Source organism: Gobio gobio (assembly GCF_949357685.1).
Source record: "Gobio gobio genome assembly, chromosome: 8".
Taxonomy (NCBI): Eukaryota; Metazoa; Chordata; class Actinopteri; order Cypriniformes; family Gobionidae; genus Gobio; species Gobio gobio.
The window spans coordinates 51,726,160-51,798,248 of record NC_137114.1 but is presented as its reverse complement, the minus strand read 5'-3'; the positions used below and the strand labels follow the sequence as shown (position 1 = coordinate 51,798,248).

The 72,089-nt window shown below is 39.2% G+C and overlaps 3 protein-coding genes across 7 annotated transcripts in view; 2 read left to right on the top strand and 1 right to left on the bottom strand.

Moving 5' to 3' along the window:
• Window positions 1–6,388, top strand: part of gria4a (glutamate receptor, ionotropic, AMPA 4a) — a 205,340-nt gene extending 198,952 nt beyond the window's left edge. For both annotated transcript variants that reach the window (XM_079822838.1, XM_079822837.1), the window contains exon 16: window positions 5,195–6,388. In XM_079822838.1, coding sequence (XP_079678964.1) covers window positions 5,195–5,359 — 165 coding nt within the window. In that variant the 3' untranslated portion in view covers window positions 5,360–6,388. The remainder of the gene's footprint in view (window positions 1–5,194) is intronic.
• A 17,664-nt stretch (window positions 6,389–24,052) lies between these two features.
• Window positions 24,053–32,192, bottom strand: msantd4 (Myb/SANT-like DNA-binding domain containing 4 with coiled-coils). The gene is made up of 3 exons (XM_079824046.1): window positions 32,145–32,192; window positions 30,195–30,789; window positions 24,053–25,337 (listed from the first exon to the last, which is right to left on the bottom strand). The coding sequence occupies exons 2-3, from the start codon at window positions 30,672–30,674 to the stop codon at window positions 24,585–24,587; spliced, it is 1,233 nt and encodes a 410-aa protein (XP_079680172.1). The 5' UTR covers window positions 30,675–30,789; window positions 32,145–32,192; the 3' UTR covers window positions 24,053–24,584.
• Window positions 32,193–32,318: 126 nt separating this feature from the next.
• Window positions 32,319–46,381, top strand: aasdhppt (aminoadipate-semialdehyde dehydrogenase-phosphopantetheinyl transferase). Of its 4 annotated transcripts, none has more exons than XM_079822965.1 (7): window positions 32,319–32,411; window positions 32,478–32,658; window positions 34,982–35,210; window positions 35,721–35,842; window positions 36,541–36,702; window positions 41,632–41,700; window positions 41,774–43,159. In XM_079822965.1, the coding sequence occupies exons 2-7, from the start codon at window positions 32,515–32,517 to the stop codon at window positions 41,936–41,938; spliced, it is 891 nt and encodes a 296-aa protein (XP_079679091.1). In that variant the 5' UTR covers window positions 32,319–32,411; window positions 32,478–32,514; the 3' UTR covers window positions 41,939–43,159. The 4 variants fall into 4 exon arrangements, with proteins under 4 accessions (XP_079679091.1, XP_079679090.1, XP_079679092.1 ...); XM_079822966.1 differs by adding an exon at window positions 44,103–46,381 and having other exon boundaries at window positions 32,338–32,658; window positions 41,774–41,950; XM_079822964.1 differs by having other exon boundaries at window positions 32,333–32,658.
• Window positions 46,382–72,089: the final 25,708 nt, after the last annotated feature.

The window sequence follows — 72,089 nt, the reverse complement described above, 5'->3', positions numbered from 1 at the left end:
TCGCTCAGTTGCGGACACTAAATATTCAACTATATTCAATTATCATAAAGTCATAATTAAGAGATCAAATGTGGAAAATATGATTTTAAACGTCATGATAGTGAGATAAAAAGTCGAAAATATGATTTTAAACGTCATGATCGTGAGATAAAAAGTCAAAAATATGATTTTAAAAGTTCTCATTAGATAAAAAGTCAAAATATGATTTTAAAAGTCCTCATTATTAGATAAAAAGTCAAAAATATGATTTTAAAAGTCCACATTACTAGATAAAAAATCTAAAATATGATTTTAAAAGTTCTCATTATTAGATAAAAAGTCAAAATATGATTTTAAAAGTCCTCATTATTAGATAAAAAGTCAAAATATGATTTTAAAAGTTCTCATTATTAGATACAAAGTCAAAAATATGATTTTAAAAGTTCTCATTATTAGATAAAAAGTCAAAATATGATTTTAAAAGTTCTCATTATTAGATAAAAAGTCAAAAATATGATTTTAAAAGTTCTCATTATTAGATAAAAAGTCAAAAATATTATTTTAAAAGTCCTCATTATTAGATAAAAAGTCAAAAATATGATTTTAAAAGTCCTCATTAATAGATACAAAGTCAAAAATATTATTTTAAAAGTCCTCATTATTAGATAAAAAGTCAAAAATATGATTTTAAAAGTCCTCATTAATAGATAAAAAGTCAAAAATATTATTTTAAAAGTTCTCATTAGATTAAAAAGTCAAAAATATGATTTTAAAAGTCCTCATTAATAGATAAAAAGTCAAAAATACGACATGCTAAGTCATTTGAAATCAGGACTTTTAAAGTCAAAATTATGACTTAAAAATCTAAATTATGATTAAAAATCCAAATTATGAGATAAAAAGCTGAAATTAGATTTAAAAAAGTCTAAATTATGACCAAAACACACACTAAGACGTTTAAGAGATGAAATCATGCTTGGAATTTATTTTTAATGCGCTTTTACTTTTTTTATTCACACTTATAATAATAATATATATTATTTTTATATATATACATTTTGAAATCAGTTTTTACAACAGAAATGAATCAATCAAAAACATACTTTAGCTTTTCATCTAAAACTGAATTCATGTCCTATCATCTGTGTGTGAAAGAGCTGGAGAAATAAAGGGGACTGGACTTGAACATTGTTGCCTGAGAGGGCAAAGTGATTCATGTCAATATCAGTTCATTTCCAAATGCGCTCAACAAATGTGATCCTGGACCACAAAACCAGTCATAAGGGTACATTTTTTTGACATTGAGATTTATTAATCATCTGAAAGTTGAATGAATAAGCTTTCATTGATGTGTGGTTTGTTAGGATAGGACAATATTTGAAAATCTGGAATCTGAGGGTGCAAAAAAATCTAAATATTGAGAAAATTGTCTTTAAAGTTGTACAAATGACGTCCCTAGCAAGGCATATTACTACTACTAATACATTTTTTATATATTTACAGTTGGACATTTACTCAATATCTTCATGGAACATTCGACAGAAACTGTGGAAATCATTCGAAATGCAAGCTGCCTTAAATTTCCTAAATCTTCACTAAAGTTTATAATTGGACGTGACGAAATCTTGGGTGCGCCTCAATTAGTTCCCTACTCTATGACTCTATTTCCAACATCATTACTGGTATTTATGATCTTTCTGACAATGTTATTTAAAGTACATTATGATAAATACTTTGTCTGTTACACATACATGCAACATTTCAGCCGTAAATAAATCCTAAATGTTGGCTAGATTGTGTTCATTACCTGTCTAACGATGTATGTTTATGCTGAAATATAATAAAACAATAGTATCTATTTTTAAAAACACATATCGCGTGCCGTTATCGGTCTTTATGCTATAGTTTCGCACTTCAGAACCTCTGTTAAGAGAACATAGTGAGCATCGATGCATCCTGGGTTTTGCAGTGCATTGTGGGACTTTTTAGGGAGTGGACGTTTCAGTGCACTGGAAGGATTGAACGATTGAGACAGTCCTCAAAATGGCCGACCCCCTGATCAGTGCCAGAACTAGGGAGCTGATTGAGACGCACCCCTTGTAAATTTAGACATTCAAACACAAGAAGACACGCAAGAGAATGAACCCTTAAGCGACCATATGGACATTTTGGTCTTTTTCAGTCACATTTTTTTGTTAATTTTGCCTGCCAAATTTTGGCACAGGTGTGTATTTTTAATGGAATTTTACTATTTCACCCCCATTTTCTTTTTTAAAAAATTCTATTTTGCTCTAGGTACACAAAATAGTTCCTCTCAGGACCTTTTGGACAAAAATTGAAACCCATTTTAATCCCAAGGTAATTTAACTATAAAATCATGCAATCTCTGTCAATAGGCTTTCATTCAATTTTAAATTTGTACTATTTTTTTACCAGATGGTGCCATTTTCTCGGGTTTGGCTTATAAAGCAAATACTCAATTTATTCCTGTTTTCTGCTTCTGCATATTATAAAGCCATCGGGATACATTATAATTGTGTGGGTGTGTTGGTATGAATGTCAGAGTGTGGTTTGTATCTATGTGTGTAATAAAAAACATGGTGAGTGTGTTTTTAATATTTGAGTGAGAAAAACTACTGCAAATCACAAACCCTGTGCACCAGAGGAGCTTTGCTGGCATCTAATGGGGAACATTTGCTACTGCGCCCAAACTAAATCTTATTAAAAGCTCATTTTTAGAGATATCAACCTCAAATTTGGAACACAACTTGTTTAGATGTATGGCTTTGATTTTCTAGCAGTTTTAGAGTTCAACATGTTTCATAAAATACATATTTTATATAGATAATGTTCATAAATCATTTTCATAAACTTAAACCTCTATAACTTGTTTTTGGTTTCACTTTTTTTTTTACTTCAACACTAATCTGGCAAGGGTCTTCTTTAAAATAAGACCAAACTTAAGTCTTAAAATTTTTGTCCTATGTAAAAAAATGTAATTGACGCACAAGGGTTAAATTCGGTCACGCGCTGTTTTCATCTCAGCACCGAATTGAATTCTTTCGCAACTTCTTGCGCTTGAACGCCACCATTTTCCCAAAATTGTAGTCTTGGCGAACATTCATGTAAACACAGACGGTTTTAAGCAAACGTAAGTAGAAAGAAATAGGGTAATTTTGACTATTTGCAAAGACCCGCCCCCTATAGTTACTGTTGCTATGTCCCACAAGCCATTGCCTCAAATCATGTTCTCACACAGTGAAAAACACAATGCGGAGTAAAGGGGACACTGATAACGTGCCGATACTGGACAGAGCAGGTTACTTTTATTATAAAACAAAGTCCCAACTTTGTAGTTTTGTCATTTTTAAAAGAAATACAAACAATAAATACCGTTTTGTGGCTCTCTGTCGTGATAGATCGCTGTAGTGTGCCTCAGCCTAAAGCTGCTCGAGAACCGAACATCTCTTCCTTCTGGTTAATTTATAGCTTCAAATAAACATGAATAAACATCAGAAGGAATGTTGTTTCAACCGCGAAAAGACGTCCGTACGCACTGTTTTTAAAGTTCAAGTCCACCGACGTTACGAACTCTCCAGACTGCTTTGTTCGACAAAATGGCGGACTCGGCGGATTATGATTGGACAGATCACCTGTCAATCAAACGATCCGTGTATTAGTTCTTAACGTGACAGCAAAATGTTAATCAAACGACTAAAAGGACAGAGGGAAAACCCCTCACTGCTCTTCAACAAGGATTTAATTTATAGGGTGAAGACTATGCAATGTTATTTTACATCTGATTATTCAATTGCTGTACCTGAATACTGTTAGACCTGTAAAATCTTTGTTCTATTGACATGATGTGTGCTATTGCTTGTAATTCTTATATTATTCGTTTAATTTTCTTTAATAATGTTTGAACTTTACAGTTAGGCTAGTAGTTTTGCTCAAGTATCAAAAATCAAAAAAAAATTGGTGGCATATTCATTTGAATAAAATATAAAATGGGCATTTTTTTGGGGGGTGGGGGTGATGATGATCATCAACACTGATCTTCCATACCCCTCAGCAAATGTGCAGTTGCGCCCCTGCCTTCAACATGCGAACATGACTTTTTAAAACTGTAAACAACACATTTTTTTTCTCACAAAACTACATTTTATAAACAGTATTATAGCATTTTTTAACTTTTGAAAAACATGAAAAGCACTTGTTGTGTGCTTTCCAGAAGCTCATACAGCAAAAGCATTGGACCTAAAAAAAAAAGCAAGTTCATGGGTTCACATCGGAATAAACATGAATGAAACGATACAAATGTATGCCATCAACTCAGTGTACATTTCTTTGGATAAAAGTATCTAATAAATGCATGTAAAATTTGACAAATTAATGAAAATATAATTATTTCAAAATGATTATTTCCCCAAGAATTTCGTTCACTGCGTTCGGTTTCTTTATGCTTTATAAAAATAACAAAATTGGTCCAACGCAATGTTCAAGACATGGTTGACACAACAAAATACATCAAAAACCATGAAACACGCGGGTCAAATTGACCCACAAACAATCTTAACCATAATATACACCATTTACAACACATCAGAGTTTGGAAACTTGGCATGCATGGTCGTAATCCTAAAAGAGAAGTCACAAAATATAAATTTCAAACATAATATAAGGGTTAAACTATTCTGGTACTGTTAAGTCAGTTGAGATCTGCTGCTGTAGACACAATGGGTTATTTGGTACGAGTAGGGCATTATAGATCAAACGGCTGTCGGTTTAATGATGTTCGGTCGCGTTTCACTTTCTTTTGTTGTTAGCGACATCAGCAAACCAATCTATAATGCTGTACTGATACCGAATAACGTCCCACGGGCTTCACATCAGACTGACCTCTTACGAAACACTAGCAGTATGAACATATAAAGTGTTATGGGACACTGTACAATTCAACCCCTGTAGAATTAGCGGGAACACGAGCGAAGGGCTGCATGCTTGCGTTAGAAATGCAGATGTCTAGCCATGTTGTACATTTTGAGATGTTTTCTGTATTTGTGTGTGGCGGCCTTGAGCTTTTCTCCGTTCTGTCGCTGTGAATGTGTCGAGTGGTTCCGTCTGTGATGTCACTGTGTCATTTGCATATTGTTTCCCCTCCCCCAGAGAGTTCCACGTGTTCTGACTCCGCCTCTCGTCCCGCCCCCTTCTCTAGCTCACCTTCTCGGAAGCCATGAGAAACAAGGCCCGCTTGTCAATCACGGGCAGCCTGGGGGAAAATGGGCGTGTCCTGACGCCAGACTGCCCTAAGGCCGTGCGCTCTGGCCCCTCCTTCCGACATGGCCCCGCCCTCGCTGTGGTGTCCTCCGACCTCCCATAGAAACCAAAAACTCACCTTGTGCCTTAAACCATCTTACCCCTCTACCGAAGTTCAGACTCACGGGAGAAGCACGTCGTCGTCGTCGATGGCTCGTGCGAACGAGGACCTGGGAAAGAAACACACGACAACAATTCGCACTCTTTCAGCCCTCGGAAAAGACGTCAAAAATTGTAACCGAGTTGGGACGGCATGACATACGGACGTTTTTTTGACATTGTCGCGCATCAAGGAATCCATGATGCCTTATCCTGAAGCCTAACTTTGGGGACAAACATCATCGCATAAGAGCCGAAGAATCACGTAGAAGACCAGTAAACTGTAAATGTAAAGACATTAGCTGCGCTTCTGTGTTTAGCCGTCCGACATCAGCAAATCTGCATTAGACGTATTAACTCACCCGAGCGCCAAACGACATATTTACGACATGGTCCACAATCACTAGCTGTATTTACTAAACCCTATGTAGATATTCTCTCAGGAGCCACAAAGGGGGACGACGTTCAACATCTTTTATCATCATCTCCACGGGATTTCCACTGGGAGCCGCTTGCTTTTTGGACTGAAATGTAAATAGACCAGTAGTAAAAGCTGAACACGATTCTTTTATAAAGCATCTTAGGTGATAATTCATTGCAATAATGACTATAGGGAGACCTGACTTGTAATTAAGAAATCTTTTATAAACACACAGTATTATATATACAGAAACGAATCTATATCACAGAGGGACATCTGAACTAAAGCAGCTCGGTTTGTGCGTGAGACCATGGCATCTGTTCTGTTAACAGTTGTTTTGATAACCGATGTAACGCAGTGTGTACGTGTCTTTGTCCTTAATGAATGTCCACGCATCTCACATGTCGCACAAACACACACACACACACACACACACGAGTGTATGTGAACGCCGCACCGCATCGCACACCGGGATCGTACCTGATTCTCACCTTTGGTGTTTGGATTTGTTTTTGCGTTCTTTTGATTTTCTCTTTGTACCCACCAATTCAAATAAAACTGGAACATTTATACAATAAACAAACATCTTTTTCCGTTCATTAAATAAGTAAATGTGCATGCAAAATGACCAAGAGGTGTATACATTTCATATACAGAGTCCAGCACTCTGTAAAGTCTCCTCCAGCACATCCCAAAGACTTTCAATGAGACGAGATTCTTCATGCTCCCTCGCAACCGTTCTCTCACAATCTGAGCCTGATGAATCTTGACATGATGAATATGGCCATGATGTGTCTTCCTACATGGTTGTTTAAGAAAAGCTACACTGTAAAAAATTATAGGATCAGTAAGTTATGACAACATGTTTTTAACTTTAAAGGGTTAGTTCACCCAAAAATGAAAATTCTGTCATTAATGACTTCCCCTCATGTCGTTCGACACCCGTCAGACCTCCGTTCATCTTCAGACACAAATTAAGATATTTTAGTGTAAATCTGATGCTCTGAAAGGCCTCCATTGGCTCAATGGCACGGTTCACTCTCAAGACCCTTAAAAGGCACTAAAGACGTCGTTACAAAGTCCATCTCACTACAGCGGCTCTACAATAACTTTATGAATCGGCGACAATAGTTTTTGTGCGCAAAAAAAACCCCAAAATAACGACTTATATGGTGATGACGATTTCAAAACACGGCATCATGAAGCTTCGAAGCGTTATGAATCAGTGAGTCGATTCATGATTCGGATCGTGTGTCAAACTGCTGAAATTTGGCGATTCAAACCACTGAATCGACTCACTGATTCATAACGCTTCGAAGCTTCATGAGGCCGTGTTTTGAAATCGTCATCACTATATAAGTCGTTATTTATGTTTTTTTTGCGCACAAAAACTATTCTCGCCGATTCATAAAGTTATTGTAGAACCACTGTAGTGAGATGGACTTTGTAACGACGTCTTTAGTAGCTTTTAAGGGTCTTGAGAGTGTAAAGTGTGCCATTGAGCCAATGGAGGACTTTCAGAGGCATCAGATTTACACTAAAATATCTTCATTTGTGTCTGAAGATGAACGGAGGTCTGACGGGTGTCCAACGACATGAGGGTAAGTAATTAATGACAGAATTTTCATTTTTGGGTGAACTAACCCTTTAAGTTAATTTAACTCAAAATCAAAATAAGTTAAGCAATTTCAACTTTTTAATTTAAGTTATACAAGATTCAACTCAAAATTGTAATATAGAGAGTTGAAATGAACATGAAATATTGTTGGTTTAACTTAAAAAAATAAGTAACCTGGTTGCCTTTAAATTTTTAGTTCATTGAAATTAAAAATATTTGAGTTAATACAATGAAGGAAATTGGTTTAATAAATAGAAACTCTAAATATTATTGTATCTGAACCACATAAATAAATACAAAATGTTGTGATAAATCATGAAAATAGCACAATTTGGCATGTTTCACTGCATTATTACAAATAAAACTCACAATTACGCAATATGCCTACAAAATATTTGAATAATATTTGAATAAAGGGTGATGTCGATTCTCAAATGTTTATTGTATTGACTCAAATGTATGATTTCAATTAAAGGCTTAGTTCACCCAAAAATGAAAATTCTGTCATTAGTTACTGACCCTCATGTCGTTGGACACCCGTCAGACCTCCGTTCATCTTCAGACACAAATGAAGATATTTTAGTGTAAATCTGATGCCTCTGAAAGGCCTCCATTGGCACAATGGCACGGTTCACTCTCAAGACCCTTAAAAGGCACTAAAGACGTCGTTACAAAGTCCATCTCACTACAGTGGTTCTACAATAACTTTATGGAGTGACAAGAATAGTTTTTGTGCGCAAAAAAAACCTAAATAACGACTTATATAGTGATGACGATTTCAAAAGATGGCCTCATGAAGCTTCGAAGCGTTATGAATCAGTGATTCAGCGGTTTGAATCGCCAAATTTCAGCAGTTTGACACGCGATCCGAATCATGAATCGACTCACTGATTCATAACGCTTCGAAGCTTCATGAGGCCGTGTTTTGAAATCGTCATCACTATATAAGTCGTTATTCAGGGTTTTTTTGCGCACAAAAACTATTCTCGCCGATTCATGAAGTTATTTTAGAACCACTGTAGTGAGATGGACTTTGTAAAGACGTCTTTAGTGCCTTTTAAGGGTCTTGAGAGTGAACCGTGCCATTGAGCCAATGGAGGCCTTTCAGAGCCATCAGATTTACACTAAAATATCTTCATTTGTGTCTGAAGATGAACGGAGGTCTGACGGGTGTCCAACGACATGAGGGTAAGTCATTAATGACAGAATTTTCATTTTCGGGTGAACTAACACTTTAACTCAAAATTAAGGCAACCAGGTAACTTACTTTTAAATATTTTTTTTTTACAGTGTACACACTCCATAAATTAGGGTTGGAAGAACTGTTGCCAAACATATAACATGCTAGAAACACAAAAATCACTGCAATAATGATCCAATCATTGACTCTTGAAAGGAACACGCCACTATTTTTGAAAATAGGCTCATTTTCCGACTCCCCTAGAGTTAAACAGTTGAGTTTTACCGTTTTCGAATCCCTTCAACCGATCTCCGGCTCAGGCGGGAGCACTTTTAGCATAGCTTAGCATAGATCATTGATTCTGATTAGACCGTTAGCATCTCGCTCAAAAAATGACCAAAGAGTTTCAATATTTTTCCCTTTTAAAACTTGACTTTATATCATAATTCTGACTTCATAACTCTGAATTGAAAATAGTCCCCAGAATGCTCTCTGTGTAAGCAGTTGGTTATGTTGACAGAAGTTCAGGCGCTGTGTAATATCACTGCGCCGCTGGTACGGCTCAAAGCTCTTGATTATTACGCAGGAATGAGAGTTTAGTTCCTCGCCATATCGGTCTAGAAAATCACAACTTTTCATTTCCCGTCGGTCTTAGTACACAATGTAACTGCAGAAGAGTCAAGTTTTAAATAGGAAAAATATGGAAACTCTTTGGTCATTTCTTGAGCGAGATGCTAACGGTCTAATCAGAATCAATGATCTATGCTAAACTATGCTAAAAGTGCTACCGCCAGACCCGGAGATCGACTGAAGGGATTCGAAAACTCAACTGTTCAACTCTAGGGGAGTCGGAAAATGAGCCTATTTTCAAAAATAGTGGCGTGTTCCTTTAAGCATTTGCCTATTTAAAGCCGAACAGCGACTTTTTGTTTTGGCCAGGCTGTGTATATACATAGTCAAACCCAAATGTATTAAAACACCTTCAACATTTTCTCACATTATCTCAGTTTATTCGCTATGGTTAAGAAAATGGTAATAAAATATGACAAGAACTGCGTCAGAACAAGTTCATCTGGATAATGTCAGATAACTTTGATACAAAGGTGTGTAATGGATTACAATCAACCAATCAGCTGTTAGATTTAACTACACAATTCGATAATACCAGTTTAGCTCAACCAATGACCAAGCAATGTTTCATTATGTTCAGTCTGTGGTGTCAAAGGTCACATTTGAACACTTAAAACACGGACAGGTCAAAGTGTCTGAATCATTTTGGGCCCAAATGTTTATCAGTTTGACTGGTAGTCACTGTATGAAGAATGTTTGGGTGTAATATGTCACAGTTTACTGTATTTTGCTCTCCTCACTTACAGACGTGAACTATAGTGTCCTGCACACAGTGAAATATTATATCTGCTGTCTTAATAATGTTTGGTTTGACTGTATATAGTTCACACAACTTCAACAAATAGCAACCAACTTTGTTCTGTTTTGTACTCATTCGTCTATTGTTATTAATGAATATATGTGTGAAATTTTCTCTGTTAAAATGAGTAAATGTTAGCCTGACAAACCAGATCCACATCAAGATGTTGGTTCTGGGAACTCACCATTGGCAGGGCTCAATCCGAGGGGCGGGATAAATGGTTGTCTTTCAGATTCCCTCTGCACGCAATAGGATAGCGCTACAACCAACCAGAGCAACAAAGAAGGTGAAGCGGAGCTAGTTGAGAGATTAAACTTTAGCCGTATCTGGTCGGCAAAACTCTGAACACATCTTCCTTTTTTAAGAATGACTTCAATGCCGTTCTTTGTTAGCAGGGAAGTAGCACGCGGAACCGTCGCAACTCTGCCATCATCAGTGTTGGGGAAAAAGTAATGCATTACAATATTGCGTTACTCCCTTAAAAAGTAACTAATTGAGTTACTTAGTTACTTTTTAAGAAAAGTAATGGATTACTTTTACGTTACTTTTTCTCACCTGGACTGGGCTTGTTTTGTTTTTTTATAACAAAAAAGTTATATTTTCGTGCAAATGTAAAGACCTCTTCATATCACAATTGAATTAATAAGCCTCAGGCTGAGGTAGAATAGTAGAGGGCCATTCTGGATAATGGAAGAATAGCACGCAGGAGAAAAAAAGTTACCAATAAAAACAAAAAATCTAGTAATTTTTGCTCATGGTTTAACAGAATCATCAAAGGTCAGCAGCAGGACATTGGTCAATAAAGGTAGATTAAATGCATACAAATATTTGTTTTATTTTACATTTAATTATTGGAGGTTTGCATAGGATTCTGATTTTGCATTTGACTGATTTTATTCATTTTGAGGAGTACTGAATCTTTATTGTGCACGTGAGATAAATAAATGCTCACATTTAGTCTAGAAATACAATAACCATCATAACGCCTCTGCACTTACTCTCGATTTTTCTCAACATGGGGGCAGGAGAGCTGCCAGTCAAATAAATGTGAAAAAGTAACTCAGATATTTTGTTGTAAATTTGAAGAGTAATGCATTACTTTACTCAAACGAGTAAATTACTTTACTAGTTACTTGGAAAAGTAATCTGATTACGTAACTCAAGTTACTTGTAATGCGTTACCCCCAACACTGGCCGCCATTATGTTAAGCCCGCCCACTGACTCTATATATGATGTGATTGGCGAGTTTGGTTTCTCAAGCTCGCAAGCCAACGGAGAGTTGCTAGACGACCCTGGCTAAAAATTAGATTTGCTCTCGCTAGGGTGCATCTAGATTTATAGGCTAAGTAAATGTACCAAAATAAAAAAAAATTTGGCTGGAAAAAAAAAAGAATGAAATAGTTTTGGAGGGCCGAAATCATTGACCAAAACACCATTTCGTGCACACAACGTGGATTCACTTTAGTCTGGTCTTACCAGACTCTCGTACATTTCATTTGTACAGAGAGTCTGGCCACTCTCCATTGACAAGTGTTAACTTCCTTGAAGGCGAGAACTCTGTTGAAGTTTAAAACTATTGGATCTGCCATAACCAATTGCTAATGTTTTGTCGTGACGTATGTCATCTCAAACTAGCGCACGACTTCAACGTGATCGTTCTCAGCCACTCCCTCTGTTCGCTGATTGGACCGGTTAAAATTTGACCGGAGAAAACCAGAAAATATACCACAATCCCAGACGGAGTACTGAAGGAAAATGAAAATTGAGCAGAAAAACGTAGGAGGGCGGAGCCAGGATAGATTCACTTCACCATGACCAAGTATTATGCTCAAGTAGCAAAATGTTTTTTTTTCGCCTTTTTTCCATTTTGTATTGTTTTTCCTCGTCTAAATGAAAACTTTCAGTGAAAGATTTTGATGCATCACTAGTTAAAAATAAATACTTTCTTGTAAACCAGATATCCAGAGTCAGTTATAAGTAAACTATTTTCAGGTTGGCTCCCCCAAAATGTAGAAACAAAATGTATCTCAACCAGCCACGACACACCAGCTTTGACTCATTGGCTGGTCATTAACTTGTTTTTTCTCCAAACACACACACACACACACACACACACACACACACACACACACACACACACACACACACACACACACACACACACACACACACACACACACACACACACACACACACACACACACACACACACACACACACACAATGAACATCTTAAACTGGTATAACCAGTTAATGACCAGCTAGAAATCATCGACCATGTTCTTAAACAGTGACTTGCTTTAATAGTCACTGACTTTAACACAATGACTTTCTTTGTTCTGTGAAGCATTATTTTAAATGATGAGAAATTTGGGTAAACTGTTCCTGTAATGTTAGTCCACACTATCAACAAATTTTCCTCAGGATCACAGTACCTTTAGCAATACATGTATGTGTGAATTTTTTGTATGGTAGAATAATTTCTCCTTAACCAGATTAATATGCAGAGAGTCAGCAATAAGTAAACCATTTGCAGGTTGGTTTCCCAAAGTGAAGAAACACTGTGACTTCAAAACATTCATCTCAACCAGCCCAACACATCCACATCGACTCATTCGCTGGTCATTAACTACTTCATTCTCCAAAATCACCATGAAGATATTTACCGGCACAGTGCAAAGCTGTAAATAAAACTGATTATCGCAGTATGTTTTACAATAAAATACAATTTCAGTCTTTAAAATTCCATGTTTAGTTTAATTTTGGTTACACTTTAGTTTAGGCTCCAATTCTCACTAATATATAGTTGCTTATTAGCATTCATTTTACTAGGATATTGGCTGTTTATTAGCACTTATAAAGCACAAATCATGTACTTATATTCTACATCCCTTAATACCTTATTAATACGCAATTATTAGGAGTTTATTGAGGCAAAGTCGTATAGTTAATGGTGAAAATTGGACCCTAATTTAAAGAGTGACCTTCATTTTTTTCAGTGTATAACCTTATGGCTTGTTGCTGGTCCAAGATGGTCTACTAATCTGGACCAGCTGATGACCAGCCTAGACCATCGAAGGCCGTGTGGTATTAAAGGGATAGTTCACCCAAAAATGAAAATTAGCCCATGATTTACTCACCCTCAAGTCATCCTAGGTGTATATGACATTCTTCTTTTAGACGAATAAAATCTGAGTTATATTAAAAATGTTCTGGCTAATCTAAGCTTTATAATGGCAGTAATAGTTGCTTGGTTTTTGAAGTCCATAAAAAATGCATCTGTCTGTCAAATAACATGCTCCACGCAGCTCCGGGGTGTTAATAAAGGCCTTCTGAAGCGAATCGATGTGTTTTTGTAAGAAAAATATAAAAAAATGTATTTCATTTTTTTCTATGGCTCTGCATCAGCCGTCCCCGCGCCATCACTTCCGGCGAATGAGGTCAAAAAACATGCAAAATACCGGCGCGATCATAGATATATACATAGATTCCTCATTAATGCCTGCGGGATCGGTCGAATGAGGCATCTACGTATATATATCTATGATCGCGGCAGTATTTTGACCTTATTCACCGGAAGTTATGACGCTGGGAATACTAGATGACATTCATCTGATAGGAGGTAAGAAAATAACATAAATACTGTTGGGTTTCTCGCAGAAACCGATCGTTTCGTGTCTTAAGACATCAATGTGTCGCCACGAGCCACAGGGTTTAATAAGGATTCGTATGTCTCTGTGTTTTTACTCTCATTCTCTAAAATATCCCCATTGACATGCATTATACGACTGACAGACTGCAACGGTTGGAGTTAAAAATCTTCATTTGTGTTCTACTGAAGAAACAAAGACACCTACATCTTGGATTCCCTGGGGGTAAGCAGATAATGTTTTTGGATGAACTATCCCTTTAAGCTGGTATTAACCCTTAATCGGCCCTTGGGCTCCAGCTGACCCCACTGGACTTTTCCTCCATTTTTAAAAAGTGTTCCCTTCATCTCAGGGCCATGAGACTCTGTGACTTTTCCTAAATAATCTATCTAAACATGCACACAAAATCTGGGCTTGATTTGGTTGTTCTAAAGGTGTGTAAAAAAAAAATTACCGTTTAAGTCCCTCGGGTCAGATTGACCCCACATTGAAAATGAATGGGAAAGTTTAAAAAATACATTTTTTTCCACTTATTTTTGTCAATTTTTTTTACTAAATCCAGTATAAATCTGAAAATGTCCACATTTATATCAAGGTCTGATCCTAGAGCATAAACACAAAGTAGAACGAACTTTCTATCTCATACACACACACACACGTACACACACACACACAAACACACACGTGTGTGACTGCAGCAGAGAGTATTTTTATTGAAATTGGCAAATAAAATCATCAAAACTGGCATAAATCTGAAAGATTTTCATACATAAATGAAGTACTAATACTAGAGCACAAATGCAATATGGAACAAGCATGTTCACTCACACACACACACACACACACACACACACACACACACACACACACACACACACACACACACACACACACACACACACACACACACACACACACACACACACACACACACACACACACACACACACACACACACACACACACAAACACACACACACAAACACAGGTGTCTGGAGCATTTATTTTGGATTTTGGCAATGAATGGGAAAATATAGAAAATGCTTTTTTTTAACTTTGTAAAAAAAAAAAAAAAAACTAAATCCAGTATAAATCTGAAAAAGTCTACATTTATATCAAGATCTGGTCCTAGAGCATAAACACAAAGTGGAACGAACTTTCTGTCTCATACACACACGCACACACACACACACACACAAACACACACAAACGTGTGTGACTGCAACAGAGAGCATTTTTATAGAAACTGGCAAATAAAATCAACAAAACTGGCATAAATCTGAAAAAAATCCATACATAAATGAAGGACAAATACTAGAGCACAAATGCAACATGGAACAATCATGAGAAAGAGAGGGAAAAGGGCAAATAAAAGAAAGACGAAAGGCAGCTTAACTTTTGCATAACTTCTCTATGGACCTCTAGTGGATAATGTGGTCATTGCACTTTCTTTCTCTTTAACTATAATTCCTAAAGTTTTTCCACAAACCTACAGATGGCCGTATTCTATCCCTAACACATAGAGCAATGTCCAAAAACTATTTGTATTTATTTAAGATCATCATTCAAGTGAGCCAATTTATGACATAGTTAAGTATTTGTGCAGTAAATAGGTAAAAAACTACCAAATACCCACAAAAACACAGCATAAATGTATAGTTGAGAAGTAAATAAAAAAATGATATATAGTTTTCCATGTAAAAAAATTATATTTCCTTATGCAATCGGTCTGTAAAAGTTTGGGGTCTATCTGAGCCCAAGGGACTCAAACGTAAACCCTACTTGAGGGGCGATTCTGGTCGATCCGATCACAAATGGACGATGTAAACGGGGTCTAACGCGTTTTCCGCTTGTCCACATTCAACCTCTTCCAGAGGCGAAAACACATTGCTTTCGTAGCGCTCATGTGTTCGAAAACACTCGAACAGCCACAAAAGACTGTCTACTCTCCAACTACTGACCTAACATGTGAACATTATGGGAAGCCAGACGGGATTTAAACTTTATCGGCTGGAGACACAAGTTTGGTTTGAAGAAGGAAAAAACGCTCCAGACACAACCATTCCTGATTTCATATAGATGATTTCTAATACCAGGAGTAAACAAAGCCCTAGAAACCCCTTTTTCCCAGAAGAGAGACCAGATGCAACATCTACAGTATCATAGAGCAACTCAAGAACCCTGGATCATAAAAAGAGGAGTGAAGAACCAGAAGAAATAACCCTGTCGACAGACTGAGGTATAATCCAGACTTTATAAAACACACCAGAACTTCAGATGGTATTAAAGAAAGACGGAGGAATCTGACGGCCAGATCTCGCTCATTCTCACTTACAGACAGACACATCTGAGGCTTCCTTTCATCGGTTTTCTCTGGAGATTTCCATTGCTTCCCACATCATCAGACGCTCGTGTTTTGAGCTCGTCTCCTTCCCCCAAACTGCTCGCTTCCAATCCCATGGGCTTTATGTGGACTAACACAAACACGAAATACAGACATCCGTGAGCTTCAAATCCTAGAAATGAGAGCTGAATCATGCTGGTATCAGAGCAGGGAACGTGTTCACAGATCTGACCAGAATATTCTCTCTTCCCTTAAATATTTCTGTGAGAAACACTATGGAAGCTCGTTTCCGCCACAGAATAAAAAAAGTAATTGCGACTTGTCTCGCAATTCTAACTTTTCTTCTTGCAATTGCGAGTTTACATGATATAAAAGTAATAATGTGGTATACATTCAGAATTATGTGATATAAAGTCAGAATTATGTGGTATAAAGTCAAAATTGTGATATAAAGTCAGAATAATGTGGTATATATTCAGAATTATGTGATATAAAGTCACGATCACGAGATATAAAGTCAGAATTATGTGATATAAAGTCAGAATTATGTGATATAAAGTCAGAATTATGTGGTATAAAGTCAAAATTGTGATATAAAGTCAGAATTATGTGATATAAAGTCAGAATTATGTGATATAAAGTCACGATCACGAGATATAAAGTCAGAATTATGTGATATAAAGTCAGAATTATGTTATATAAAGTCACGATCACGAAATATAAAGTCAGAATTATGTGATATAAAGTCAGAATTATGTTATATAAAGTCACGATCACGAAATATAAAGTCAGAATTATGTGGTATAAAGTCAAAATTGTGATATAAAGTCAGAATAATGTGGTATATATTCAGAATTATGTGATATAAAGTCCGAATTGTGTGATATAAAGTCAGAATTGCGAGATATAAAGTCCGAATTATGTGATATAAAGTCAGAATTGCGAGATATACAGTCTGAATTGCGAGATATAAAGTCAGAATTATGTGATATAGTCAGAATTGCGAGATATAAAGTCAGAATCATGTGATATAAAGTCCGAATCGCGAGATTTAAAGTCAGAATTGTGATATAAAGTCAGAATTATTTGATATAAAGTCAGAATTGTGATATAAAGTCAGAATTGTGATATAAAGTCAGAATTGTGTGACATAAAGTCAGAATTATGTGATATAAAGTCAGAATTGCGAGATATAAAGTCAGAATTATGTGATATAAAGTCAGAATTGTGATATAAAGTCCGAATTATGTGATACAAAGTCAGAATTATATTATATAAAGTCAGAATTGTGTGATAAAGTGAGTTAGTAGTGTGTTGAAACTGGGGGTTATAGTAAGGGTAGGGACATTTCCCAAACACACTTGTAGCGCTTGACCAATCACAACACACTGCTCCAGCCAACCAATCAGAGCACACTGTGCTTTTCAGAAGGCGGGGCTTCATAGAGGCAGGAACTAAACAGAGCGTTACTTACAGACGGAGAAGAGACAAGCAACAATGGAGAATATGGGGAAAAATAAGGCATTTTATGAACATTTAAGCATGAAGACCTGTTCTAGTAGAGCCCAAAAACAACATCAAGACATAATAGGTCCTCTTTAAACAGAAAGTTTCTCAAAGAATTAGGCTCAACACATTATTCAAAGAGAAAAATATAAGCCAATTTTTCTTGATGTTTTGAAATGAGAGCATTCATTGACATTGTACTATGAAAAAACGTTTATTGAGCATTTATTGAAATTAAACTAGTTTAGAGAATCCGCGTCTTGCTGTTTCAACAGAAAAAAAGAAAACTGGGTTCATCAGACCATTTAAATTCTTTAAATTCTATTTATTTTTGTGCTTTGCCACATCTGGAACATACATTTAAAACACACACACATACATACATACACCATTTACATATTGCACGTACAGTACAATAAAACACACCTTTCTGAGTCCATCAACACTAACAGCACCAGCTCACAAAAACTAAACATCCATAAAACCTTTAGTCTTTAAAACACACCACCTTCATCTGAGCGTTAAAACAACAATAGAACACGATGGCACCAAACAAGCTTTGGTTTTCCACTTCTTTAGAAATGAAGAGAGAAGCTGAACTGAACCGTGTGGACCCGTTTCACACACAGAGAAACTCGACGCGAGTTGTTCCCCCCAAAAAGAGGAACTTTACATGTTTCTGCATTTTATTCATCATCTATGGAAGCTTGTTTCCACCACTGAATACAAAATAAAAAATACAATTTCGACTTTTTATCTAGTTATTTTAGTCCAGTGATCCTCTCCTCGTCATCTCACTAACACGCCAGTGGGCGGGGCCAAAGATGCAATAATGAAGTAGGTGTTGATTTTCGTCTAGAATAAGAATAAAGCAATTTTAAAGGTAATTTTGACTTTTATGTGGACATATTTTTTCCACAAAAAAGGGGAACTTTACATGTTTATGCATTTTATTCATCATCTATGGAAGCTTGTTTCCGCAACTGAATACAAAATAAAAAGGTAATTTCGACTTTTTATCTCCCAATTGTGACCTTTTCTCAGAATGACGTGATATAAAGTCACATTTGCGAGTTATAAAATCAGAAATGCAAGATATAAATTCGCAATTGCGTGAAAAAAAGCAGAATTATGAGATAAAAAGTCGCAATTATCTTTAAAAATTGCTTTATTCTTATTCTATACGAGCTTCCATAATTATCCGCACGTTTACTTTTTAGAAAGTTTCGATTTTCACAATATTTTCTGCTGAAGTTCAGTGTAAAATGTAAAGATTTGAAACTGCTTATGTGAGAATGTGTGAAACAGGCCAAAGAACCGCACGCTCTCGGATGAAAAACTAAATGATCGCGAAACAGTAAAAAAAAAGAAAAACGTACCTTCAATGCAATGGTAATCTCGACTTTTTATCTAGTTATTTTAGTCCAGTGATCCTCTCCTCGTCATCTCACTAACACGCCAGTGGGCGGGGCCAAAGATGCAACAATGAAGTAGTTGTTAAATTTTCATCTAGAATAAGAATAAAGCAATTTTAAAGATAATTGCGACTTTTTATCTCATAATTCTGCTTTTTTTATTGTGAAATGTGCCGCCTGCATGTTTTTTGTATTTCATTGCATGTGGACATATTTTTTCCACAAAAAAGGGGAACTTTACATGTTTCTGCATTTTATTCATCATCTATGGAAGCTTGTTTCCGCAACTGAATACAAAATAAAAAGGTAATTTCAATTTTTTATCTCACAATTGTGACCTTTTCTCAGAATTAGATGATATAAAGTCACATTTGCGAGTTATAAAATCAGAAATGCAAGATATAAATTCGCAATTGCGTGAAAAAAAGCAGAATTATGAGATAAAAAGTCGCAATTATCTTTAAAATTGCTTTATTCTCATTCTATACGAGCTTCCATAATTATCCGCATGTTTACTTGTTAGAAAGTTTCGATTTTCACAATATTTTCTGCTGAAGTTCAGTGTAAAATGTAAAGATTTGAAACTCTGCTTATGTGAGATGTGTGAAACAGGCCTAAGAACCGCACGCTCTCGGATGAAAAACGAAATGATCGCGAAACAGTAAAAAAAAAGAAAAACGTACCTTCAATGCAATGGTAATCTCGACTTTTTATCTAGTTATTTTAGTCCAGTGATCCTCTCCTCGTCATCTCACTAACACGCCAGTGGGCGGGGCCAAAGATGCAATAATGAAGTAGTTGTTAAATTTTCATCTAGAATAAGAATAAAGCAATTTTAAAGATAATTTCGACTTTTATCTCATAATTCTGCTTTTTTTATTGTGAAATGTGCCGCCTGCATGTTTTTTGTATTTCATTGCATGTGGACATATTTTTTCCACAAAAAAGGGGAACTTTACATGTTTATGCATTTTATTCATCATCTATGGAAGCTTGTTTCCGCAACTGAATACAAAATAAAAAGGTAATTTCGACTTATCATCTCAAAATTGTGACCTTTTCTCAGAATGACGTGATATAAAGTCACATTTGCGAGTTATAAAGTCGGAAATGCAAGATATAAACTCGCAATTGCGTGAAAATAAAGCAAAATTATGAGATAAAAAGTCGCAATTATCTTTAAAATTGCTTTATTCTCATTCTATACGAGCTTCCATAATTATCCGCATGTTTACTTGTTAGAAAGTTTCGATTTTCACAATATTTTCTGCTGAAGTTCAGTGTAAAATGTAAAGATTTGAAACTCTGCTTATGTGAGATGTGTGAAACAGGCCTAAGAACCGCACGCTCTCGGATGAAAAACGAAATGATCGCGAAACAGTAAAAAAAAAGAAAAACGTACCTTCAATGCAATGGTAATCTCGACTTTTTATCTAGTTATTTTAGTCCAGTGATCCTCTCCTCGTCATCTCACTAACACGCCAGTGGGCGGGGCCAAAGATGCAATAATGAAGTAGTTGTTAAATTTTCATCTAGAATAAGAATAAAGCAATTTTAAAGATAATTTCGACTTTTATCTCATAATTCTGCTTTTTTTATTGTGAAATGTGCCGCCTGCATGTTTTTTGTATTTCATTGCATGTGGACATATTTTTTCCACAAAAAAGGGGAACTTTACATGTTTCTGCATTTTATTCATCATCTATGGAAGCTTGTTTCCGCAACTGAATACAAAATAAAAAGGTAATTTCGACTTATCATCTCAAAATTGTGACCTTTTCTCAGAATGACGTGATATAAAGTCACATTTGCGAGTTATAAAGTCAGAAATGCAAGATATAAACTCGCAATTGCGTGAAAAAAAGCTGAATTATGAGATAAAAAGTCGCAATTATCTTTAAAATTGCTTTATTCTCATTCTATACGAGCTTCCATAATTATCCGCATGTTTACTTGTTAGAAAGTTTCGATTTTCACAATATTTTCTGCTGAAGTTCAGTGTAAAATGTAAAGATTTGAAACTCTGCTTATGTGAGATGTGTGAAACAGGCCTAAGAACCGCACGCTCTCGGATGAAAAACGAAATGATCGCGAAACAGTAAAAAAAAAGAAAAACGTACCTTCAATGCAATGGTAATCTCGACTTTTTATCTAGTTATTTTAGTCCAGTGATCCTCTCCTCGTCATCTCACTAACACGCCAGTGGGCGGGGCCAAAGATGCAATAATGAAGTAGATGTTACATTTTCATCTAGAATAAGAATAAAGCAATTTTAAAGATAATTGCGACTTTTTATCTCATAATTCTGCTTTTTTTATTGTGAAATGTGCCGCCTGCATGTTTTTTTGTATTTCATTGCATGTGGACATATTTTTTCCACAAAAAAGGGGAACTTTACATGTTTATGCATTTTATTCATCATCTATGGAAGCTTGTTTCCGCCACTGAATACAAAATAAAAAGGTAATTTCGACTTATCATCTCAAAATTGTGACCTTTTCTCAGAATGACGTGATATAAAGTCACATTTGCGAGTTATAAAGTCAGAAATGCAAGATATAAACTCGCAATTGCGTGAAAAAAAGCAGAATTATGAGATAAAAAGTCGCAATTATCTTTAAAATTGCTTTATTCTTATTCTATACGAGCTTCCATAATTATCCGCACGTTTACTTTTTAGAAAGTTTCGAATTTTCACAATATTTTCTGCTGAAGTTCAGTGTAAAATGTAAAGATTTGAAACTCTGCTTATGTGAGATGTGTGAAACAGGCCTAAGAACCGCACGCTCTCGGATGAAAAACGAAATGATCGCGAAACAGTAAAAAAACTAACAAGAAAAACGTACCTTCAATGCAAGTCGATTGGATATGACGCATAAACGTGAATGTGGCGGGAATTGCACGACCACAGAAACAGACAAAACCAACAAGCACTCGACAGCTGAACTTCAGGGGTCATCAGGGCCTGAAAACAACTACACACACACACACACACACACAGACTACATTCACATCACAGGCCTGTGAAGAACATGTTTCACCTCAAAATCAAAAGAAAAAATAAGAAACAGGCCCATTCACACCAAGAACGATAACTATATTAACAGTTTTGTCTTATTTTTTCCTCTTGACTAGGAGGTGATTTTTCTTCGACTGTCCACATTCATGTTTGCGAGTGTAAATAAGCGAACAGTCTGAGCACCTGTAGTTTTGCGAACACAATTATCTGTGTTTGATCACGATCTGAAAGTGACTGTTTCAAAATAAAAGCGTGGCGTGAACGTATAAATCATTTATGAGAACAACATGTACAATGAGTCCCCTAGATTTGGTCCCCATCCATCCTGTAGTGTGAATACCTAAGAGCCCTTATACAATCCAGCTATTTTTTTAAGCTCTTTGTTATACTAAACACAGTATGGTAACAACGTACATGACATCTTGTAAAAAGTTAATCAGAAGTATCTGCTTCTGCATACATTTCTACAAGATATCAACACACACAATACTCAAGCATTAAACCGTCTCACGAGTTGTTTTGCATGAGCAGAAGGCAATCGTGTGGGCCGACCTGATCTACAGATACAGTCAGATACACGTCACACACCGTGTCTATACATCCTGTTCGCCATAGATGACCACTCATTTCTGTAGGGAAATATACAGTAACATTTGGATATTTTTAGATAGGAGAGCGCGTTGGAGTCACTGTTTCTGCCAACTTATTAAAAAAACGGAAAGAGAATATTTTAATATTACTTATATACACTCAAAAAAGCCTTTTTCCCAAGATTTACGCATTTCAATTAATAGTAAAATTCCATCAAATTAATTATATATGAATAATCCTTGCATATTATTCATATTATGAATTAAATGAATAAAAAATTTGAGCTTAATAAAACATTTAGTATAAATCGTAATGGAACAAGGGATTGGATCATTAGGTTTATTTGATTTGTATTCAAAAATGTAAATATGTTATACAAAAGGTTTTATTAAGCTCTAGTTTATTTACTCATTTAAATTTCTTAATTCATAATATGAATAATATTATTCAATTCACTTTGATGGAATTTTACTATTAATTGAAATGCGTAAATTAAAAAAAAGGCTTATTTTTGGAGTTTATTATAGTATCAATTATTGTTTTGAATTAGCTTTTACACGTTCAGTTTAAGACAATATTTTAATATTACTTATATACACTCAAAAAAGCCTTTTTCCCCAAGATTTACGCATTTCAATTAATAGTAACATTCCATCAAATTAATTATATATGAATAATCCTTGCATATTATGAATTAAATGAATAAAAATGTTGAGCTTAATAAAACATTTAGTATAAATCGTAATGGAACTAGGGATTGGATCATTAGGTTTATGTGATTTTTATTTATAAATTTAAAAAAATTATAAAATATGTTACAATATGTTATATAAAAAGTTTTATTAAGCTCTGGTTTATTTACTCATTTAAATTTCTTAATTCATAATATGAATAATATGTAAGGATTATTCAATTCACTTTGATGGAATTTTACTATTAATTGAAATATGTAAATATCAAAAAAGGCTTATAGTATAATTATTGTTTTGAATTAGCTTTTACACTAATATTACTTATACACTCAAAAAAGCCTTTTTTCAAGATTTACGCATTTCGATTAATAGTAAAATTCCATCAAATTAAATTTAATAATCCTTACTTATTATTCATATTATGAATTAAAATGAATAAAAAGTATAAATCTTAATGGAACAAAGGATTGGACTATTTAGTTTGTGATTTTTATTCATAAATTTAAATTTTAAAATGTATATATACACATTTAAGATTTATACAAAAGGTTTTATTAAGCTCTAGTTTATTAATAATATGAATAATATGTAAGGATTATTCAATGGAATTTTACTATAAATTGAAATGTGTAAATATCAAAAAAAGAGTTTATTATAGTATTAATTATTGTTTTGAATTAGCTTTTACACATTCAGTTTTCATTTTAGTTCAAGTTTCGGTAATTTTGTTATGTGCTTTTGTCCTTTTAATAATTTTTGCTTTAAATAATTATATATATATATATTAATTTTAGAATTGTACTATTTCATCCAATTTTATTTCACTTAATCCTATTATATTTTTATGCCAAATAACGATAACGTTTTGTAATAGTTTTAATTTTAGTTAACAATAACAGCACTGAAGACAAGCAATTCAACAACTAGATGATATGGAATCACCGCTTTCTTCTGTTTTATTGTGAAATGAGGTACTTTACTTATCATATTTCATATTTACTTATGAATAGGAAATATATATTAAATATGCTACTGCTGCACAAGTTCAGAAGCGAGTCCTCTTATACCATCTTGTTTATGAACTGCTTGCATTCGTTCATGCATGGGTTGCAAAGTTTCCAGAATTTTTGGGAAATTTTCTGAAACTTTGGGAAAGTGTCTGGAAGTGTATCGGAAATGTTCAGCCCCTTTCATGAACTGCTTGACTTCTTTGCGCTTATTTTTTCAAATGTCTGGCAATTTTTGTTTTGTTTTTCCCTACAGGAATGAATGGCCAACTATGGAAACAATGATTCTCTCCCTACCCAACTGTATCTATGGTGTTTCACGAGTGCAGCGCCATCTGTTGTCCATCTTTATGAAGCTGCAGCCTCTCTTTCTCCACCTGCAGGCGCTCTTTCTCAATCTGCAGTCTGCCCGACTCAAACTTGAAGAACTGCAGTCTCTCTTTCTCCAGCAGGAGGCGCTCTTTCTCTAACTTCAGCTTCTCCGCCTCCAAATCCACTGCCATTGGCCAAACCAGCTTCCTGTCCTTCTCTCCGTCCAATGAGGATGACGAGGGGGCAGATGATGATGTTGTGGGCGTGGCTACAGAGGTCGAGGGGGCGGGGCTCTGCTGGAGCGGCGTGTTTTGTTGCAAGACCAGTCGCAACCGTTCTCGCTCCACCTGCAGACGTTCCTTCTCCAGTTGCAACCTCTCTTTTTCCACCTCCCCTTGCCGCAACCTCTCCTTCTCCACCAGGAGGCGCTCTTTCTCCACCTGCAGCCGCTCGGACTCCACCTGCAGGCGATGTTTCTCCAGGTCCAGTCTCTGCCTCTCCAGCGCCACCAGCAGACTTGTGTTCTCCCCTCCGGACAGGCCCAATCCAGCTACGCCCATCCCCGTCATGCCGCCAACTCCGAGCCCCAGGTCTCGGCCTGCAGCCGTGGGCTTGGTGGAGCTCAGCACGCCGAATTCATCGATGTGAGCGAAGACCTCAGGAACTCGCCCCTCGCGGTCCATATCAGGGAGGATGGAGGGAAAACAGTCGTCATCATCCTCATCAACATCCCCACCATCTCCAACCTCCGCTTCCAACTAAGGACAAATTACAAATAGAAACATAAAGTCAGCAGTAATGAAAGGATGATTTGAGAGAAAAATAAAGTTTAAAGGGTAGCTTTTAGTCAGAGCGTATTTTAATTTAAAGGGGTCATGAACTGCATTTTTTTATTATGTTTCCTGGAGTGCACTTATAATGTTAGTTCGATTTTTACATAAAAAATAATAATAATTTAGAAATAAAAGGCATTTTTCAAACCCCGATTTTAGCCTCTGATTTTAACGCTCTGCTTGAAAGCACGTGTCTGCTGTGAGACTTCAGTGTAAACGCCCACTGCTGTGATTGGCTGCTTTGAGACTTCAGTGTAAACGCCCACTGCTGTGATTGGCTGCTTTGAGACTTCATTGTAAACGCCCACTGCTGTGATTGGCTGCTTTGAGACTTCATTGTAAACGCCCACTGCTGTGATTGGCTGCTTTGAGACTTCATTGTAAACGCCCACTGCTGTGATTGGCTGCTTTGAGACTTCATTGTAAACGCCCACTGCTGTGATTGGCTGCTTTGAGACTTCATTGTAAACGCCCACTGCTGTGATTGGCTGCTTTGAGACTTCATTGTAAACGCCCACTGCTGTGATTGGCTGCTTTGAGACTTCATTGTAAACGCCCACTGCTGTGATTGGCTGCTTTGAGACTTCATTGTAAACGCCCACTGCTGTGATTGGCTGCTGTGAGACTTCAGTGTAAACGCCCACTGCTGTGATTGGCTGCTTTGAGACTTCATTGTAAACGCCCACTGCTGTGATTGGCTGCTTTGAGACTTCAGTGTAAACGCCCACTGCTGTGATTGGCTGCTTTGAGACTTCATTGTAAACGCCCACTGCTGTGATTGGCTGCTTTGAGACTTCATTGTAAACGCCCACTGCTGTGATTGGCTGCTTTGAGACTTCATTGTAAACGCCCACTGCTGTGATTGGCTGCTTTGAGACTTCATTGTAAACGCCCACTGCTGTGATTGGCTGCTGTGAGACTTCAGTGTAAACGCCCACTGCTGTGATTGGCTGCTTTGAGACTTCAGTGTAAACGCCCACTGCTGTGATTGGCTGCTTTGAGACTTCATTGTAAACGCCCACTGCTGTGATTGGCTGCTTTGAGACTTCATTGTAAACGCCCACTGCTGTGATTGGCTGCTTTGAGACTTCATTGTAAACGCCCACTGCTGTGATTGGCTGCTTTGAGACTTCATTGTAAACGCCCACTGCTGTGATTGGCTGCTTTGAGACTTCATTGTAAACGCCCACTGCTGTGATTGGCTGCTTTGAGACTTCATTGTAAACGCCCACTGCTGTGATTGGCTGCTTTGAGACTTCATTGTAAACGCCCACTGCTGTGATTGGCTGCTGAGAGACTTCAGTGAGACTCCATGTTATTTTAGTCCAGTGATCCTGTATCTCTCTTGTCTCCTCGTCATCTCACTAACACCTCAGTGGGCGGGGCCAAAGAGGCAATAATGAAGTAGGTGTTAAGTGTTTGTCATGTTTTGACAATAAAGGATAGTTTAAAACCACAGTTAACTGTCTGTTTTCTACATATTTCACTCAGGAGCCAAAATATGCCTTTAAAGAAACTTTAAAGAAATAAAGATTTGACATTTATCGTGCTAATTATCGATATTGACTGATATGAACAATTATATCGTGATCATTTTTTGGGCCATATCGCCCAGCCCTATTTGAGAACCTAGTCATATGTGATGCCATGGGCATCGGAACAATTGTATGTGGGTGGGACAAGACACTTTTTGAGACCAATGATACTGGAGCCACTCCCTTTTACCATCTCTAATTCAGCGCATGTCTGTTCACCTAACCGATAAACACTTATTATTAAACACACGTTAGACGCTTTATTTCCACTTTTCGAATATTTTCTTCATTTTTATTCAAAATAAATGCCTTTCCGATCTGATATGTGATGGGAAAAGGGAGTAGAGCGAGTTCTGCAATTAGGTGTCTTCTGAAAATGTGGCTGGTCCAACCAGACATTTAGCAAACAAGGCAGGCTACTTGTACTTTATGTAAATGACATCCACTCCAGTAAAATGTTTCTAGGGAGGGACCCACTCACAATTTTTTTTGCTTCCGACACCCATGTGTGATGCTATGTACACCGTTTATTCATGGTTTATTACAGGTGTTATTGTTTTCCCTTCTTGCTTGCAAACTCTTTTCGGGTTCGAGGATCAGTTGCTGTGGCTTCAAACTACTTCCACTGCATATACGTAGTAGTAACCTGACCTTCTTTCCTTCATTTAGGAATAGGCCATTAACACTCACAGACGAATGACAAAAGTATGCCGTTTCCCTGGAAATCCATACTAACAACTCTAAAATATAAAATATAGCTGCAAGCAGCAATACCGGGGCCAAGCGCAACAGAAGCAAACAAGGAAGCTAGCAGCAGACCAACTAAAAAAATGAGTGAAGACATTTGAAGACAATTTTAAGCAAAAATGTTAAAACCCCTCATTAAAACATTGTTGTATAGAGCGAATGTCATATTTTGTTTAATTATAGCGCCACCAAGAGGCACAATCCTACCATTTGTTTTATGTGTCCTCGGAGTGAGCCCATACATGTGTGTGTGTGTCAATTTTGGTATCAATATCTCATTTTGTTTTGGAGTTATAGACATTTATATGAAAAAACATGTAAAAAATGACTGACACCTGACTTTGATTGGATTTTATTCCCCCTTACTATCAATATTTTGACATTTGGGCATTAGCTTTTAGCTAGCGAACCTATGTTTCCGAACCTCAGACGCTGGTTTCATGTCGATCGGACTAGCGGTTTCGAAGATATCGGCTAATGTTTTTTAAGTGCTAAATTACCACGCTGCACAAACCATACACCGAAACCTGGCAAGTCTGGTATCGTTGGACTCCGCAAGGATTCAGGAGACAAAAAAAGTTACTCCCATGAAAATACGTCAACCACACCCAAAGTTATAAGCATTTGAAAAATAAATTATCCACTAGGTGGCGCTGTTTCGAAACTTCTCAGGCTCATTCAGGGCATCGTGCTGATGACCCATACCGAGTTTCGTAACAATCCGTTCATGTGTTCATTAAATACAGCATTTTAGCACATAATTCAAAATGGCCGATATGGTAAAATTGGATATCAGTCGGCATGACGTCCCGAATCTAAGGTAACCACTTTTGGACAAACGGTTCAGAAGTTAAGGTGGCGCTGCGCCGACACGCTGCATGTTGCCTCAGGTCATGCTTGTGATAAAATGTACCAAGTTTGGTTTGAATATGATAAAGCGTTGCGGAGATACAGCCTTACGTCTGTTTTCGCAAGAGCAGCGTAAAATGTGTTCGCGCGTTTATCGAAAATGATTTGACAAATCAACTTGAATTCCATAACGTTTTGTTGGCACTGCCTGAAGATGATTTGGTTAAATTTTCGTGCAAATCGGACGAACTGTCTAGGACGAGTTCGCAAAAGTAGGTTTATCTGAAAATCAAAATGGCGGGAAAATTTTCATGACGGAAAATGACGTCATAGGGTGCAATCAAAAATTTTGTTTCTAGCCGTTATGGTCCAAAAGTTATGGTGGTGCTAGAGGGATTGAGTTAGGGACTCAAAATTTGCCATAGTGACAGTTGGGACTATCCTATCTGTGTGGCAAATTTTTTAACTTTCCTGCAAGCGGTTCTATGGGCTGCCATAGACTCCAATGGCGAAAGAAGAAGAAGAAGAAGAAGAAGAAGAAGAAGAAGAAGAAGAAGAAGAAGAATAAGAACGCTAACGATTTCAATAGGTGCCTTCGCACCTTCAGTGCTTGGCCCCTAATAATTATTATAGGTTACCATAGTGGTTTAGGGTAATGGTGCGTTCACACCAGACGCGAATAAAGCGCGAAATGAGGGTTTGACATGTGATTCGCATGAATCGCGGCAGTTGAAATATCTAAATTTGCCGGATATTCGCACCACGTTAACCAATCAGGAGCTTGCTCTAGTAGTAACAACAATGAGGACAAAATCATATGTGGATACCCGAAGCTTTATGATACATCTTCGTACTTTATAGAAACGGATAAAAAGGATCTTGCTTGGAAGAGAGTGAGTGAGGAGGTAGGACAATCTGGTGAGTTGTAAAAAGCTCTCTTTACTCGATTTGAGCTCTATAGGGTTATTTCAGGGCGATTGCCATTGAGATGACTTGGAAAAAGTGTCCCAATCCCCCTAAATTCCCACTATTGAGACTACAAGCTAGTTAAAGCTAGCAAATTGAGCTTATTCGCCGTATTTTAAAACAATCCATGTCAGCCATTTCGCCATGAGACGGCTGGCAGAAGCCCCTCGCATGACGCAAATTCACGTCTGTTGTGAAGTGATTGTCACGCGCGAATGAAGCGAATAAACTGAAAATGTTCTACGCGTGATTTATTCGCTTCATTGGCGTCTGTTGTAAACGCACCACAAGGCATAAACACAATTTGGAAGATGGTTTATGATGTATTTGCTCATTATTTAAATTTTGAGCATAAAAAGTTGCATAGTGTAGCTTTAAGTGGTATTTTCAAGGCATTTTAGCAAAGATAAATATCATGCCAATAATGCCTCACTAATGCCAGGAAATCCAAGGCCTAATCCTCGGACGATGGCGGCCAAAAGATGTCAAGCGCTTGTTCAAAAGTTTGATGTCAGTAAGATTTTAAACATTCTCTCCATCAGAAATTACGGACCCCAAAATGAACCGTTAGGTATAACAAAAAGCCTGATGACTTTTGACTACCATGGTGTGAGGATTACTTGAACCAAAGTAGAGGACAATCTGAAGAAAGCTGTGGGATGAAATTGAAAAAGTGTGCCCATACTCTGTAGCTGCTGGCCTCATCGTCCTCCATTTTGACCCCAGGCGTGTGCGTGCTGGGCTCCCCGAGGTCCGTCAGGTCCTGCCAGTCGCACGACGAGTCTTTCGAAAACCCACTGAGGTCCAGCGACTGGTCACCGCCACCCAGAGACGCATCATTATCAGGAGACGAAGATTCAAACTCCTGCTTCAAACCCGATGCCAACTCGGCCTGAAGCTGCTTTCGCTTCATGAGGGCGCGCCAGTCCAGGTAGCGCCGCTTGACCTCGGCCGCCGTCCGCAGCTCACCCTCGCCCAGCGCGTTTACGCTGTCCGCGACCTCTTCCCACGCGCGCCGCTTCAGCTCGTTGATGGCCATGTTCTGCTGCCGGGAGAACAAAATCTCACGTCGCTTGTGGATCTCGCGGATGAGAGTCTGAGTTTCCTTCACGCTGTAGTTACTCTTCCTCTTCCTCTTCAGGTGCTTCATCTGCAGGAAGTCCATGCTGGAGGTGATCGGAAACGGAGAAATGATCGGACGCTGAAAGATTTCCGTCAATCCAGACACATTTTCAAGTTCATGTTGACACACATCAGTGAAGGTGTCTAACACAGATCTCCTACAACAAACAAACACACACACAAGGGCTTATTTACATGCGATAAATATCAGTAATGTCCGAAAGAATCAAACAGAACTGTACATTATTTTCTGTGCACAAAAAAACTATGATATATAAAACCAGAAACCAGATTTAAACGGTATATTTATAAAGCGAGATTCAAAAATGTGGGGTCAGGGAGGTTTTTTTTACGGTTTTAGAAAAAAAGTTATCTTATGCTCTCTAATAAGGCTGCACTTATTTGATTAAAAAATTCAATAAAAACTGTAAAAATAGTGAAATATTATTACAATGCGAAATAGTTGCTTTCTATGTGAATATATATTCAAATATAATTTATTTCTGTGTTCAAAGCTGAATTTTCAGCATCAATATTCAGTGTCACATGATCCTTCAGAAATCATTCTAATATGATGATTTGATGCAGAAGAAAAATGTCTTATTATTAATAACGTTCCAAACAGTTATTTCATATTTTTGTGGAAACCGTGATACGTTTTTTTCAGGTTTCTTTGATGAATAGGAATTCAAACAAACCATTTAAATTTGACCAATTGAATGAACAAAATCATATATATATATATATATATATATATATATATATATATATATATATATATATGTATATGATTTTGTTCATTCAATTGGTCAAATTTAAATGGTATGTGTATGTATATATATATATATATATATATATATATATATATATATATATATATATATATATATATATATATATATATATATATATATATATATATAACGGCAGTTACAGTATATCTTGTTCAAATTAGAGCGGTTGAAAAACCGTTTTTTAACGGCTCTGGTTCAAAAGTTTGAACAAGATTTTACAACGTAACAACACAACAACAAAAAAATCACCATGGTACTATAAGTTTTTGCAAATATATCATTGTATTACCATTGTATTCTTTTAAGCAACGAGTAATATAATGTAAATAACATGACAATTGAATATAGTAGCCATGCAGTACCTTAATATTACCATGCGATACCATAGTACAACCACAGTACTTTTTTGTAAGTGAATAACTATAGTAACTATGGTGTTTTTGGTAGAAAATATGGTTACAAAGGTACAGTTTGACAGGTGTGTCCATATACTGTACGCGTATCAGTATGCTAATAAAACATAATTTATATCAAACATAAACACATCAGCACGGCGGTTGTTTTTGCAGTTCAATTACAAACATGTCGCCAGAAACGACCTCTACCGGCACCTATATTATGATGTTACGCACACACATGGCTCTTTTTATAAAATAAACGCGATAATACACACCACACAATACAGTGACGGTTATTTGATTATTTATTCAAACACTCACCGGTGGAGAAAAGCATCATCCACTCCATCCACACGCGTCTCGCTCCGCCTCCTCAACGTTGCCGAGCTGAGCCGAACACTTCCGACAACGCGCGAATCCCCCGCGCGATTGGTCAATGAGCGTCACCGCCCCTTTCAACCAGCCAATCAAATGAGACGCTGACTGTTCAGCCCCGCCCACAGCATATTCTTCCGGAATCGTTTGAGTGTTTTGGAACACATGTACAGGCGCACCGGAGACAGCTAAACAAATAGAGAATAATAATATGTAATAATAATATTAAATCGCTATTTTACAATAAAAATCGCTATTAATTATGTGCATTTCTTCTAGTGTCACTATAGGACATTAACAGTAGTTGTGGCCCGGGATGGACGGGGTCCGGTGGGCGTTCCGCTGCGGTTCGTGGGTACCGACCCGCTCCGAGTGGACACTGGCGGCCCGGTGCATCCAGCCGGAGGAGAAACAGCGAATCGGGCAGTTCGTGTTCGCCAAAGACGCCAAATCTGCCATGGTGGGTACAGACTTTTACAATTAACATCAAATGCTGAAATAATAAATGTTATAATAATAAACAACAATTATAATAATAAATAATCAGTGTTATTTTGCCCTTCATTTCATGTGTTAATATTATTTTACATTATTTACAATAATAATGTTGCACACGACATCAATCAGGCATAACATTATGACAGTTGAGACAAGTTGAGACACCTCTTCTTTTAATGCACCTTAGACACATAACATTACATAAAAAAAGAGAGAAAAAAAAAAGAAATAAGTATAGGGACTGAAGAGATGTGGGGGGAGGGTTATCTTATATTCTCTTATTATATTATTATTAACTTACTATCTAAAATTAATTTATCTATAGAAAGTGGTGACAATGGTAATCATTACATAGGAGGACTAATATCATTACATTTTTTTACTAATACAATGATGGCAATATGATGGTATTGAGGAGTGGTGGTGGCGATGGTAATGAAGATGGTAATAAATAATTAATGATTACTTTGCTTATGCACACACACACACACACACCTATACATTTACACATTTTTATTTCACTTCTGGAATTACTAGATTGTTTGTTACTGCACTATTTTGACTGTATGTCTGTCTGTTAAATAAAATAAATAAATAAAAGGTATAACATTATGACCAGTGAATAGCACTGATTGATCCTGTTAGTGGGTGGGATATATTAGGCAGCAAGTGAACATTTTGTCCTCAAAGTTGATAGAAGTCAGAAAATTTGAGCGAGTTTGACAAGGGCCAGATTGTGACGGGTCAGAGCATCTCCAAAACTGCAGCTCTTGTGGGTGTTCCCGGTCTGCAGTGGTCAGTCTCTATCAAAAGTGCTCCAAAGAAGGACCAGTGGTGACCCGGCGACATCCATGTGGATGTTACTTTGACACCTACACGTAAAGGATCTGCTGCTAACATCTTGATGCCAGATACCACACATTCAGGGGTCTGGAGTCCATGCCTCGACGGGTCAGGGCTGTTTTTTTTTGCAGCAAATGGGGGACCAACACAATATTAGGTCATTATGTTCTGCCTGATCGGTGTGTGCGTGTCTAACCTTTGCATTAATTTTCATTAATTTGTTCGTTCATTCATTTAATATAGTACCATGCAGTGTGGCTTCTGTGGTTGTTTAATAGTTATTTGTGTGCAGTGTTGGGGGCAACGCATTACAAGTAACTTGAGTTACGTAATAATATTACTTTTTCCAAGTAACTAGTAAAGTAACGCATTACTTTTCAAATTGACAACAAAATATCTGAGTTACTTTTTCACATTAGTTTGACTGACAGCTCTCCTGCCCCCATGATGAGAAAAATAAGTGCAGAGGTGTGTGTGTAAACATGAGGGTTATTGTAGTTCCAGACTAAATGTGAGCATTTATTTATCTCACTTGCACAATAAAGATTCAGTACTCCTCAAAATGAATAAAATCAGTCAAATGCAAAATCAGAATCCTATGCAAACCTTCAATAATTAACTATTTTTATGCATTTAATCTACCTTTATATTTGATATACCAGTGTCTTGCTGCTGGCCTTTGATGATGAAAATTACTAGATTTTTTGTTTTTATTTGTAAAACTTTTATCCTGCGTCCTATTCTACCATTATCCAGAGCTGCGCCCTCTACTGTTCATGCGTGAATTTGCATTTTTACCTCAGCCTGGGGGTTATTACTTCAATTTTGGTATGAAGAGGTCTTTACCGTTGCACAAAAATATAACTTTTTTGTTATAAAAAAAAACAAGCCCAGCCCAGGTGAGAAAAAGTAACGCAAAAGTAACGTAACGCATTACTTTTCTTTAGGGCTGTCAAAAGATTAATCGCGATTAATCGCATCCAAAATAAAAGTTTGTGTTCACATAAGATATGTGTGTGTACTCTGTTAATTATTATTTATATATAAATACACACACAAGCATGTATATATTTAAGAAAAAAATATTTTTATATATAAAACATTTATATTTATATATATTATTATTATTATTATTTATATATATGATTATATAAATGTATATACAGTATATACATGCAAATATTTCTTAAATATATACATGAATGTGTGTGTATTTATATATAAATAATAATTAACAGAGTACACACACATATTATGTAAACACAAACTTTTATTTTGGATGCGATTAATCGCGATTAATCTTTTGACAGCCCTACTTTTCTTAAAAAGTAACTAAGTAACTCAATTAGTTACTTTTTAAGGGAGTAACGCAATATTGTAATGCATTACTTTTCAAAGTAACTTTCCCAAACACTGTTTGTGTGTGTGTGTGTTTACACCAGGCTGGACGTCTACTGATCAGAAAGCTGGTTTGTGAGAAGATGGGTTTTGCATGGGACGGGTTTCGACTGGAACGAACAGCGCGGGGGAAACCCTACCTGTCCCGGCCCTCATCGGCCCCCAGCATCTCCCACTGGAGCTTCAACGTGTCCCATCAGGGAGATTACGCCGTGCTGGCAGCAGAGCCGGGACGCCAGGTGGGCGTAGACCTGATGAAGACCAGCAGACCAGGTCAATCACAGCATCTCACTTTAATGTCCTCTCCAAACATCCAACATCTAACAACCAGCCAACATTTCACAATAATCAGCAGCCCAGTCTGCATTAGAGGCTGTGCAGTTCCACCAGAGGCCACCAGGGGTCGCTCTAAACCTGGGATTGGGAGAGGTTTATTACCTCATCTCTGGCTCTACTGTAAAAACTAAACGCATTAGCTCATAGAAATCATGTTTCTATGCAGAACATGGTTATTAAATGACTGCTTTGTCTCGGTCTTTTGAAATAACACACATGCTTGATATACTATGTGATATATAGTACACAAACAACTCAATTAGGACATCACGGCTCATTAGCATATGGCCGGGCACATTTGCATATCATCACTTATTCAGTATTAAGCAGCTACGGCTGTCAATCGTAGAAGAAAGGTGGCAAAAACGGAGACGTGAATCAATGGTTCCTGGGAAGTTCAGAGGTGAACGGGTGTTTTCCATGTGTGTGTGTGTGTGTGTGTGTCAGGCAGTGGCTCCGTGCAGGAGTTTTTCCGCATCATGAATCGCCAGTTCACGGATCTGGAGTGGACGAACATCCGGACGGCCGGCTCGGACTGGGACCAACTGGACATGTTTTATAGGCACTGGGTAACTATAGCAACTGCTGCTTCCTGCACCATCATCATCACCACCACCACCTCCAGGCAATGAGACCACACACACTGTCACACACACACACACACACACACACACACACACACACACACACACACATCTATAAGCATATCGCAGCGGGAGAGAAATTGTACTGGATGAAACTGTTCCAATTCTGATCACTGTTTCCATGGCAATGTGATCTCATCACTTCAGCATGACTCAGTTGTGCCAGTCTGTGGTCATTTGAGGACTCGACACACACACACACACACACACACACACACACACACACACACACACACACACACACACACACACACACACACACACACGCACATCCAAATCTAACTCTACCAGAAAACTTGAGCATTTGTAGATTTGTTGCATTATTTTCCTGGCGAATGAATCATTTTAGCTCTGAGGACGTCCACAATATTTTACAGTAGTTAAAGAATTAAAAAAAAAAAAGTTTTGCTTTATATTTTAGAAATAAATGTGTCTTAATAAAAATGAGTATTACGCTGATTTTACCAAAATTACCTTTTCTTTGGTCTGACTTGAAGCGTAATGGCAATGTTTAATGTTCAAAAAATTATTACATTAATTAATTTTGATTTTTAGAATTATTATTTTTATGTAATTAATAATTGTATAAATATATATTCACTCATATATATATGTCTTTCGAGGCCCTTAAGGAGAGCTTCATCAAGGCCATTGGCACAGGGCTGGGCTTCGACCTGAAGAGGGCGGAGTTTCACATCTCGCCCAATCAGGTGCGAGAGGGCCAAGTGTCCCGCCAGACACGAATGCACCTGGATAATGAAGAGGAGGAGGACTGGATATTTGAGGTGTGTGTTCACAATTATCCATGAGAGAGTCCGTGAGAGAGTCAGTGTGTGTGTGTGTGTGTGTGTGTGTGTGTGTGTGTCTCATGATCTCTGTGTGACGCCCTGCAGTGCTGGTTGGCCAGAGCGTGTGACCGTGACTCGGATCATAGGCGGGTCAAAATCCCCATAGAGTGCCTTTCAACCCTCACATATTTTGCTCTTAATTTCCCATTTGTTTTATGTCTTGTCATAAATAGTGTACACTTCAGTACTTAAACAATATATTAGCTGAGCTCCCACACATTTATTTGTTTTAGATAATTATGGGCCATCATTTGGAGCGTTAACCATAAGATATGTCCACATATATTACTAAGTTTTCATAGTAATATTAAGAAGCTAATTATATTTTCTGAAAGGTATGATCAATGTTCCCTCTAATTTCTTTTCTCGCCGAGCAAAACTTTTCTCTATTTCGCGGACATTTTGGTCACCTGAGCAAAAACATTCTTTACCTGTACAGTGTATGTAAACACACACAAAAAAAGTGGTTTCATCATGCAGTTATAACTTTTAACTTCAATGTGCCATTTCTATTTTATTTAACCATTGATGTAATTTAAAGATATATTAAATAAAACAATAAAATGAAAAACAGTTAATTCAAAGATATATTAAATAAAAAAATAAAATGAAAAACAGTTAATTCAGAAGTCACTAAATTAAGCACATTTTTCAGTGCTGTTATCTGTGGTCTTCTTTACCAAAAAATACTATTAAAATCTCCCCCAAGACAGTTCAATTCTTTATAATATAATAAATATAATATAATATAATATAATATAATATAATATAATATAATATAATATATATTAGAGCTACAACTAACAATGATTTTTTTCAATTAGTCGACTAATCTAACAAAAAAAAATTCAATTAATCGACTAATCTAACGATTATTATTTTTATTTTTATTTATTTTTTTAGTCAACTAATCTAACGACTATTTTCCAGTTAGTTGTCTAATCTAACGATTATTTTTCCAATTAGTCGGCTAATATAAAGATTATTTTCCGGTTTGTCGACTACTCTACCAATTATTTTTCGATTAGCCACCTGATCTAACACTCTAGGGCTGGGTGATATGGAGCAAAAAATATATCTCGATATATTTTGCTATATCTCTATATACGATATATATCTCGATATCTTTACAGGAAAAATAACCCCCCAAAAACTACTGCAAAAACAAATATGCCAAATACCACAAAGTCTTTTTTTTTTTTGAAGTGCAAAGAGGTAGACAGTTCATGTAGGAACAAAGTAGGGATGCAACAATACAGTAAGTCCACAGTTCAATACATACCTCGGTTTTTTTTACCACGGTTTTCGGTTCGGTTCGGTTCGGTTCTGATGGCTAGTCGCATCAGATTTTTGCTATTCTATTCTTAGCCAAACAGCAAGAGCTTAAGGAGGAAAAAATACAATTTTTTTTCTTTTCATTGCAATACTCTTTCTTTATTTTACTTAAAAGACTTGAAAACCTTACTTAAACTTAAAACTTTACTTTTAAAAAACCTTGTACACATTCCTAGTGTACCGTATAATATAAAATAAATATATATATTTATAAAGATTTACACTGGCAGCTCAGAGCTGTACAGCAGCATTTAAGTATGAAATTGAATTAATAAATGTAAAAATAAAACACTACATAGACTTCCTTATAAGATAAACATTGATTCTTATTAAAGCTACTGTATTAGTTTTTCAGTCAAGAGCAGCGAGTGATTTTGTCTTTGTCTTTTGTTATTTTATTAACCACTAAAGGAATAGTTCACTCAAAAATGAAAATTCTGTCATTGATTACTCGCGCTCAAGTTGTTTTAAACCTGAATAAAGTTCTTTCTTCTGTTGGACATAACATATATTTTGAAGAATATTGGAAACCAAACAGTTGCTGGTCCCTATTGTAGGAAATAATAATATGAATGTCAATCGCTACTATCAGCTGTCTGTTTTCAACAGAAGAAATTAATACAGGTTTGAACAACATTAGAGTGAGTAAATAATGACATCATTTTAGAGGTGAACTGTCCCTTTAAGGACAAGCGGCAGCGTGTTCACTATAGGCTGCCCTGCTGTCAATTTAAGACTTTCACGCATCTAATATACAGACACATGTCGATTTTACTTTCACTTTAGACATAACCGACTGTGTTTATGTTAACCTTGTGTGTAATTGATAGTCTTAGCGCTGTAAGATTTAGTCCAGTAATCACCTGTTTGACAGGCTTTTAGTGCGCGCGCTCGGGAAAGCGCATGGTGCCCTACACGCAAGGCTTTAAAACGCATGCAAATAATGAATTTTCATTCAAAAATAAAACAACTCAAATCAAGGGCATAGTAAGTAACCTTCTCCAGCAAGCAAGCCGCTCTCTCTCCGTAGTGTACAGTCGCGGGAGTTCTTGTCTCGCAAAGTAATGCTGCCTAAGTAAACTGTATCTTGGATCAAGTGTTTGAGAACCAACTGTCGGCATTCATGGCAGTAGACATCTGTCTGCTGTTCGTCCGACGCCTTAACCGAAGTATCTCCATATAATGGAGCCAGTTGTTTTTAAGACAAGTTCTGTAGCCTCCGAGCTGGTTGCGGACGCCGCCATGACAACATGCGAGGGGACTCAGGGGAGGGGGAACAAAAGCAAGGAGGCGGGGGGCGAGTGAGCGGGGGCGAGCACAGCACAGAGAACGCAAACAAGCAAAGTAGCGGAATCAGAATTAAATATAAACAATATATCGATATATTTGATATGTCAAAATCCATATCGTGTTTAAAAAATATCTCGATATATTTTAAATATCGAGATATCGCCCACCCCTATAACACTCTTTTTTTTCCCGGCTGGTCGACTACTCTACCGATTATTTTCTGATTAGTCGCCTAATCTAACACCGCCCCCACCCCCCCACACACATACCGCCCCACCCCCCCTGTCGGCTAATCTAACGATTAATTTTTGTATAGTCGCCTAATCTAGCGATTCTTTTTCGATTAGTCGCCTGATCGACCTTTTTGTTCGCTTAGTCGCCTAATCAGACGCTTATTTTCCGCCGATTAACCGACTAATCGAACGCTTATTTTCCGGTTGGTCGACAACTCTACCGATTATTTTTCGATTCGTCACCTGATCTAACACTCTTTTTTTTTCGGCTGGTCAGCTACTCTACCGATTATTTTCCGATTAGTCGCCTAGTCTAACACTTTTTTGGGGGGGGGGGGGGGACTAATCTAACAATACATTTTTCCGATTAGCCGACTAATCTAACACTCTTTTTTTTCCCGGCTGGTCGGCTAATCGAACGATAAATTTGTGTATAGTCGCCTGATCTACCGCTTTTTTTTCTTTTTTCCGCTTAGTCGGCTAATCTACCGATGAATGTTCACTAATCTAACGCTTATTTTCCCCCGATTAGTCGACTAATCTAACGCTTATTTTCCGGTTGGTCGACTACTCTACCAATTATTTTTCGATTAGTCACCTGATCTAACACTTTTTTTTCTTTCTTTTTTTCCGGCTGGTCGACTACTCTACAGATTATTTTTTGATTAGTCGCCTAATCTAAAACTTTTTTTCATGGTTGGTCGACTAATCTAACGATTAATTTTTGTTTAGTCGCTTAATCTAACACTTATTTACCCCTGATTAGTCGCCTAATCTATTGCTTATTTTCGCTTAGCCGACTAATCTAACGATTATTTTTCCAGATTAATATGATGATTCTTTTTTTACTGATTATTGTATTTCAAAGAGGGTAGTGAATTTGTATATTATTTTAACATGAAATCAATTAATGATGACATTATTAATTGTATTTCAGGAAGGGTAGTGTACTTAGTATGCCATTTTATAATGAAATATATGAACACAAGAAGCATTTTAAACATTATGTATAACTAATGATACCGCCCCATACACAACAAAATTTGACCCTTTTCAAACTTGCTCAAATCTTTACGCTTGCCCATTTTTCCTGCTTCTAACACATCAACTTTGAGGACAAAATGTTCACTTGCTGCCTAATATATCCCACCCCCTAACAGATGCTGTGATGAAGAGATTATTCACTCATAATGTTATGCCTGATCGGTGTATAATTAGTATATTACTCTTCTAATGTTATCTACAGCTTATGTTTCTATAAATTGCAATATTAACGACAAATGAATGCTGTCTAAGTGGCCGACAGGGTGGACATTTTGAGCTTCAATTAGCATATTAGCTTACAACAAACTGTGACTAGCTAAATAGCCAATCTGTCTGTTGAAGAGAATTTGGTATATTTTAAACGAAATTTACATATTTTGAAAATATTGTATTCTAATCACTTCCAGCATATTTTATGCCGACAGGGTGGACATGTTAAGCTTGGGACAAACAAGTACGCAAACTCATACGAAGAAAATGTGTCAGTTGGAAAGTCGCCAAACTCACTTACCTCAGATGTTGAAATTCGCGCCACTGAAGAGACAAAAAATCTGATGTCACTAAAGGGGATGGCCTTTTCTTAAAGGGGCGGATACCCCAATGTGATAGGGTGGACAAACATTCAAGGGACATGGACAAACTCTTCTTTTTTATTAAATACAAATATTGTTTTCATTACCAAATGATCAGTACACTCAAATTGAGTAATCATACTTACTTTTTTAAGTCTCTTCTGCTCACCAGGGCAGCATTTATTCGATCAAAAATGCACTTAAAAATTTGTGAAATATTTAAAACATCTGTTTTCTATGTGAATGTATAGTAAAATGTATTTTATACATGTGATCAAAGTTGAATTTATCATCATTACTCCAGTCTTCAGTGTCACATGATCCTTCACTAATCATTCAAATGTGCTTTTACATTCGGCAGTTATTTTACAGATTTTTTCCCTGTTTTTCAGGAGAGCTTATTGGACAAAGATCATCACGTCGCCGTGGCGCTGGGGAAACCGGATATCAGCACGTCTAGCGTGAGTTTAACGATATTACACGACTTTAGAGCTCAAAACAGTTGGTGATCAGGCACTTCTGTATGCTCTGTAGGAGGAGGGCGGATCCTTGGGTGAAGCTCCGCCCCTTTTGTTCACACAGTTGAGTTTCAGCGATCTGGTGTCCAGAGCCACGCCCCTAACAGAGGAAGACTCCGCCTACTGGGAGAGATTTCAGAGCAGAAGGGAAGCGCCTTTGAGGCAAAGTGAACAACTGTGAATGCAAATTTATGTAAATAAAATACATGTTTATATATTTGTAGTTCTTTCGGGGTCATTCATCTTCTGAAAGATCTTTTGAGCTCTGCATCTTTTTAAATCTTTTTATGCTGGCTTGCTAATTAATGCTAACATGGTAAATCACGCTAGTGACATGCTAATTAATGCTAAAATGGTAAATCATGCTAGTTACATGCTAATTAATGTTAAAATGGTAAATAATACTAGTTACATGCTAATTAATGAATGTTAAAATGGTAAATCATGCTAGTTACATGCTAATTAATGCTAAAATGGTAAATCATGCTAGTGACATGCTAATTCATGCTAAAATGCTAAATCATGTTAGTGACAGGTTAATTAATGCTAAAATGCTAAATCAGGCTAGTGACATGCTAATTAATGCTAAATCATGCTAGTTACATGCTAATTAATGCTAAAATGGTAAATCATGCTAGTGACATGCTAATTCATGTTAAAATGCTAAATCATGCTAGTGACAGGTTAATTAATGCTAAAATGCTAAATCATGCTAGTGACATGCTAATTCATGCTAAAATGTTAAATCATCCCAGTGACATGCTAATTAATGCTAAAATGTTAATTCATGCTAACAAAATGTTGAAACACGTTAATAAAACATGCTGTTAACAACGTGTAAAAAAAAACATGATAGCAACATGTTAAATCATGTTAACAACATACTAATTAATGCTAGAAACGTGCTAACACATGCTAGCAAAATGTTAATTCATGGTAACAACATGCAAATTCATGTTAACAACATGGTAAAACGTTTGCAAAGTGTTAAAAAATGCTAGCAAACATGCTAATTTATGTTAGAAACATCCTAAAAATTCCACCAACATGCTAACAACATGCTAATTCACATTAACAACATGTTAATTCATGCTAGAGGCCAACTTAAACATGTTAAAGTGTTAATTCATGTTAGCAGCAAGCTAAGTAATGTCAGCAACATGTTAATATTGTTAGCAAAGTATTAAAAAAATGCTAGAAGCCTCCTAAAACATGTTAGCAACATGCTATGGTAACAACATGAGAAAACATGCTTACCAAATGATAAATCATGCTAGCAACATGTTAATTCATGTTAAGAACATGGTAAAATATGTTAGCAAAATGTTAAATAATGTGTTAAAACATGCTAATTTATGTTAGAAACATCCAAAAATGCCACCAACATGATAATTCATGTTAACAAAATTTTAAATCATGCTACTGACATGCTAATTCATGCTAACAAAATGTTAATTTATGTTAGCCGTGTCTTAAAACATGTTAATTCATGCTAGCAGCAGGCTAAGTAATGTCATCAACATGTTAATTTGTTAGCAAACAAGCCTAGCAAACAAAATGCTAAATAATGCTATCAATTTGCTAATTCATGCTAGAAGCCTCCTAAAACATGTTAGCAAAACATGCTAAAACATGTAAAAAAATGCTTGCAACAGTAGATCATGTTAGCAGTGTGCTAATTAATGTTAGCAACATGGTAATTCATGCCAGCAACATGCTAATTCATACTAGCAAAGTGTTAAAACATACTACCAAAATGCTCATTCATGCTAGCAATGCGTTAAAACATGTTAATTGATGCTAGCAATGTCTTTCTTTCTCTTTCCACTTTTAAAAGCTTATAAAACTTCCATACGGCTTTCTCAAGCCAAGATCATAGTTTGTCCCAACAAACTTTACTCGTCTAGTTACTTATAGCGACTTGTGACATTGTTTTCGTATTTTAACCATCTTTTGAAACGTCAATATTATCAAACGGATTTGTTTAGGGAGACAAAAACCTCACCGAATTCATCAGATCTATTGATAATACTCGCTGCTGTTTTCCCTCCAAAATTATGTCATTTCCTGGAGGATGATGTCATCTTTACTCAGTTAATGGGATATATGGGAGTTTTTTTTATTTATCCAGTATATGACATATCTGATGGGAACTTGAAAATGTACTGCATAGTGTATGAATGACCCGCTTATGTAAGAGATGAGTTTATTTTCCCAACCTACACCTCTCAACGTCTCTCTCTCTCTCTCTCTCTCTCTCTCTCTCTCTCTCTCTCTCTCTCTCTCTCTCTCTCTCTCTCTCTCTCTCATCCCCTCCATCTGCCAACGTCTATTTTTATCCGCAGACTTTCAGCAGGCCATTAGGACTGTGTGTTTGGAGGGTCCTGCTTTTAACTAATCGCTGCTGTCCGTGCGCAGGTATGCATTTGCTTGTGCGCTGTTATAACTGCAGGACTGCTGTGAAGCCCCGCCCCTTGCCCTGATTGACAGGAGCTGCCGCCAATCAGATCATGAGCAGCCGAGCCTGTCCAAACCCGTACAGTAGAGTTTAAAACAGCAAAGTAAATTACAGCAAAGCAGAGCAGTCAAGGATGAACTAATCCAAAACGCAGATGGGATCCGTTTTAGATTAAACTCTGGACGCTGATGTAATTACATTTCTTTCAAAGTAAGAGAGATAGAGAGACTGGAAATTTGAATATAAATGAGTTTCCATAATAACGCTTTACAATACTATCTTTATTTATCAACATTAGTTAACTGCGCTGGGTAATATATGAAGCATATTGGCAATGTTTAATGTTCAATCAATTATTACAATAATTAATAGTATTTTTAATAAATGACGAGATGTTCTGAGAAGCCTGCTAATTCATGTTAAGAACATGCTAAATCATGCTAACGTAATGGTAATTCACGTTAGCAGTGTAGCACAGTTATCCAGTGTTAAAACATGCTAATCCATGCTAACAAACATGTTAATTACTGTCAGCAGTGTTAAAACATGCTAATTAATACTAGCAACATGTTAATTCATGTTAGCAGTGTTAAAACATGCTAATTCATGTTAGCAGTGTTAAAACATGCTAATTCATGCTAGCAACATGTTAATTCATGCTAGGAACATGTTAATTCATGTTAGCAGTGTAAAAACATGTTAATTCCAGATAGCAGTGTTAAAACATGCTAACTAATACCAGCAACATGTTAATTCCAGTTAGCAGTGTTAAAACATGCTAATTCATGCTAGTTAAAACATGTTAATTCATGCTAGTAGTGTTAAAACATGTTAATTCATGCTAGTTAAAACATGTTTATTCATGCTAGTTAAAACATGTCAATTCATGTCAGCAGTGTTAAAACATGCTAATTCATGCTAGCAACATGTTAATTCATGTTAGCAGTGTTAAAACATGCTAGTTAATACTAGCAACATGTTAATTCATGTCAGCAGTGTTAAAACATGCTAGTTAATACTAGCAACATGTTAATTCATGTCAGCAGTGTTAAAACATGCTAGTTAATACTAGCAACATGTTAATTCATGTCAGCAGTGTTAAAACATGCTAATTCATGCTAACAACATGTTAATTCCAGTTAGCAGTGTTAAAACATGCTAATTAATACTAGCAACATGTTAATTCAAGCTAGCAAACATTTTAATCCATGCTAGTAACATGTTAATTCATGTTATCAGTGTTAAAACATGCTAATTCATGCTAGCAACATGTTAATTCATGTTAGTAGTGTTAAAACATGCTAATTTATGCTAGAAAACATGTTAATTCATGTTAGTAGTGTTAAAACATGCTAATTCATGCTAGCAAACATGTTAATTCATGTCAGCAGGGTTAAAACATGCTAATTCATGCTAGCAAAATGTTAATTCATGTTAGTAGTGTTAAAACATGCTAATTCATGCTAGCAACATGTTAATTCATGTTAGCATTGTTAAAACATGGTAATTCATGCTAACAACATGGTAATTCATGTTAACAGTGTTAAAAAATGCTAATTAATGCTAGCAACATGTTAATTCATGTTAGCCGTGTTAAAACATGCTAATTCATGCTAGAAACATGTTAATTCATGTTAGCAGTGTTAAAACATGCTAATTAATAATAGCAACATGTTAATTCATGTTAGCAGTGTTAAAAAATGCTAATTAATGTCAGCAAAATGCTAATTAATGCTAAAAAAGTGTTAAAACATGCTAGCAACATGCTAATTAATGGTTGGAATATGGTAATTAATGCTAGCATCATGTTAATTCATCTTAAAAGTCTGTTAAAACATGCTAATTCATGTTAAAAGCTACTAAAACATGCTAGTAACATGTTAATCCATGCTAGCAATGTGTTAAAACATGCTAGGAACATGATAATTAATGTTAAGAGTGTGTTAAAACATGTTAATTAATGTTAGCAACATACTAATTCATGCACATTCATGTTAAGAACATGGTAAATAATGCTAGCATCGTGTTAATTCATGTTAAAAGTCTGTTAAAACATGCTAACAAAAAAAACATGCTTATACATACTATGTCAAAATGTGTTCATTCATGTTAGCGATGTCTTTCTTTCTCTTTCCACTTGACTAAATTTAACGCTTATCAAACTTTCATACGGTTGTGTCAAGCCAACATCAAAGTTTATATATAATACAGGGCTCGACATTAAGCCTGTTCACACGCTTGTCCTTCGGACAAGTAAATCTGTCATTCACTTGTTCGAGTAAAACATTTGCTTGTCCGGATTTTTTTTGTAAATATAATCTATACTGAAGCAATATTCTCACCAGTGTTTAATCAGCTTTGACATATTTAAATATGCATATTTGTCATATTTGTACCTTTTTAAAAAGGGCATTTTCCATAATCTTATTAAATATAGGATATGCTTCAGCTCTCCTTTTATATTCTTAAATTTGATCTATAAATTAAATTAGAATAAGACACTATAGGCTGTTACCAATCAAATTAAATAATTTACACTGAAAAATTACAACTGCATTAAATAATGTTATGAGATTATTTAAAATATTTTTGAATATACAAATAAGAAATGTTGGAAAGATGAAACTAAACCACCAGTAGGTGGCAGCATGTGACCGTCTTAATGAGCGAGTCATTGAGTCGATTCAGTGAAACGGCTGAATCATTCAAGAATTTGGCGGTCGTTTACGAATAGGTCATTGAATCTTTGATTCAACCGATTCATTAAAACGCTGAATCATTCACTAACACACACTGTTGCTGTGAGATGCGTTACGGTTCTGCTGTGATATTTGTTGGAACTATTTTCGCTGCTGAAATAGAACAAAAACAGTCCATATTGCTTCTAAAATGTAAGTGACTTAATGTTAAATTGTTTATGGAACTGGCGTATGAAATCAGTGTCATTTTCAGTCGTGATGGTATTCAGGAAAACAACACTCTTGTTAGTGTAATGTTGCTTAACTGTATCATATGTTATAAATATAAAAACTGCACAATCTTAACTGTATGTTAACGGAGTTTCTGTGTGTGTGTGTGTGTGTGAGGCGCTCATTTGTTTTCGATTTTCTCCTCGAGAGGCTGCGCGACCCTCAACAGCTCAACCTTGTTAACTTCAGTTCGTTTTATATTATTATCCACTATCGATCGCCACTTACACTAATGAATGCAGAATCATTATTGCACTTTGGTGATTCCCTAGTTATTTTTTGTTTTGACGTTTTAACCAGGATACTTGTCCGTCGGTAGCCTGGATGCCAGCCGAACTTAGCCCCGCCCACAACATTTTTACTCGGGCAGTTCGGTCTGGAATTGATCGGTAGAGAAGTAATTATGCCCGAACAGAAACTGTTCGGACCAATGAAATCGTCAGGGCGGGCTTTAGACGATGATGGACAGATGATCAACAGTAGCGTAATCATCTACGTCATCAAAAGCCGCTTGGGTTGAGTTTGTTCTAATCCTAAACGGAGAACTTGTTCGTAGATGCATTCACCTTTACTATTTCTCTCAGAAATGATGATCGTGTTGGTAAGTACTCTGTGTATCCTTAAATTATTTTTTTACAACACAGGCAAAGATCGTTTACACTCATCTTGTTCTTCTAACGTTAGGCTACTTATTCCAGCGTGCGTGCAGACAGGGTTGCCAAGTTTTTACAACAAAACCCGCCCAATTGCTAACGTTCCTCAAAACTAGCCAAAAACAAGCCCAATAGCTTTTTAGGGGGGGTTCTCCGGGAAAAAAAGGCATTTGGGGGGTAAAATGTCAATTTTGGTAGGGCTGTCTGCTAAAAATCGCATTCCTGGGTTTGTATATCACATAATTGGGGTCGCTTCAACCCGCGGACATGGCAACACAGTGCAGTTGAGTTCTGTTGACATTTGATAACTAACGTTGTGCGTCGCTCCGTTGCTCTGATTGGTTGTAGGTCTATCCAATTGAGATCTTTCCTGGTTCGGTTGAAACACGCCCCATAATCACAGCCCAACGGAGCGGTCTCAGACTCATATTCTGACTAGAATTGAGTATGACGACGTCAGGCTAGTCCGTCGGGCAAGTAAAATTATTTTTCACTTGCCCCTTCAAAAAATCCACTTGTCCCGGACAAGCGTTAATGTCGAGCCCTGTAATAATAAAAACTAAGAGATGTATATAAGCCAAGGAATATTATGCCGATTTTCCCACAGTGACCTGTGTTTTTGGCTTGATATGAAACATATTGGAGATGTTAAATGTTCAATTAATTATTACATTAATTAATAGTATTTCTCAGTAGTTCTGAGATGTTGCTAGATGGTAATATAGTTTGACTGTAAGCTAAACACAGTGCATGTATATCGGCTGTTTTACATTGCTCATCTAATCAGATTTTGATTTTAATAATAATATAACAGCATAACACAGTCCAATACAATGCAGAAACATGTTTTGTGTGCATTGGGCTTCTTTATTCTCCTGAAGTCTATATATCTAATTATATACTGAGATCTAATATATATATATTCTCCTGAAAGCATCAGCCAAACGCTTCCTAAATCACACACACTCATGAACGGGAGAGCGAGCGAGAGCTGCATTAAAGAGGACAGCTCTCCTCCTCCAGTGTTTCTGTTAAAGATTGATCACAGAGTCTTGAGTAAATCAGCGCTGAATGAGTGAGATGCGTCAGTGTGTGTCTGCTTTCTGTCCGTCTGACGGAAAGTATTTCCAAAGGTTAGAGGTTAAAACAACAGTTTGACTGTCCCATGAGAACGGAACTGTAAAGCGGGTTTGTTCTCTTCAGAAGGTCAGGAGACAAAGAGCAACTACAGTCTGGGATTTATCTGCTCGCTTCAACAGTGGACGTGTTCTGAAGCAAAGCCGGGTTTTTGTTTGGTTTCTGTCGTTGTGGACTCAGGTGCTCGGCCATGACTTCACACACACACACACACACACACACACACACACACACACACACACACACACACACACACACACACACACACACACACACACACACACACACACACACACACACACACACACACACACACACACACACACACACACACACAGCTTAACTGGGTCACTGTCCAAACTCTTCTCCCGGACGACTTCTGCCCCTCCGCCAGCTTCCTGATTTACTGTGTTAATCTCCATCACTGTGATTCTCTCCTGCAATCGTGATGGAGGCCCTGCGGGAGCCAAACTGGGGCTCCGACGTGCAGTGGCCGCAGAAACACAACCCTGTGAAACTGAAGCAGTTACAGCACAGATGGATAGATAGATAGATAGATAGATAGATAGATAGATAGATAGATAGATAGATAGATAGATAGATAGATAGATAGATAGATAGATAGATAGATAGATGATAGATAGATAGATAGATAGATAGATAGATAGATAGATAGATAGATAGATAGATAGATAGATAGATAGATAGATAGATAGATAGATAGATAGATAGATAGATAGATAGATAGATAGATAGATAATCTGGTCAGTCATGATGGGACAGGAAGGGGCCGTCCCCAAAATGTTCCCACAAAGTTGGGAGCATGAAATTGTCCAAAATGTCTTGGTGAAGCATTAAGAGTTCCTTTCACTGGAACTAAGGGGCCAAGCCCTGAAAAACACTACATTGTCACTCGAAGTGGCCACGCCCTTAATTATGCAGAACTTAAAGGCTTAATATAATGTAAACGAATGAGTTAATTCACCCCCCTGACAGTCGTCATAAAGGGGAAAATTAGCGTATAGACCAAAAGCACAATGTGTCCCAGACTGTAAACATGTGTTCTTCTGCTGTAAAGTTGGGCATTTTAACATGAGCTCAATGAGATTCTTCTGGAGTCTGTCTCTAGTGGCCAGTCCATGAACTGCAGTTTAAGTCACTTTCGTATTGGCTTGATTGCCAGACGGAGAAGCGTGATTGGTCACTCAGAGAACACATCTCACTGCTCTAGAGTCCAGTGGTGGCGCGCTTTACCCCACTGCATCCCACGCTTTGCATTGCACTTGGTGATGTAAGGCTTGGATGAGCTGCTCGGCCATGGAAACCCATCCCATGATGCTCCACACACTGTTCTTGAGCTCATCTGAAGGCCACAGAAGTTTGGAGGTCTCTATTGACTCTGCAGAAAGTTGGCGACTTCTGTGTCCCTCAACTAGGGATGAAACGATTACCGGTTTCACGATAAACCACGATAAAATTTAGTGACGGTTAGTAATATCGTATAAAATTTTATTATCATTAAAACCGCATGTGATTATCACGGTTGTGAAAACTTGCGGTAAATCTTGTCCAGTCAGCGTCAGTCTGGCGCAGTGCACCAGGCAGAAACCAGTGACAGCACTCGGGGGATTGTTCAGCCTCTAAAAGGACCAAATCTGAGGCGTGGTCATATTTTGTCTTTTACAAAAGTCCTGAGGGAAACTTAATCTAAGATGGTCACCCTGTCTGCAAACATGCCAGAAGAAAGTCGCTGTAATGGGGGGAAACACTTCAAAACTACGAACGCAAGGCAAGTGGACTTTGACCTCAATACCAAACCTACGTCTGGGAAATAATAACGTGAAGCGAACGAACAAATTCAGACAAGGCTAGGGTGACATTTAAGGGATAATAATCAGGGTTTGACATTAACAACCGCCATTTCCGAGTGTAACGTTATTTCGGCTGCACACTAGCCACTCTGGCTGTTGAACTTATAATAGTCTTCTCAAAAGCCATCTGTTATAATCGCGTTGCGCATTATAAGCACTTACACGTGCTTCTATTGAGTTTATGAATGCAATATCCAGAGGTGGACAGTAGCGAAGTACATTTACTTGAGTACTGTACTTAAGTACACTTTTTGAGTATCTGTACTTTACTGAAGTATTATTTTTTAGGGAAACTTTTACTTTTACTTCACTACATTTGAAAGGCAAATATCATACTTTTTACTCCACTACATTTCTATCAAGGTCCTCAAAGTCGAAAGTCGTTTCTGTAGCAAGTCAGTGGATGAATTTTTTTTTTTTTTTGAGAACAGCCTAGAAGTAATCACTTTTGTAGGGTCATAATTTCCCCAAAATTTTTGAACACTGATCAGTTTATAGCAAAATGGAGGAAGACGGTTCCTCGGCACAGTGTGTGCACCCATGGCCATATTAGAAAGTAAGTTTCAGTTTTCTGAAAAGATTAAAGATTAGTTTCGTTGACATACACTTGATGAATGTCTCATAAAATGTTAAAAAAACGTAAATGTCAGGGAGAAAGAGAAGCATAGACATATGGATGATGAAAGAGCTCAGTTCAGTCTGTTTTTTTGTGCCTCTGAGATGCCAGAGTATTTACTGAATAGAGCTTTCTTTTGTGTGTTTTTTTCGCACTTAAACAGACCAATACACACAAAATGTCAAAATGTTCATTTTGGAAAGTATTCACGTAAACAAAGTTGATTATGTCATAAGTGAACGTAAACAGTTGGGGGAATATCGGATGTGTATCAGTGTATAGGATTTGTGCATTCTGCCTTAAAGTGACAGCAGCTTTCTAACTTTTATACAAGTATTTAAATTATTTCAAGATAGTCATATGCTAGCATGTCGGATAGAGCATCACTGACTGGCTTAAACCACCGTGATGGCTATAGCGTGCATTCATACAACAATGCAACGATAATAAAATAATGCATTGACATAAAAAAGGAAATTTACTTTTGATACTTAAGTACTTTTATAAACAAGTACTTCTGTACTTTTACTTAAGTAAAAATAGTTTTTTACAACTTTCACTTGTAACGGAGTAATATTTGACCAGTGGTACTTTTACTTTTACTTGAGTAATGGAGTTGTGTACTTTGTCCACCTCTGGCAATATCTCATAATCAGAGGCGTTCAGATTAGCGGAGTTTTGTTCAGAGCGCGCGCCTCTCTCACACGCTGAAATTTGCACTCAAAGCAGAGATAAACGTGTGTTGTACGCAGGAGATTCACTCATCATACAGTGGTTGACTGTTTTTGTTCTATTTCAGCAGCGAAAATGGTTTTAAAAAAACACAGCAGAACCACAGCGCATCTGATTTGACTGGCATAACGCTGGCGAATTTAGGGACCGTCTGTAAAGTTACACACAACATTGGTAACGTTATACACGTTTCAAACTTCAATAGCATTTGAAGAGAATGACAGTCATAAAACTGACTGTAAAGTGTTCATCTAGGTGTCAGGTATGATGCACACATTTTGATATTTAATAAAATAAACTGTCAAATCATATGGAAATATGGATATGCATTATTTCACTAGGATACTGTTTGGGCTCTAACACAAAATATGATAGATTTAAATGTGTCTGATAGAACACTGATGAGAATATTGCTTGGGAATATATTTACAGTGATAATATTAGAGATTATATTTACGACAAATTATTATTATTTATGTGTTATGCGTTGCTATTGATGACGGCCATTAAGGAAGGAAATCCCACAGAATCTAGCTTAAAAAAGTGCTTAGAGCTGCTTTAGTTATTTGTTGAATTTCAAATATAAAACTTGTTGAAATGTTTTAAGTGTGTGCATCTGTTCTTTTTGAACACTTTCATTTCGTTTGAACAAAACCGTGATAATATTGATAACCGTGATAATTTGGGTCACTATAATCGTGATGTTAAATTTCCATACCGTTTCATCCCTACCCTCAACATAAGCTGACCCCGCTCTGTGAGATAGATAGATAGATAGATAGATAGATAGATAGATAGATAGATAGATAGATAGATAGATAGATAGATAGATAGATAGATAGATAGATAGATAGATAGATAGATAGATAGATAGATAGATAGATAGATAGATAGATAGATAGATAGATAGATAGATAGATAGATAAAGCCTGTAAAGCTGAATTCCTGAGCATAAACTATTGTGTTTCATCAATCTGGTGTGTGTGAACTGATTTTCTCACCCATCCTCCTCGATGACACACTCTCTCCCCCGTTACCATGGTAACCATCCCAGCACAGCCAACTTTGCCATGGCAACAAGAACACGTGTGATACAGGCAGTCATCTGAGTTAATCTAATCAACATCACTGTCTGCGCAGAGAGAGAGAGAGAGAGAGAGAGAGAGAGACAGAGAGAGAGAGACAGAGAGACACAGAGAGAGAGAGAGAGAGAGAGAGAGAGACACACAGAGAGAGAGAGAGAGAGACAGAGAGAGACACAGAGAGATAGAGAGAGAGACAGAGAGAGACACAGAGAGATAGAGAGAGAGAGAGAGAGAGAGAGAGAGACAGAGAGAGAGAGACACACAGAGAGAGAGAGAGAGAGAGAGAGAGAGAGAGAGAGACACACACAGAGAGAGAGAGAGAGAGAGACAGAGAGAGAGAGACACACAGAGAGAGAGAGAGACAGAGAGAGAGAGAGAGAGAGAGAGAGAGAGAGAGAGAGAGAGAGAGAGAGAGAGAATTAGCATCTGGATTATGATGTTTCTGCATGTTTCTGTAACATCCCATCAGAGACGGATCACAGTCAGGACAGACACGTCCCGAATCACACACTTCTGCTCAAACAGTGAGGTCATAGTAAATCTGACTGATTGATCGCATATCTACAAATTCATTATCAATTTACTTTTAGCTAACAATTTCCACCGGCTCAGATGTGTGGCATCACAAACTTCTATTCCATTCCATTCATTCTATTCCATTCATTCTATTCTATTCCATTCATTCTATTCCATTATATTCTATTCCATTCCGTTCTATTCCATTCATTCTATTCCATTCATTCTACTCCATTCTATTCTATTCCATTCATTCTATTCCATTCATTCTATTGCATTCTATTCCATTCATTCTATTCCATTTATTCTACTCCATTCTATTCTATTCCATTCCATTCATTCTATTCCATTCCATTATATTATATTATATTCCATTCAATTCCATTCCATTCCATTCTATTCTATTCCATTATATTCTATTCAATTCTATTCCATTCTATTCTATTACATTACATTCTATTCCATTCTATTATATTATATTCCATTCTATTCCATTCCATTCTATTCTATTCCATTATATTATATTATATTATATTATATTATATTATATTATATTATATTATATTATATTATATTATATTATATTATATTATATTACATTCCATCCCATTCTATTCTATTCTATTACATTCCATTGTATTACATTCCATTCTATTATATCACAACCCCAAATCAGAAAAAGTTGGGACAGTATGGAAAACACAAAAAAAAAAGTGATTTCTATATGAATACAATATGAACACAAACTATTTCATGTTTTGTCTGGTCAACTTCATGTCATTTGTAAATATGCATCCTTTCCTGTCATTCAGACCTGCAACACATTTTAAAAAAAGTTGGGACAGGAGCAATTTAGGGCTAGTAATGAGGTAAAATGGTTAAATAATGATGTGATTTGAAACAGGTGATGTCAACAGGTGATTGTAATTATGATTTGGTACAAAAGCAGCATCCAAGAAAGGTCTAATCCTTTAGGAGTAAAGATGGGCCGAGGATCGCCAGTTTGCCAACAAATACGTGAGAAAATTATTGAAATGTTTAAAAACAGTGTTCCTCAAAGAAAGATAGGAACGAATTTGGAAATTTCACATTCAACAGTGCATAACATAATTAAAAGATTCAAGGAATCTGGAGGAATTTCAGTGCGTAAAGGACAAGGGCGCAAGCCTAAGCTGAACAACAGTGATCTCTGATCCCTCAGGCGGCACTGCATCAAGAATCGTCATTCATCTATAAGCGAGATCACCACACGGGCTCAGGACTACTTTGGCAAACCTTTGTCAAGTACCACAATACGTAGTTACATCAACAAATGCCAGTTAAAACTGTACTGTGCCAAAAGAAGCCCTATGTTAACAGTGTCCAGAAGCGCCGTCGACTTCATCTGGGATGGACCATCACACAGTGGAAACGTGTACTGTGGTCAGATGAATCAGTATTTGAAGTATTTTTTGGGAGGAATGGACGCCGTGTGCTCCGGACCAAAGAAGAAAAGGATCATCCAGACTGTTACCAGCAACAAGTCCAAAAGCCAGGGTCTGTCATGGTATGGGGTTGTGTCAGTGCCCTTGGCAAAGGTAACTTGCACTTCTGTGAAGGCACCATTAATGCTGAAAAGTACATAGAGATTTTGGAGCATAATATGCAGCCTTCAAGAAGACATATTTTCCAGGGACGTCCATGCATATTTCAACAAGACAATGCAAAACCACATTCTGCACACATTACAAAGTCCTGGCTGCGGAGGAAGAGGGTACGGGTACTTGACTGGCCTGCCTGCAGTCCCGACCTGTAGAGAATAGAGAATGTGTGGAAGACCCTGTACTGTTGCCCACCTTAAGACTTGTTTGCAGGAAGAATGGGACAAAATTACACCTGAAACACTTCATCACTTGGTGTCTTCAGTCCCTAAACGTCTTTTAAGTGTTGTGAAAAGGAATGGCAACATTACAAAGTGGTAAATGCTTTACTGTCCCAACTTTTTTTGAAATGTGTTGCAGGTCTGAATGACAGGAAAGGATGCATATTTACAAATGACATGAAGTTGACCAGACAAAACATGAAATATTTTTTGTTCATATTGTCTGCAATGAAATACAAGTCAAAGTAAATTTAGAAATCAATTCTTTTTTTTTATTTGCGTTTTCCATACTGTCCCAACTTTTTCTGATTTGGGGTTGTACATTCCATTCCATTCTATTCTATTTATGCATTCTATTACCGTATTATGCTGTGTGTGTGTGTGTGTGTGTGTGTGTGTGTGTGTGTGTGTGTGTGTGTGTGTGTGTGTGTGTGTGTGTGTGTGTGTGTGTGTGTGTGTGTGTGTGTGTGTACTAAAAATAACACCCCAGACTGGATCTGTCTCTTGGTGCTGGTTATATTTGTGTGTGTGTTTTACCTGAACAGGATTCCTGTTGCCATAGTGACAGTCGTGCCTTTTTGAAGTGTCACAATGAAACCTGTGTGTCGCCTCGCTGCAGAGTAAATCCCACAACATCACAATGTGCAGTGTCACCGTGGCGATGAAGAACGCCACCATGGCAACACTGAATACTGTAGGCTAATAAAGCAGATTGACCCACATTCACAAACTTGAAGAGTGAACGAAGAGAAAATCAAGAGTTTATTTAGAGAAAGAATAAAATTATATCGTTTTGCATTTAAGTTTGTTTTAAATCAGCATAAACCAATCATGCATAACATTATGACCACCTTCCTAATATTATGTTGGTCCCCCCTTTTGCTGCCAAAACAGCCCTGACCCGTCGAGGCATGGACTCCACTAGACCCCTGAAGGTGTGCTGTGGTATCTGGCACCAATATGTTAGCAGCAGATCCTTTAAGTCCTGTAAGTTGTGTTCAGAGTCGGACTATAATGGAGACTTTCTCTTCTCATGTTCATGGTAAGGAGAGTACAGGACGCTGGCTCACTACACATTGGGCACTGATGACTCTATTTCCAACATCATTACTGGTATTAATGATCAACAGCAGAGCTGATATCTTTCTGACATTACTTATCAGAGGTGGACAAAGTACACAACTCCATTACTTGAGTAAAGTAAAAATACTATTGGTTAAATATTACTCCATTACAAGTGAAAGTTTTAAAGATATATTTTTACTTAAGTAAAAGTGCAGAAGTACTTGCTTTTAAAAGTACTTAAGTATCAAAAGTAAAAGTAAACACATTATTTTGTTATTGTTGCATTGTTGTATGAATGCACGCTGTTCCATCACGGTAGTTTAAGCCAGTCATGCTCCATCTGACATGCTAGCATACCTTGAACTCATTTAAATACTTGCTTAAAAGTTACAAAGCTCTTATCAAAGTCAAAATCATACTAGAAAAGAAAGGTTTCTACTTTGTGTTTATTTGACAGGATTATGTAAAAACATATTTCTGAAAGGACTTCAGTTAACATTAACTTCAGTTAGCACGTCTCCGTTCCCTCCTTCGGGGAACGAGGGTTACATACATAACCGAGACGTTACCTTTCAGTCAGTCACATTCGACGTACGTCGGAACTGACCGACGAATTGGGATCCCTACCAAAACGCCAGGAGGCTGGCCCTTTCAGCGGCCTGCTCGAGCGCACTGGACCGTCTTAGATGGTACGGAAGTCAGGGTTCCAAGCAGGGAGGTCAGTTACTGCTGTTTCTACAAGACCCACTCAGTGTGACTATTGGATAACGCTGGGAAAGCGTGCCCATCTCGGGAGATGGTACGCTGCGGAGCCACGTCCTTCAGTGGAAGGATTGGTGACAGAATACACAAAAGGACTAACCTGGCAGGGTAGTGCAACATATGGCAGTCTCTGGGGTGGTTCCAGCCTGGTTCCAGGGGGGAAAGAACACACCCAGAGACGACAGAGCGGGCTCTGTCAAGGGAAAGACTATATATATCTGTCAGCGAGGCGCCTTGAGCCAGCGCCCAGGAGGAAGCAACACTCCTTGTTAAGTGTGCTCGCAACCCGAACGGGCAAGGCACGTTTCAACGAACAGGTTCCCTTCAAACCGTAGAGGCGCCTCGTAGAGGGGGCTCAAGCATAAGAGATGGTGTCCACCACTGCCTGTGGTAGACCACCTAGAACCTCCGCGTCCCGTCCAGGGACCAGACATGGAGTTTCCAGAGGTCTGGACGCAGGTGCCATAGAGTGCCCCGTCCCTGAGAAAGAAGGTCCCTCCTCAGGGGAATCGGCCAAGGAGGGGCTGTCGCGAGGAGAGTTAGTTCTGGGAACTAGGTCCGGTTGGGCCAGTAAGGCGCAACTAACAAGACCAGCTCCTCGTCCTCCCTGACCTTGCACAGGGTCTGTGCAAGAAGGCTCACTGGGGGAAACGCATTTGCGCAGGTCCCGGGGCCAGCTGTGCGCCATTGCATCCGTGCCGAGGGTGGCCCCGGTCAGGCAATAGTACCACTGGCAATGGGTCGAGTCCGGAGAGGGAAACAGATCTACCTGTGCGGGTCCGAAGAGGTCCCATATCAGCTGGACCGCCTGGGGATGGAGTCGCCACTCTCCCGGAGGTGTCGGCTGCCGTGAGAGCTCGTCGGCTGTCTGGTTCAGCGCACCTGGGATATAAATGGCACAAAGTGACCTCAGATGCTTCTGACTCCAAAGAACAAGGTGGCGGGCGAGTTGGAACATGCAACGGGAGCGTAGACCACCCTGACGGTTGATGTACACAACGGCCGCAGTGTTGTCCGTACGGACCAGTACATGCTTGCCACATAGCGGCCCCTTGAGGTGGCGCAGTGCCAAGTGTACTGCTAACAACTCGAGGCAACTGATATGCCAATGCAATTGAGGTCCCGTCCACAGCGGTCTCATATGGAGCAATCCGAGCGGCGTTACCGCGGCTGCAGATGCCATATGCCTCAGGAGCCTCTGAAAAAAATTCTATGGGACCGCTGTCCTGCCTTTTAACGAATTCAAGCAGTTCAACACCGACCGGACCCGCTCTTCCGTGAGGCGCGCAGTCTGGCTGACCGAATCCAGCTCCATACCGAGATAAGAGATCCTCTGTGTGGGACAGAGTTTGTTCTTCTCTCGGTTGACCCGAAGGCCCAACAGGCTGTGGTGACTGAGCACCATGTCCCTGTGTTCGCACAACTGCTCCCGAGACTGGGCGAGTATGAGCCAGTAGTCGAGATAGTTGAGGATGTGAACGACGCGTTCTCTGAGCGGAACAATGGCTGCCTCTGCGACTTTCAAGAAGACGCGAGGCGACAGGGACAGCCCGACTTTGTACTGATATGCCCTCCCCTCGAACGCAAAGCATAGGAACGGTCTGTGTCGAGGAAGGATAGAGACATGAAAGTACGCATACTTCAGGTCGATCGCTGCAAACCAATCTTGGGGAGGGATGCATTCGAAAATGCGTTTCTGCGTTAGCATCCGGAACGGGAGCTTGTGCAGGGCCCGATTCAGGATACGCAGGTCCAAGATTGGCCGTAACCCACCACCTTTCTTGGGTACAATGAAGTAGGGACTGTAGAACCCCGCCTTCATATCGGCTGGAGGAACCAGCTCGACCGCGTCCTTCGCCAGTAGGACATCGATCTCTGACCGCAAGACTTGAGCATCGCTGCTTCGCACGGAGATGAAGAGGATGCCCTTGTACTTGGGAGGCCGGTGAGCTAACTGAATCGCATAGCCGAGTCTGATGGTACGGATGAGCCAGCGAGGCGGTCTGGGGAGCTGAAGCCAAGCCCCCAGAGACCGCACAAGCGGGACCAACGACACCACAGACATCCCCAGGGTGGGGCAGCGAGGTGGAACAGACAGACCCGACTCGGGAGGCCCGGAGGCGGGCCGGAGTGTTGTCTGAGTATTCCAGGGTGGGGCAGAGTGTGGGTGAGAAGGCCTGGAGGCGTCCTCGAGCCGCACACTGCTGCCCCCTGGCGAGGGGAGGGGAGGAAAGGAGTGGCAAGGCCCGGGGGCGTCGCACACTGCCAACCTGGCCCTCTTGGTGCCCAAGGAGAGAGGAAACTGCTCTGAAAATGTGGGTACCGCTGGACTCCGGAGAGCCAGCAGCAGAGTATTGACACCAGTCAGGGCCCCCCGGTCCTTCTCCGGGGGGTGGGGTAGGGGTGCGGAAACCCACTCCCACCTCCCTTACGTCCGGCACCCTGCTTCCCAGATGGAGGCTGCTGCCTGGGTTTCGCAGGGGCGGAGGCGGACACAGGGGGGGGCGCCCTCGGCGACAAGCAGGCAGAGGCGCTGCGAATCAGGATGTTTTCTTTTATTATTATTTTTTAAACCGCCTCTGTCTGCTTCTGGGCCATCGAGAACTGCTGGGCAAAGTTCTCGACGACGTCGCCGAAGAGGCCAGCCTGACAGACAGGGGCATTGAGGAACCGAACTTAGTCGGACTCACGCATATCTTCCAGGTTTAGCCCCAGGTTCCTGGACCACTAGTGTGGACATCGCCTGACCCAGGGAGCGTGCGGTGACTTCCGTCGCCCGGAGAGCAAGGTCCACCGCCGCACGCAGTTCCTGCATAACCCCTGGGTCGGGACTACCCTCGTGCATGCAGGACAGAGGGTCGTGAGAGAGGGAAAAATGTATACATATTTTGGCCTTTTTGGTGTTTCATATTTTGACACCAAATAGTTCCATACTGCTAATTTTTCCAATGCCCATCCGGGAAAAAAGGCACGGGGGTAGGCAAGGCGATTTACGTGCTGCACTACGCCTCAGCCACCCGGGAAAGCATGGCTGTCAACTCTGGATCTGATTCAGCAAGAGCACACACCATTATAGTGGGAAACTCAGCATCATTTCCAGTGCATAACAGCCCTCTCGCCGATGCAGCAATTGACATCTGTCCTCTGCCAGAGCCCCAAATGAAACACTAGGTCCCCTTGTTTTAAAAGGACCAGCAATTCCATCTGTAAGCTACCAGCAGGCATGTGAGACAGTGAACGTGGCCGTCAAACTCGACGGCACACGGTGCGCTGAACGCTCAAGCCCTATGAAAAGGCAAGGCGAACACCGCACCGACGTGGTCATGTTCTCATGAGAAACCATGAACCACCCACAAACACAGTCTCAGCATGCTTGTGATACGATAGAGGATTGGGGGCCCACGGAGATGTACCCGGCGGGGAAGCACCACTGTAATCCTCAGGTCACCAAGGCTTATTAGCCGAAGTAGTCCTTTCTGGCTTTTGCAAGAAAATAAACTAGATCGGGGAATAGGCAAAGGGACTTAACCCCGTTTGAGGTTTCATAGTCTGGACCGCGCATCTAGAGAGTGCCGAGTGACGCGCTGGGTTGCCGTAGCAACCCCTGCTGTCAGCCGGCGCCCGACGGACCTGAGAGAGCATGGATCACCCACGAACGCAATCTCGCATGTTTATATGTGAGAGAGATCGTGGCCGTCAAATTAGGACAGGAAACAACCGCATCCAGAAACACACGGTTTGAATGAAATCTTGAAAAAGACGCAGGGTCAAACCGTGTTGCTCTTTTAGAAAAGGAAAACTGCTCTTTCAGTGCTGAAGCACTCAGGGAGATGACTGCGGCTCACGCAGTTCAGATAGTGCAAGCCTGCGTGAGCACTCAGAAATGGAAACTCCCAGCCAACCTACAAAACCAGCTCTTTATCTCCTCTGAAGCGACCACCCGCTGAAACGCGCCGTCACACCTGCACTGGAACAGCAATCCTTCTCACGAGACTCGAATAACACTCTTCGTAGACACAGCAATGACACTGTTTGGCTCCGAAGTAAAAAGCAATGATCAAGCATTCCACTTCCTTATTTATACCCGCGCTGCGGGGCGGTGCATGGAATGCGTGAATCGCATGCCAATCTCTATTGGCTCGTTTTTAACACACTCGAAGTAGATTGGTCTCTGAAATCAGATCCCAATTCATCGGTCAGTTCCGACGTACGTCGAACGTGACCGACTGAAAGGGAACTAACATCATTGTCGAACGTTATTTATGCGTTAGCGCTCTTGATGGGTAAATCTATAAAAATCATTTGACCGCTGAATTTTGACAGCAAATTTGGATTTAGTTTTAGTCAGTCTTTTGACTATAATAAGATTTTAGTTTTCAATAGAATAAAATTCAGTACTTGTGGTCTGGCGTCTGAGAGGCAGCTTTCTGTGTGTACTTTTGTGTCGTCGCACTTTTTCAGACTTATTGTTGTGAAGTACCAACCAATCAGATCAGTTGTTGTTACACTTACGTCAGTAACTTTCAGTTCAGTTCCTGACGAGTCGACCACTCTAGGTACCACATGGGTTTCTCCAGCATGTGAACTGGATTTAGCTTTAATGGTCTAAGTGGATATGTTTAAGTTGTGCGTCAATGATACCATGTAAGTACATTAATAAGTGTTATCTATCGAATTTCCTATATAATTAATAATTAAACCAACGTGAGTTCGTTCGTCCGTGAAGTGATGACGTCCATGCTTATATCTAGTCTGAGATGTTCGTTTAATGTGTATATATTCTAAATACACTAGATTTCATTATAATAATGGTCACTGAGTAATGTTTCCAATGTGAATAAATGTATGTTTGAATAGTGTATAGATCCGTTCTGTAATTGTTTATAGTTTATAGTTTAATGACTCAGCAAAGACGTTTCAGATTATTCCGTTTATGAGCGCTATGCGCCACCTAGTGGTAAAAAGTGGTATTACCGTAAATAATGTTATGTTTATAATAGAACAACATTGGGACAAATGCCAGTTACGGTTAATAATGGTGGAAATGTTGATATTGGCTAATTGCTGTTTATTATTTACTATTTCAGACCACACAACATACTACCTCAGATACCATGTCTGATAAGATAATTCCACGCAATGCTCTGTTGTCTGACTGTGCCGTTTATTGTGCTGATCATTAATGCTGGACTTCATTAAAGCCTGTTATTTTCCAATTCCTCCCTACTGTGTTCTGACCGACACACCCGTGCGAGCACAGCTCATCTAAACCAGTGCAATACAGTCTCTAGTAAACTCACTTACAAATTGGTCCTTCGAGCCGGATCATTGTGCTTACACTGGACCAGAATGGATGAATATCAGGCTGAAGGTGCACGTCCTAAACGTTCAGTCCGCCATCCCGCCTATTTGGAAGAATTTGAAGTTCAGTATCCAAATCAAACTAGAGCTTCTGTAACGGCACAGCAGTCACATGGGCGAGAAGATTATCAGCACGATTTCAGCCACAAATGTACATACGAGGAGCCTGGCAGCCAAACACCTGATTCGTTAGATGCAGGAGACCCAGAGAGAGAGCCCTGGTATCTCATCAAAGATCAGTGGAGCGAGAGAGAGGAGTATTTACCACAGATGGAGACCTATTCCATACCTCGAGAATCCAGGGAAAGATTGCATGACCTTGAAAGAGAGAACAGACAGCTTCGTCAAGCCCAACAAACAATGAAGGAGGAAATTAGACAACTGTTGGATATCCAGAAAGGTATGCAAGAAATGCTAATGGGAAACCAACCAAGATCAGCTTCTCTACTTCCTAAAGCCCAGCCATTAGCCCCAACACCTCCATTACCCTCACCTAGAACTGTCTACAGAGAATCAGAGCAATCTGTTCCTAGACCAGCCCCTCGAGTTCATCCAGTTCCAGTTCCAGCCCCACGCAGACTTCTTACCCCACATAGTAAAGAACATCTTGAGGCTACAGGTTTGGAGGCTCGCATGGTTCAATCCCCAGCCTGGAGTCATTACCCAGACAACTTTGCAAGTGATGGAGTGACTCATGTTCCTTCAAACATGCCCCCTTTAGAAACCAACAGGTCTCACAGCAGTTGAAACCAACTTTGACAACCTCTACTCCTTTAATGCCTACTGTTTCTTCTCTTTCTCAACCTTATGGGACACCAGCAAACCCAGTGGCATGGCAGTCCAGTTCAACTAGACAGGAGACAACTTATAGGGGTCCACAGCCGACCATAACTGACTTCATCCATCGAGACCCAGGTGAATTTACCCGGCTAAAGTTAGCTCTGGGTAACTTGTTGCCTGATGATGCAACTGAGCTATTTAAATATCAGGTGCTCGTTGATCACTTGAAACTCATGGAGGCACGCCTGATATCCCATATACAGACACTATGGTGGCGTTGACTGAGAGATATGGCCGTCCTCATCAACTGGCTTTAAACAAGATAGCAGCTGTTATGGACTCCCCAGATATTCTGTCTGGTGACACAGTAAGCTTTGAGCGCTTTGCTTTCCAAGTCCAAGCACTAGTAGGCCTCCTCAAAACTTTGGGGTCAGAGGGAGAGGTTGAACTACGCTGTGGTTCCCATGTGGCGCGACTTCTCACCAAATTACCTCCAGAGCTACGCGCAGCTTTTAGAAGGAGCATCATCAGTGAACCAGGTACTGTGTACACCCTCATTGATTTGGCGAAGTGGCTGAAGTTTGAGTCCTGGTGTCAAGACCATGAGAGCTTTGGGGGAAACAAAGCCCAGAGAGACAGAGTCAGACACAAAGTTGACTTAAGCAGAGAAGCCAGATTCAAACCCAGACAAGCCACAATCCGTCATGGTGCAGATCAGCCAACTTCAGCTGATATGGTACGGCAACCAGCAAAGAAATATGAGAAGAGCAATGCATTCTGTCCCTACTGTGATAACAGAGACAATTATTTGAGCCAGAGTACCGCATTCCAAGCACTCACTAAAGACCAAATCACAGACTGGATAAAGACAAACAACAGATGCTGGAAGTGCGCACGCTCACATCGATCTGCACAATGTACTTTGAAGAAGCCCTGCCACAGGTGTAATGGCAAGCACTTGCAGATCCTACACGACGTCAACATTAAGACAGCAAACGAGGGGACATGTCTGGTAAGCTCTACCACAAAACCACTACACTTGGACAGACCTCCAAGTTCTAAACGAGTCCTTTTGAAGGTGGTTAGGGTAGTCCTGCAGCATAACGGGCAGTGTTTGGACACCTATGCAGTGCTTGATGACGGATCTGAGCGCACCATCCTCCTGTCATCAGCAGCCCAAATGCTAGGACTCAAAGGAAGGGCTGAGGACTTAACCTTAAGAACCATCAGGCACGATCTTACTACCCTCAAAGGTGCAGCAGTGTCATTCAGAATTTCAACACCCTCTCAACCACACAAGAGTTATAAAATCCAGAATGCCTTCACAGCTGAACCCTTAAGCCTGGCAGAGTACTCATATCCTGTGCCGACATTACAGCAGAAATACAGCCATTTGAATGGCCTCCCACTCCAGCCCATTCATAAGGCTTGTCCATTGCTGTTAATCGGAGCTGACCATCCTCATCTCATTACCCCAATTGAGCCAGTTCGCCTTGGCCCACCAGGGGGCCCAGCAGCTGTTAAGACACGGCTGGGATGGGCTCTGCAAGGCCCGGCTCGAGTACTGGAGGTAACACTTAACACTCAGCAGTGCTTACATGCCACTTTTAGCCCTTCGCAGGCAGAGTTGCTAAAAAATTTGGATATGCTTTGGCAGGCTGATGTTATTCCCATCAAATCAGAGAGGTCAGTAACACGATCAATGCAAGACCGAGAAGCTATACACCTTCTTCAAACTCAGACCACCAGAATATCAGTTGATGAAGTGGATCGATATGCCACCCCCTTACTGCGCAAGAAGGATATGCCACTTCTTCAGGCCTCAATGGAAGCAGTGCTGCCTAATTTAAGGAACACTGAAAGGTACCTTGAAAGGGATCTAGTCAAAGCTGCTGCTTATAAGGAAGAGATAAAGAAGCTGGAAGTCGCTGGCTATGCTGTAAAACTTTCCCCCAATGAAATCAGCAAGGAGGGTGAGTCATGGTTCCTACCTCATCATCTTGTTCAGCATAATGGCAAGAACCGTGTAGTTTTTAACTGCTCCTTTCAGTATCAAGGCCAAGTTTTGAACGACTACCTACTGCCTGGTCCAGCCCTAGGCCCATCCTTGCTAGGTGTCCTTCTACGCTTCCGTGAACATACTGTAGCAGTGAGCGGCGACATCAAGGGAATGTTTCACCAGGTCCGCCTTCTACCTAAAGATAAACATCTCCTTTGCTTTGTGTGGCGTGATCTGGACAGAAACAGGCCACCAGACATATTTGAGTGGCAGGTGCTGCCCTTTGGTACAACGTGCAGCCAGTGTTGTGCCATTTATGCTTTGCAGCGGCATGTCAATGACCACAGTGAACCTGGGGATGAGGTCAGATCCACAGTAGAGAGGAACTTCTATGTGGATAATTGCCTGCGGAGTCTTCCATCACAGCAAGAGGCCAAACAACTTGTGGATAGACTCAGTGGACTCCTTGCCACTGGAGGTTTCCAACTCCGTCAGTGGGCAAGTAATGTGCCTAGTGTAATTAAGCACTTGCCATCTGAAGTGCGATCTGACAGCACTGAGCTGTGGTTGTCCCAAGACCGAAATGACACCCAGGAATCCACTTTAGGTTTGAGATGGCACTGTCAGTCGGACACATTTGGTTACAAACCCCGCCAGGTAAAGCCAGACCAATGTACTCTGCGTCACATCTATAGAGTATTGGCCACTCAGTATGATCCATTGGGCTTTATCGTTCCATTCACCACACAGGCTAAAGTGTTGGTCCAGAGAGTGTGGGATAAGCAGAGGGAATGGGATGACCCTAATTTGCCTGAGGATCTCCTGGAATCCTGGAATAACTGGGAAAGGGAACTCCCTACCCTGGCCAGCATTATCCTGCCTCGTTGTCTTGAGACATTTACATTTACATTTAGTCATTTAGCAGACGCTTTTATCCAAAGCGACTTACAAATGAGAGCAAAAGAAGCAACTAGAACAGTCAAGGGCAACAGTATGCAAGTGCTGTAGCAGGTCTCAGTTAATCTCGCTCAGAACACAGAGGACTTTTTTTTTTTTTTTTTTTTTTTTATAAATACATTTAGACAGACAGAAAATGAATAGAATGATAAGTGCTATTCTTGATTAGTCAGGTGCTGCTGGAAGAGATGTGTCTTTAGGCGTTTTTGGAAAATGGTTACAGACTTGGCCGCACGAATTGAGATAGGCAGGTCATTCCACCAGGTGGGAACGGTACAGGAAAAGGTCCGTGAGAGCGATTTCATGCCTCTCTGGTGTGGCACCACAAGGCGTCGTTCACTAGCAGAACGTAAGTTCCTGGAGGGTGTGTAAGTCTGAACAAGTGAGTTTAGGTATATTGGTGCAGAGCCAGTGGTTGCTTTGAAGGCGAGCACCAGTGCCTTGAATTTGTGCCACTTCACCTCTCCATGACACCCTGAAAGACCTACCTGAGAGGTAAGACTTGAACCACTGGAGAGCAGTTCCTGAGATGCCCATCTTCATGAGAGTTGACAGGAGGATCTGGTGGTTAACTGTGTCAAAAGCAGCAGACAAATCCAGTAAGATAAGTACTGTGGATCTGGAAGCCGCTCTTGCCTGTCTCAGTGCCTCCGTAACCGAGAGCAGGGCAGTTTCAGTTGAGTGCCCGCTTTTGAAGCCGGATTGGTTGATGTCCAGGAGGTTGTTCTGTTCAAGAAACGTAGACAGCTGGTTAAACACCACTCGCTCAAGAGTCTTTGCAATGAAAGGAAGAAGGGATACCGGTCTGTAGTTTTCTAAAAGTGCTGGGTTTAGAGAGGGTTTCTTAAGCAGTGGGGTTACCCGAGCCTGCTTAAATGCTGTGGGGAAGGTCCCGGTGTGAAGAGAGGTGTTGACAATGTGAGTGAGTGCAGGAGTAACAGAAGAAGAAATGGCCTGAAGGAGGTGGGTGGGGATAGGATCAAGTGGACAGGTAGTGGGCTGATTGGAAAGGATGAGTTTGGAGACATCTGCTTCAGAGAGCAGAGAGAAGGAGGGGAGCGTGTGTGTGATGGTTGTTGAGATGTGTGTGTCAGTTTGTGGTGTGGAGAATTGACTGCTGATGGAGAAGGTTTTGTTTGTGAAAAATGATGCAAAGTCATCAGCTGTAAGAGTTGATGAAGGAGGGGGAGGAGGAGGACAAAGGAGCGAAGAGAATGTTTTGAAAAGTGCACGAGAGTTGGAGCAGTTGTTGATTTTGTTGTGGTAGTATGTAGTTTTAGCAGTGGAGACATTAGCAGAGAAAGAAGCAAGAAGAGACTGATATAGGGTTAGGTCAGTAGCGTTTTTAGTTTTGCGCCACTTCCTCTCTGCCACCCGGAGTCCAGAGCGATGTTCACGGAGAACATCGGACAGCCAGGGGGCAGAGGGGGTGGTGCGGGCTGGCCTGGATGAAACGGGACAGAAGTTGTCTAAGCAAGACGTTAGAGTGGAGCAAAGAGTGTCAGTAGCACTGTTAGTGTCTAGTGCTGAGAACTGAGCAGGTGGAGGGAGTGAGGATGAAACCATAGTGGATGGACGGGAGGGAGAGAGCGAGCGTAGATTACGCCGAAAGGTGATCTGCAGAGGAGTGTGTGTTGTGTCCGGAGTCAGGAGGAGGTTAAGAGTGATGAGAAAGTGATCTGAGGTGTGCAGTGGAGTAACTAAAGTGTTGTCTGTGGAGCAGTAGCGTGTGTAGATAAGGTCCAGATGGTTACCTGACTTGTGAGTAGCTGTAGTAGATACTCGCTTAAGGTCAAATGAGGTCAAAAGAGTGGTGAAGTCTGCAGCCTGGGGTTTATCAAGGTGGATGTTGAAGTCACCAAGCAGTACCAAAGGAGTGCCATCCTCAGGGAAGTGAGAGAGGAAAATATCCAATTCCTCTAAGAAGTTCCCCAGGTGACCTGGAGGGCGATAAATAACTACAACATGGATTTTAGCAGGATGAGTGATAGTGATTGAGTGTGATTCAAAAGAGCGGTTGCCAGATAGAGATGTAATGGGCTCAAATTTCCAATCATTTGAGATGAGCAAACCAGTACCTCCACCCCTACCAGTCGGGCGAGGGGTGTGTGAAAAAGTGAAATTATTTGAGAGAGCTGCAGGAGTGGCAGTGTTTTCTGGTTTGATCCAGGTTTCAGTTAGAGCCATGAGACTGAGATGTGAATGAGTGGAGAAAGATGAAATAAAGTCTGCTTTGTTTACAGCAGACTGGCAATTCCACAGACCAATTGGAATGGACATTAATGTAGGTGAAATAGGTACACTACGCAGATTATTAGGATTACGGTGTCTAGAACGTGATGAGCGTGCCTTGCGGGTGTTTGAGATAATAGTAGCGATTTGGAAGCACATAGTGAATACGGGTCAGTGAAACAAACAGATAACAACAAGCAAAACACAAAAGTGGACAAAGTAGAAGGAAAGCTATACTCAAGTGCCTTGTCGTGTCCTTGCTCAAGTGGAGTCGCGCAGAGTAGAGTCGATGGTCTTTACACTCCTCGGTCTTCACACTATGAGGGCTTCACACGAGGGCTGCCGCGGAGAACCGCTCACTTATGCTCACGTTAATTGTCCTTATTGAATACAGATGGCTACTCCCAGTGAAACGCGTCGGGCTTGCGCGAGGTCACGTGACTAACAAACTACCAACAAACAGACAGCACACTACAGCACACAGACAACGTTCTGACTAACAGCTGAACTACAGATCAGTTGAGAAAATGAAAACAGTACTCACAGACTAGTTGTTCTCCCTGAAGTTCGATTGCTTCTCTCTAACCCCAATGTAAACAACAAAGCTTATATACCACGCTGGCTAGCGGCCACGCCCAGTGAAACGCGTCGGGCTCGCGCAAGGTCACGTGACTAACAAACTACCAACAAACAGACAGCAAATTACAGCACACAGACAACGTTCTGACTAACAGCTAAACTACAGATCAGTTGAGAAAATGAAAACAGTACTCACAGACTAGTTGTTCTCCCTGAAGTTCGATTGCTTCTCTCGATTGCTTCTCTGTGTCTTGTGACATCAGATACAGACCAGTCTAAGGTTAGCAGACAGATCCACATATTCTGTGACGCTTCTGAGAAGGCATATGGGTCTGTCGCCTATCTACGGACAGAAGACCCACAAGGCCAAGTTCAGCTAGCCTTCATTATGGCAAAATCCAAAGTTGCCCCTAAGCGACAACAAACCATTCCCCGACTGGAATTATGTGCGGCATTGAATGGTGCTCAGCTGGCCAAACTCCTGGAAACTGAGCTCACCTTAGAAATCAGTAAAGTGGTCATGTGGACAGACTCCACAACTGTCCTTGCATGGATAACTTCCGAATCCTGCAGATTCAAGGTATTTGTCGGGACGAGGATTGCAGAGATCCAGGAACTGACTAGTGAATGTACCTGGAGGTATGTAGACTCGCACAGTAACCCAGCTGATGACCTCACCCGAGGTAGAACTCTTGCAGAGCTATCAGTACCCAACAGGTGGAGCCAAGGTCCATCATACTTGCTCAGACCCGAACCGGAATGGCCAGTTACTCCTCCTATACAAGCTCCCATGGATAAAGAGGAACAGCGAAAGGGAATTTTTTGTGGATTACTGACAGAAACTACTGTCCCTAACATTCCTGACCTGGTCAACTATATTTTCTGGAGTGACCTCATGGAAGCAACGGTTCAAATTCATAAAACCAATGGAAACCCATCTGCAGCGAATTACCAGGAGGCAGAAATGCTCCTCTTCAGGAAATCACAAATTGATAGTTTCCCTGAGGAGTACCGACTGCTTAAAGCGAAGAGACCAATACCCCCAACCAGTCGGCTGTTAACCTTAGCCCCAGAATATGATCATCAGGTCATCCGAGTTGGTGGTCGTCTCCGTCGTGCAGAAGGTATGGAGTCATCAGTGATCCACCCTATAGTGCTAGATCCTTATCATACAGTCACTAAACTACTAATAAAGGATTATGATGACAAGCTCTGCCACCCCGGACCAGAAAGAGTATTTGCAGAAATACGACGAAACTTCTGGGTACTGAGAGGACGTGAAGCCATCCGTAGGCATCAACACCTATGCAAAGAGTGTCACAGGTGGAAAGGCAAACCAGTCATTCCAAAGATGGCAGATCTTCCACCAGCCAGACTGAGATTTCAGAAACCACCTTTCTATAGTACGGGCATGGACTGTTTCGGACCATTTCAGATCAAAATTGGTAGACGCTGCGAGAAGAGATGGGGGATAATCTTTAAGTGCCTCACCACAAGATGTGTTCACCTTGACCTTATTACCTCAATAGATACTGATTCTTTCCTAATGGCCCTGCGGAGGTTTGTAGCACCACCCTCTGTCTAGCAATGTTAAGTTGACCGAACAAACACTTTTTAAGTAATGCTGACAATACAAATTTTTAGGAGAACCAACTCAGTAAATTGAAGTTCATGCTGTTACATGAGTTTTTTGAGTAATGTGAACAAGGAGGATTTGAGTGCAACTAACAACAGTGAAAGTTAATTTTTTTGAGTGCATGATTTCATGTGACATGACTTGTTTTCTGTTGTTAAATCAGGGTTCACTTGAATCTTCACATGTATCCTCCTTGAACTCATTTTATTTCAGACCCGATGGAAGTGAAAGAGTAAAGACAAGAACTGAAGGGACATTTCAAAGGTGATGATCCTGTAGTTTGTTTCAGCCTGTCGACACCAATAAAATGTGCTTAATGTGCCAATTTACAGCAGATCTCAGACATCACCATAATGAATGATGATTTTTGGCTTTTCAGCAGCTCAGTTAAACATTATGGTCTGTACTTTTTAAATGCAGATTGAATCAAAACACAGTGATCTCAGTTCACACCTGCGGTGAAGCCCCTCCCACAACAATTCACCAATAAATACTGGGAATATCCACATCATCCTACAAGAGAAGGACAAACTTCAGGTGTAGCAGCTGAAATCTGTGTGACTGTTAAAGATGGAGTTTATTAAAGAGGAGAATGAAGACATGAGTGATCCAGGACCATCCAGAATAAAACACGAAGATACTGAGGAACAAACAGGTTGGTGTCCATTCTTGACTCTTCATTGTTGACTGCTTTGGTGGATGTGAATTAATGTGCAGTATATGGATGATAAATGATAGAGATACATGCATCTACAGGATCATAACCTTGTATATAGTAGTTATCAAACATAATTTAACTTGAAAGTAAATGATATAGAACAAAAATACCACATGAAAGATCTGATACCTGATCTCTGTTGCTTTCTGCTAGTAAATCAGGGTTCATTTGAACTGATTCTAACTTGATGTGTATTTTAGACCAGGTGGAAGTGAAACAGCAAAGACAAGAACTGAATGAAGAGAAGGAGGAACATCACAACTTTAAAACTCAAAGAACAAAAGCCAAAAAGCTGCACACCTGCACTCAGTGTGGAAAGAGTTTCACAGAAAAAGGAAGCCTTAA

Bases quoted from the DNA above. Each gene is read 5' to 3' on its own strand.
- aasdhppt (XM_079822966.1), top strand. From the start codon at position 32,515: ATGGACGGGGTCCGGTGGGCGTTCCGCTGCGGTTCGTGGGTACCGACC. The intron at 35,211-35,720 runs GTCAATCACAGC...TGTGTGTGTCAG, and splicing joins GATGAAGACCAGCAGACCAG to GCAGTGGCTCCGTGCAGGAG. The intron at 36,703-41,631 runs GTGTGTGTTCAC...CCTGTTTTTCAG, and splicing joins AGGAGGACTGGATATTTGAG to GAGAGCTTATTGGACAAAGA.
- msantd4 (XM_079824046.1), bottom strand. From the start codon at position 30,674: ATGGACTTCCTGCAGATGAAGCACCTGAAGAGGAAGAGGAAGAGTAAC. The intron at 25,338-30,194 runs GTATGGGCACAC...ATTTGTCCTTAG, and splicing joins ATGAGGCCAGCAGCTACAGA to TTGGAAGCGGAGGTTGGAGA.